The sequence below is a fragment of the Rhinolophus sinicus genome, linkage group LG05 (genome assembly GCF_036562045.2).
Source record: "Rhinolophus sinicus isolate RSC01 linkage group LG05, ASM3656204v1, whole genome shotgun sequence".
Classification (NCBI taxonomy): Eukaryota; Metazoa; Chordata; class Mammalia; order Chiroptera; family Rhinolophidae; genus Rhinolophus; species Rhinolophus sinicus.
The window spans coordinates 151,435,935-151,508,023 of NC_133755.1; the positions used below are offsets into that span (position 1 = coordinate 151,435,935).

At 35.2% G+C, this 72,089-nt stretch overlaps 1 long non-coding RNA gene across 1 annotated transcript; it reads right to left on the reverse strand.

Moving 5' to 3' along the window:
* Positions 1-22,632: 22,632 nt before the first annotated feature.
* LOC141571707 (uncharacterized) lies at positions 22,633-56,222 on the reverse strand. The gene is made up of 3 exons (XR_012496741.1): positions 56,118-56,222; positions 54,927-55,085; positions 22,633-22,887 (listed from the first exon to the last, which is right to left on the reverse strand). It is a non-coding gene; the product is annotated as an uncharacterized LOC141571707 (long non-coding RNA).
* Positions 56,223-72,089: the final 15,867 nt, after the last annotated feature.

Here is a 72,089-nt window from a genome sequence, read left to right on the forward strand (position 1 = left end):
ATCAAAGCACAGTGGTGTTTGTGCATAGGTTCCTCGTTACCTTGTCAATGAGACTATATTTGACCAATAGTCATTTCTTTAAGGGAAATTCACCTTAAGATAACTTTGAATTAAACTCTGTTTTGATTTGGAAAACAACTATACTCTTTTCTTGACTGTAACCAAGTGGAAATTATTTCCTTGAGGAAATAAAATGTAAACTAAAACTATCTTTTAGCTAAGTATTCTTTTCTCTAGTTCTTCCTGGCAGAGAAGTTGAAGGCCTCATGTCATATAATGTAAGGATTAACTTCCGCATCTATGATTAATATCTGTGGTGGACATGGTAATGTTTGTCCTGTTTGTCCAGTGTAGTTCCTCCTTCCTTTGAGAATTTTTTCTCTCCACTTATAACCAAATAATTCTGTAGGCTTTCCTTTTGTGGTACTCTGCCTTGCATCCACTAGGGTGAACACATACCCAATTGTATTGCTGCATTCTACAGTCTAACATGAGTTAGTCCAAAGGAGGGCAAGTGACCCACCCTGAGCCAATTAGAGGCCTCCTGGGAGTTGTTCTGTCTGGAGCTGCATATGAAGGTGCATTGCATCTGGGTCATGGAGCTTGTAGGAGGGGAATCAGAAGGTGAGACGATACTGATTCCAATGGGTAGGAGGAAAGCCATTCAAAGACAAGAAGAGATGAGAGATGGGTAGGTAAAGAAGGGAGAGTGCAAGAGGCATGAGTTATTAGTCCTAGTCGCTGAAAATCTCGGAGCTGTCATCATTCCCTTTGGCTCTTTCAAGTCTCTGAGCTTCTCAGATCTCATGAACCACTAAATTCATATTTGTAAAGCCAGTTTGAGTGGGAATTCAAACTGTTGTGACTGAATGAAGCCTGTTAAATATCTAACAGATACTTCTTTAGAACAGTAAAGTGAAGAGGTATACTAAGGCTGCTGTAGCTCATGACCATGCTCTAGTCAGTGTGAGTAAACTCAATTTGCAAATAAGAATCAGAATTAATGAAGAACAACTGAAACATGTCTTTGCCAGCAAGTGCATTACATAAGAAAGTGATACCAAAGGGCTGAAAAATAAAATGTAATAATTACAGTTATTGTCACAACAAGTTTGACTGAAGATGAACATTTTGAATACAAAGAACATAAAATAAACATTAAGCTTAAACTGAAGACATTGATTAAAGAAAGAGAAAAATAAATCTGCCTGGCTCAAAAAGCAAATGAGGTCAGGCCATTGTAAGATTGAATATAGAAAAAGAATAAAGCTTAGACCAATTTTAATAGAAACAAAGGATTGTTAGTGAGTGATGATTGGTGACAAAGAAGAAAAAGTACTCTGGATTTTATTTTACTCTCAAAAATACACACACCAGACCATTTACTAACAGTATCTGCAGATTTCAGTGAGGAAGAGGGAAAGGGATAGTAGCAGCTCACACTTGGGGGGGGATGGGGGGTAGATCTCTGAATCACCTGAAGGGCTTTTCAAACTACACATTGCTTTCCCTTTTTGGATCTTCTCATCTGCTTTTCCATACCAAAATCCCACCCTCAGGTGGGAATCTCAATAGTTATTGATGGGAATATATAATGTTTCTCAGATGTATAGAATTTTAATAAAGGCTGATAGCTACGAATTCAGACTCAATAAGAGATCTGGTTCTTATTTAAAGAAAAATGGGATGGTTTGTATGAAAGCCAAAGGATATATAATGCAAACAAAGACAGGATGGCTCCATTACTTATTAAAAATCTACAAGTATGATGAAAGGGAATAGCTGCCCATGAAAGAACCAAGAAACAATGGAAGAAATTGGCTAACACATTGAGAATCTATGATGTACTTTGTGGGGTACATTACATCTGTTACCTCATTGGGTTATCATAAAAATATTATGAATTAGGTATAGCAGTTCCTCAAATAACATTGCTTCATTTAACGTCATTTCATTATAATGTTGATGAATGCCATAGGAACTTAATTCTTGCTTATATCAATTAGCCTGTGGTAAAACTGGTCATTTTACTTAAAGTCGCAGAAACTGTCTATGATGTTGAGGACTACTGTACTCTTGTAGGTATTGAATAGGTAAAATGGTGAATCAGAGAAGCAACTTGCTCAAAAATCACACAGTTGTTATGTAATAGAGACTGGACTCGATCTATTATTGTCTGTTCCCAAGCCAATGAACCAAATAGTTCAAGTGTTTGACAAGGAATGGATACAATATGCTTGTAATGGGAATTTATAACATGGTTCATGTGTTTTCAGCAGAAATGAAGGCAATATGCTTGCCACAGAAGCAAATAATATAATATTAACTCGTGTTTATGGCCGTCTAGATAGGTTATGTAAAGGAAATTATTGAGGAAAACTTCCTGGAACAGTAAGAAGAAAGATCAAAGCATCAATTTAGAGCATGTAGCAATTCTCCAAGATGGTTTAATAACACATTTGTCTGACCTCTTGCATGCGGTTTGAAAGTGTAATTGGTAAGACAAGTGAAGGGATTTTTGAGGAGTCTTTTTTTTTCAGCTTCATTGAGATATAATTGACATATAACACTGTGTAAGTTTAAGTCCTACAACGTGATGTTTTGATATAACATGTTTCCCTGAAAATAAGACCTAACTGGAAAATAAGCCCTAGCATGATTTTTCAGGATGGCATCCCCTGAACATAAGCCCTAGTGCATCTTTTGGAGCAAAAATTAATATAAGACCCGCTCTTATTTTTGGGGAAACACGGTAGGTGTATATTGCAAAATGATCACCACAATAAGGTTAGTTAACACATCCGTCACCTCACATAGTTCTCTTTTTGTGCATGTGGGGAGAACTTTTAAGATCTATTCTCTTAGCAACAGTCAAGTATACAATACAGTAATATTCACTAGAGTTGCCACGATGTACTTTAGCTCTCCAGAGCTTAGTCATCCTATAACTGGAAGTTTGTACACTTTGACCCCCCACCTTCACCTGTTTCCCCCCACAAAGAGGACTGTCTTTTGAAGATGTGGCTCATCCTCAGGCTTCCTTGCTATCTCCTTAGGAGATAAATCTCCTTATGGATAAAATGAGGAATAGAATTGTGAATCTTAACTTTAATTTTATTGACTATAATTTTCTGCATAAACCATCATGACCGATCTTAATCTCATGGGACAGACTTAATAGTTAAAGAAAAAAAAAGCAATACTGATTTCAGGGTCAGGAGCTCTGTGGCTCAGCTCTTCACTGGCTAAATGACTTTGGCAAAATCACTATTATCCCTATCATCATTGGTAGAATAAGGAGGTTTTACTAGGTCATTTCTAAGTTTTACTTTATTTAGAAACTTTACTGTATTATGAGTCTAAAATATTAGTAATCCTTTCAGGTCACATCAAACTTCTTTACGAGGTTGCAAAGTCTGAAATAGACAATTCTTTCAAACACTTGATGTTTTATGGTTAACTATATTGGAATTTCAATTGTGAGAACAGTACAACTAACAGAGCTTCTACTTCTCTATCCCAATGTTAGATACTTCTATTACATCATTAAATATTGGAAATCTTTAAGGGTGTCTTCCGAAAAGCTATTCTTTTCTCACTCTATACTTTCTCCCTGGGATAGCTCACCTTTGGACATGTGTGGTAAGCAGAAGTCCAAGATGGTTCCCAAGATTCCCACCTCTTAGTATATACATGTTCTATAGTCCTTACCCCTTAGTGTAGGTGGGACTTGTGAACATGATGGAAGGATTTCACCCCTATGATTAAATTATGTTAAATGGCAAAGATGAAAGGATTTTGCATATATAATTTAGGTTTCCTAGTAAGCTGACTTCGTTAATGAAAAGGGATGTTATCCTGGTCAGGCCTGACCAAATAAGGTGGACCCTTTCAGAGAGGGTCTAGAGATTCAAAGTGAGAGAGAATCAAAATGAGGACGATTCAGAGCTCTCTTATTGGCCTGTAGAAGCCATGTTCTGGAGTTGGTCACATTGCAGGCAATGGTGGGTGGCCTCTAGGAGCTGAGGGCTTTAGTCTTACGATTGCGATTGCAGAGAACTAAATTTTGCCAACAACCAGTGAGTTTAGAAGAGGACCCTCCACCTCAGATTATATTGCAGTCCTGGATGACACTTTGCAGCCTTAGGAAACCCTGAGCAGGGGACCAAGTTTATCCCTGGCTGGACTCCTGACTCATGGAAACTGACATAATAGATGGGTGTTGTTTTAAGCCGTTAAATTGTGGTAAATTGTGATGCAGCAATGGAAAACTAATACAACATGACTTTAATTATCACCAGATGACTCATAAATTTATCTCCAGCAAGACCTTCTCTTGCATATCCAACTGTCTATTTGACATCTCTTGGCTGCTCAAAGGTGGTTCAATTTCTATGTGTCTGATACCAGACTTATGTTCAGGACTCTCAAGTCAAATTCAGTGGACAGCATCTATCATCCATCAATTTGGGAAGCAAATAATCTAGGAGTTGTTTTTGATACATTTTTCATCTTTGTCTTTTATATACAATCCATCAAAAATTTCAATTTATTTCACTTTTTTTGTGACAAATATTTCAGTCTGGTTCACTCAGCATCTGATCCATTCTCATTAAGTATGCCTTCCTTGTACTTTCAAGGGTGAAAAGCAAAAGATAAAATTTACTTTTCTTTGTAACTAAAGTTTCTTGTGAGACCGAGGCTCTCTGAGACAGATGCATTCATGTGAATTTTGTACGATAGACAAGAGCAATGAGAAGTGGCAGCTACACATGAGCAGCTCAGATCTAGCAAGCCCAGTTGTGGAGATGATTAGTTTTTCTGGGGCAGCTATGGCAGTAGTTGTACTGTCTGTGCAACTTGGAGGCCATGAGGCTTCCACTAGAGCAGTCAGTCTTATGTGGTTGTTTCTCTTTATTGCATTATTTCTGGCTGTGGAGCATTCCAACTTGGTGTTTTGACCCTTCTAGAAATGCTATTAGATACTTAATACCTTGAGCTATATCTCTTTTTTACTTACACTAGATTAGGTGGGTAGATCTGTTTTTAAAAAGTCAACTAACCTATTTTTCTCCATTCTCCACCACCACTATTACCATCATCCTCTTACAAGCTGTCATTATCTGTTGCATAGCCTCTTAGCTGGTTAACATTTGTATCCACCATGACTCCTCATAACCCTTTGTAACCCACTCTCTATTTTTCAGCCTGAATGATCTTTTCAAACTATAATCCTCTCCCACTTAAAATATTCAATAGCTTCCCATCACTTTTTTGTTTTCTTTTTTTTAGATAAGGACTAAAATTTTTGCTAGCCCACAAAGTTTGGCCTCTACCAAATACTCTATCCTCATCTTGTACTTCTTTTTCCCTTAGTCATGACTCCAGCTGGAGACTTTTAGTGTCTTATAGGTACCATACAGCTCACCACCACAGGTCTTCACACCTCTTCCTTTCTTCTCAACTTTCCCCATTATCATCCCTCTGTATCCTCCAGATCTAAACTAATTCGTCATTTCCTCAGGAGAATCTTTGCTTATCTCTCTGCCTTGGTCAATTATCTCATATCCTTTCCTGTGCTGTCTTAGAGATTCCAGTTTGCAGAGTTGTAATTTTATATTTGTGTCATCATTTGAATAACAACTGTCTTTCCCACTATATAGTCAATATCATGTGAACAGGTACATTTGGTTTTACATTATAGTCTCCACCTAGCATATGATTTAGTAGGTACTTAAGTACATGGTAGGTACTTAATAAATATTTGTTGAATAATAATATTTATAATATTCCAGGTATTCTTCTAAGTGATTTATACTCACTTTATCCTTACAAAAATACTATGAGGCAGGTAGGATTATTGTATTCTATCAATTAGAATAAGCTAAGCTATACTGTGGTAACAGATAACCCCTAAATCCAGTGGTGTAAGATGACCTCAGCCGAAGTTTGTTTCTTGCTTACGCTTCATGTACAATTATGATTAGCAGGTGGAAGCCTTTATCATAGTTACTAGGGAACCAGGTCAGACACCCCATCTTGGCTCATACTTCCACAATTATTGCATCAGGGAAGATAGATAATGGAGAATCATGTACCAACTTTTAAATGCTTCTGTCCAGAAGTGACACACCTGGGCAAAAGCAAGTCACCTGGTCAGTCTCACTACAAGAGGCAGAGGTGTATAGTCATACGAGGTACCTGGCAGGAAGAGAATCAGAAATATTGGCGATCAGATAAAATATTGGCCTACTACATTTATTATTCCCATTTTATAAATGAGTAAACAAGCATAGAAAAAACCATTGTGCTCCAAAGTGGAGGAGTCAGGGTTTGCATCTTGGAGGTTTGACCTCCCTGCCCCCACCCAGGGCTCTGTGTTATTCTTCTTTGTCCACAGTGGTATTTAAACATTCGTGAGGATTCTAGGAACAAATGGTTAACCATGTTTCTGTCATTGTTTCGGCTTCCAAAGGAGAGGTGTGAAGCCTGTCGCTGCTCTAGCCAGAGTGTCACTAATTTAAGTAGTCAGGTACTGATATATCAGCAGTCCCTTTTGCTTTCTGTTCTTTTGAAAGACCCCATTTCTATTGACCCTAATAAAATCGGACACTGTAGATGAAGAATTATTTTATCAAGTATAAGTAGCCAAATGTTATATTCAGACATAAACTTTAAACAAATCTGATTTTATTAAAGGTTTTTCTGTTTGTTCTTGCCATTGATTTGCAAGAGTCTATTATATTTTTTATTTTTTAATCAGAAAAAGACATTTCACTGAGTAATGTCACTTTGGACCACTGAATGAGATTGAGAGCATGACAGATACTTATCTCTGTAGCTGTAAGTTTATTTGGACTTCTATGAAAGGAAAATTTGAAATTCAAAATTAGTATTTACATAGTAAAGCAATAAAGTGCTTTTTGTTGTTGTTCTTGTTTTTGTTTTGTTTTGTTTTGTTTGTTTTGCCATGATACAAGAGAAAGAAGAGTAGAGACTTGGGTGTGTTTTTATTAATTATGTACTGACTTTTGAGTAATATATAAAACAAATTGATAATTTTGACTCACAATGTTTTTAGGATTTATTTTGTCAATTAACAGATAATTCTTTTTTCAAAATACAGAATTTTAAGCAAAGAACTAATATAAACCTCGCTAATCCCAATTGCAGTTACTTAAAGACATGATTTATTATTTTTCTATGACCATTTTATAAGCATTAATATTTCACCAAAATAGTCGTATTACCTGATAACAAAATCTTCTATGCTCACATTCGAATAACTTTTCTTACTCTTCTTCCCTTGATAACAAATATAGATGAATTATAATCATTCCTACATGGAAATGTTTATCACATGAAGTTTGTTGCCTATAGGAATATTTATAGGAATGCAAATATAACAGTAATTGACTAATATACCTGAAACATATTTTCACTAGAGATAGAAAAAGCATAAAAAAGCTCAATGAAACATAGTCATACTGGAGAAATTTTTTATGTATACGAATTTGCTACCAGCCTTTTTTTTTTTTTTAGTTTTGAATTCCTCATTTAAAAATGTACATTTTTAATGGACCAAATTTTAAGACAGTCATTTATTTATTTTTAAGTATTTATTCTTAGGTAAGTTCTATGATAACTAGCAGAACCCCACAAAAGACCAAATAGTTCTGCAATAAAGGCTTATCCGGGCATCAATGTTTGCTTCATGGAAAAAAGCAGTTAAATGTGTCACCTTCCTCGGATCGCCATGGGGAAAGGAATGCATCATAGAGAGCAGGTTGCTTTTTCTGAGTGACATTGTCAGTACCTTGATATTCCAGAATTCTAGGTATCAGAGGCCAATTTAAATCTCAGTGAAACATAGGAGGCTCCCACTGAAATCAGCTAGAGAAATATATGAGCATCTTATCCAAGCAGGATAATTTTTCCTCTCCGCCATAGAGCCTGAATTTGAACATATTTATGTATCTCCACAGAACATTTGGCTATTTAACCATGTAAGAAAATGGCATTAAAAAAACCCGTGGTGTTTTATAAATATTCAAGAGAAGCTTAATCTCATTTTCTCTAATATTAATAAAATTCCCGTCTGTCTTCTGAAATTAATACCCTGGAAGGTGTTTACAATATGCTTCTGTTTAGTTACGCTGCTAGCTCCTCCTCTCTTTAGCCAGGGTCTTCACACTTTTACACTATTTACAGACCAGCATATCTATATCTCATCTCTCCTTGTCTCTGTCTTTCTGTTATATCTCCTTTCACATGACACTAGATTCTGCAAAGCCCGCTTAGAAATGAGACCCCTTTCCTGTTAAGTGATCCTGGGGTATGTGGAATGTAAAGCCAACTGAGAACAAGGTAGCTTGTCCTGTTGATACCTAAAAGCCATAAAAGATACCTAAAAGCCATAAAACACCAGAGTAGGGAGGGGGCCCGAGTGGGAGAAGAGGGTGGTGAGTTTTGCCATGTGCTGTTTCTCTCCAGATCTGTTTTTAAAAAGTCACTTCTGGCCCTTTGGCCAATCTGCACTTAATTACCTGTTCCTGCTCTATTCCCCAGACAGCTAGCACTGTGGCCATGCTACTCCCCATTCCCTTTGTGAGGCCCAGCTCTGGGGCTGAGTTGATGCATTACAAATGCCTTGTGGACCAAAACAATGTATGTGTCTGATGGGGTTTTCCCTCAGTGGTCAGGATGCCAACCACGGCTCTGATCGTTTTAAATGGCTTGTGATCTGAGGGAGACACTCGTTAGTGGCCGTAGGAGCCCAATATTAGGACCAGATTGAACCCAGTCACTCTGCCAACACAAGCGTTAATAGAAGAGACCATGTCAATAAAAGTTCCCAAGATGAAGCCATAGAATGAGGCACTTATGGACAATTATAAACATTTTGCCCCTTGGTGACTCTCCTCTATCAAACCTACTCCAAGCCTGATAAGCGCTGCCTCTTTAGGGATCATTAATTTCCCTGAAAATTTAAACAGCTGTCACTTGTGATCCTCCTCAGGTGCTCATGTGGGAGAGATTAGCCTGTGTTTATAAGCCAGTCTGTTCATTAAGCGCCTGCCCATGTGGAACCCCCTCCACAGGCCTGCAGATCACCCACAGATAATTGGGGGCAGCAGCGAATTACACAGAGGCGCTGGGAGCAGCAACAATGGTGTGGCCTTATTAATATCAGCTGGGGAGAGTGTACCATTTTAATGATTTCCAATAAACCGAAGCAAGCCCTCAGACCTTCACAAGCATTTAGGCACTGACAGTTAAAGAGACTGTTCAGGTTTGGGTTTCCTGTAGTTACTGTCAACTTCTTAATTAACGTTTGGGAATCTTGGTTTAACCCTTTGTGATGCAGTGGTTCTTCCATTAAGAGTACTTCTGGTAATTTTAATGCCTGCTAAGTTTTCTGATAGATTTAATAGTTGTTATAGTAGAGAAAGATATTTCATGAAGATATGTGACTATAAATGGAGGAAGTACAGTTTGTACTTCTAAAATCAAGGTACTCGTGTTTTAAATAGCATCCTCCAGTTACGTAATCTTTTTATGAATTTGGTATATTTCTTTTGGCTAAGACTTTAAGTTCTTGCAAAGTAACAAAAAAAGTGCTATGTTTTAACATTTTTAACAAGTTCAAAACTGACTGAAAATTCTTTGTTTGGAAGATTATTAAATAGGTTGGACAGTTTGTTTTCCAGTCTGATAAACATATAGATAAAGGAAAGATGTAGGAAAGTTTTTTAAAATAGATGACACATTTATATATTTTAGTAACAAAATACTATAAGAGCAGAAACATTTCCAAAGATCTTTTTCAAAATGCTATCTCCATTGCAGGATTTGATTTGGAAGAACAGTCACTCATACTCATTGTTGAAATGTCCAACTTTAAATCCAGTGGACAGATTACATGTGTTTATATATTTTTAAAAAATCTTCTTGGGAGGATACTATGTGCAGTCATTGTAGTCATACTAAAAACAGTGACAAATTTTACACATTTAAAAGTAATGTAGTCTACCTTAAAGATCAACAGTTCTTTTAAGAACTTTCCCATGAGCTAACTAGAAAAACTTTGAGACGCAAAAGAGTGTCCTGTTTTTTTTCCTACTACCACATTCAGGATATTCTAAAAATTGTACTATTTTTAGAAGTCTTATTTCTATAAAACTTATCATACTATTTACATCCCATAGCATGATGGGCACCTCTGGCTTTAACGTCGTTGCTACCACACCTGGCCTATGAATGATGCCGGAGGCATTCTCTTCTACAGTGTTATCTCTGTAAGCTTAACCTTGAGTCCTTTCATTATATTCTAGTCAAGGCAGAGTCAAGGCTCTAGCAATGATTATATTATACAGTTGTATAGAGCATTGTTTTATGAAAGAGTTTCTATATGATGGAGAATCTCCCTTCTCTGTTTCATCTTTCCTTTGATAGCTGCTAAAAAAAGTAGTTCTTTGTGTATTTCATTTAAACAAAATCTGACAGCTAACAGAATCTGACATATGAGGGAATGTCACTACGTTCATCCAACTTATAGCAAATCTCTCATCGTTCATAATGTGGTCTGATGCTTGTTTTGCCAAATCTTTAGCAATGTTTTCTGTGTACCTTCCCAGTCTATTTGTTGATAAAGGAATCTTTCCAGCTCACCAATATACTGATTTCTATAAATTATACCAGACATTCTTACTAAGAAGAGAAAGTGTTTCCCCAGTGGTGTGTGGCTTTCACTAGTAACTAAGGAACACAGAAGTGGCTCCTATATATTTATCTTTAAATTTAGTACAATGTTATAAAGTGCTGGCTTGAGAATAGCACGGCTTTATACATTACTTAAAAAATGATTATGTTGTATTTTACGTGCTTACATTAAACTATCTTCTTATAATCATGAGTTAACATCTTCAAGTGCCATATTCCCTTAACATAAGGTTTATTGATAAAATTTATGGCTCTTCATTGCTAAAAATAGTAAAAGTAAACCCATATTTCAAATAGTGTTGTTGATAATTTTGAAGTTTTCAGACTGAGTTTTTTTTAATACATGAATAGTTGATTTTTAAAAAAGCATATAATGTGGCTGATAAAAATTTTGTAGTAGGAGCTAACACATTAATTTTACCATTTCTCTGCTGGTTTGCTTATGTTTAAATTACTAGCTTTTTTCAATCCAAGCATTATTTACAGAAACTTCTTAATCGACTTGACATTTTTTGAGGGTATATTCACTTAAAACATGATAACTGGCTAGTCTATTTAACTGTATCCACAAAAACTACAGCATAATAGAATACACTGGAAACAAGCACATGAGACAGTATGTTGCTGTTCCCCCTGGCATGTCTTGAAATAGTTCTTTCTTATTTCCAGATACCTTGCTCATTGCATGTGGCTGAGGGCTCTGACATGCCGACTGAATGAGGGGAATAGCCTCGATCCTCCTCGTAAATAAAGCTTAATTACTCTCTTGTTGCTAAGATAAGAAAATAAAGTTCTAATATTTTTCCCCACACCATAACAAATTGTTTTTCATTAATGCCACCGTGAGGGCTACTCCTGGAGAGAAGAGAAGAGTATCTTTGCCTCACATTCTTTTATCTAGCTCTGGCTCTGGCCACTGAAGAGTCTTAGTGATAGGACAGGCAATGACATAACTTCGGTTAGTGGTTTTCTGTCTTTGTGGATTAGCTTTGATCTTATGAGATAAAAATATATAACCAAAAGATAAGCCTTCTGGTGATACTCTTATTGCTGTATCCAAAATTTAAAAAAGAAATAGAAGGTTTTAAAACATTTGTTATTGGGGGATATAATAAATATAAATAAATGCTTCATGTTCTATGAACATATCTGTGAAGGAGAAGCTTGAATTTTTTTTAAAGCCGTCTGAGATGACCTGGTCTTTCCTAATATAGTGAGAGATTCCCAGGGAGCAAGTGACATCTGTGCTCTTTCATTTTGTTTAATGAACAATGAATAGAAGAAAACCCCCAGACTCATTGAAACATTCCCTTTTAAATAAAATATGGCTCTTACAGAATAGTGTAAAACTTTGGGGGGTTTTTTGATGGCTATTTTGAAAGAAAAGATCTAAGATTGAGGTCTGTATATGAAATATCTTCATCTTTAAAAAGTGAAACTCAGTTAGTAATTAGACTATTTAGTGTATTCAAAGAACAGAAGTAACTGTTTAGGCAGAGTCCTTGTACACCCTGATGGATGCATTGGTAAGACAGGAAAATGCTCAGAGAGATGGTCTTATACTCCGAGGGATAGAAGGAAACCACCAGATCCATATCTGGAAATATTTCTCACTAAGATGCTTTTTCCAGATAATATTTTGTGGATTCTCACCTCAGTGTGATGCTTTGTGTCAGTGGAAATCAGACATTATCAGAGCCAACAAGTAGTAAATAATGTTACGGTTAAAGCTAATAAATAAGCAAAATGTACTAGATCCATCATCTATGTGAACTATTCTTTTCTTGGAAAGTTTCTAATGCTTCCTGTAAGTAGTCATACTTCAAAATGTCAAGGCATGTGGTGCTGGCGAAAATCCACATTGAATCTGTTTTATTTTTTCCTTTCCATTTGCTTTTTGTTTGGATTCTCTTTTGATGACACTTATTGCTTCATAAAGTTTATGCTCTTCTTTCTCTCATAATTGCTTTGTTCTTCAGGCTTTTTGTTTCTATGAAAGGAGAAGAGACAATGTGGGAAGGCAGTAAATAGAGCATAGGTTTTGAATATAGATAGGTCAGGTTGACCTTTGCCACATTTGAGTTTATACTAAATCATATCGAGAAAAGTCACATCTGTGCCTCAGTGTCCTCACTGTAAAAGGTTATACTGTTACTAAGAATATAGGTTTGGTTGCATATAACCGAGATGCAAAATAGCAGGGTCTTAAACTAAATAAAAATTTATTTCTTGTTCACATAAAATCTGGGCTGGTATTGTGACTCTGCTCTGGGAAGTCACCAGGGCTTCTTAAGATGTCAGAGACCCAGGCTCTTACTGCCTTGTTGTTCAAGCATCCCTAGAGTCTCGCCCCCATTTACATGGTCTGAATGACTCATCCCTACCATTGCTGCATCCCAACTGCAGGAAAAAGGAACACAAACTGGAAATTGTGTCTAGTGCTTCTACTCACCTTCCACTGACTAAATTTGACATCTGGCCACACCTAGCTGCAAGGGAGGCTGTAGTCTTTATTTTGGATGTCCAAGTATGTGGCTGAAAATTGGGGGTTTCATTATTCTAAAAGAAGGGGTATATAGCTTTGGGGGTTTAACTACCATAGGCAGGACTGACTTATACACCAGCCAATAGGCATAGTACCTAGTGCCCACAATACTTTTAGGGGACCTCAAAATGTTTAATTTCAATTTCTGTTAAAATCATAAAAAAATGAATATGATAATAATGGATATAAAACAAAGAAATTCAGCCTGGATTATATTTGCCTTTATTCCAATGTAATCATAAAATATAATTTTTAATATATTTTTTTGTTTTTGTTTTACAGCTTTCCTTTTAACTTCATACACATGTTTTGGTTTATAGTATAAAAGCTATAAGTACAAAACATACACAGTTTCATACTTATAAACTTTTAAGTAACATTATAATAAAAGTAATTTAAATCAACACTGGGTATTGGGAATGCTTTTTAAAAAAAATTATTAAATTTATTGATGTGACATTGGTTAATAAAATTATATAGGTTTCAAGTGTACAATTCTATAATTCATCCTCTGTATATTGCACTGGGCATTCATAATCCAAAGTCAAATCTCCTTCTGTCACCATATATTATACCCCTTTTACTCTTTTCTACCCTCATCCCCCCTTTCCCTCTGGAAACCACCATACTGTTATCTGTATCTATGAGTTTTTGTTTGTTTGTTTGTCTTGTTCATTTTTTTGCTTTCAATTTTATACCCCACATATGAGTGAACTCATATAGTTCTTGACTTTTCATGTCTGATTTTTTTTTTTTTTTTACTTTGCATGATAAATAAGCAAAATCACGTTAATATTTTCTTGTAGAGGAAGAGAACTATAAAGGAAAACATTCCTATGGTCCACAGAAGTCATGATGTGGACTGAGCCATAAAGATGATAAAAACTTCCGTACAGTATTAGAAAAGTAGAGCTATTGTAGGACAAAGAAATATTGTAATTACTTTTCCTTCATTGTCATTTTGTCTTTAATCCTTATATTATCACTGTTGTATTAATTTACCATAAAGATACTAACTTTTCTCATTTTAGCACCATCCTCTTATGTTCCAGTGAACCTCTTTCCCCATAAATAGTCATATCTACATCTCTAATGGGGAGATAGCTCATCTAATTTGAGAACAACCAAAAGGCATGTTTCTCTCCAAATCTCTCATCTACTGACTTTCCCTGTTAGAGACACACTTTGGCTTAAGTCACTGATTCTGACATGCCCTAGTTAAAATGGTCAACACACAGTTTGAAAAAAATTCACAACAGAATGTGAAATATTAGATCTTTATCTACCTAGAAAGATAAACACCAAAATATTTACAAAATTTCCACTGCAAGATGAGATGTTATTTATTATTTTCTTATTTATTTAATTTAATAATTTAAATGAATGACTTATAACCAGAAGCACACAATAAGTATGATTTTAAAATTTAAATATATTAATTAATTGGCAGTTATAACTCATTAGAATTTGTTTTATTGAGTGAGATGGTTGTCTCTTGACTGAGAGCAAGCCCTAGATAAGGGATCATGGGATAAATGCAGGTATTTCTGGAAGGCAAGTCAGGAAGATACCAGATTGCAAGGATGGTCTGTATGATCGTTGTTTCATATTTTATTAAAAATTTTAACAAGTTTGTTTAATATTTTAAACTTAAAATATGAATATATATTTTTTCAATCTCATCAGTAGCATTTATAATGACAACCTATGTTTATTTATTCATGCTTTCTTCAAAGACTGTAATTAAAGCTCTAATAATTTTAAATGTCTCCAAAGCCTTGTTTTTCAAGCTCGCGTGTATTCTTCATATATTAAATGAGGACTTGAAATCATAGGATCAATACAGTGCATCTTTTTGAGGCATAAATTTTATTCCCTGTTATATTTACATTTAGACAAATACAAATATTATGGAGTAGAATGAGATATCCACATGAATTTTCAAAGCAAATTTTAAAAAAGGGTTCAGAGAAATTCCAAACATGTGGATAAAAACTCTTGGGTCTGCTTACAGAGTTCTTATTTTCCTTTGCCCTTAAAATTATTTCAGGAAAAAAGTTTGAGAAGTACTGTTTTAAGTATTTGAGTTTCCACCAGATCCAACTTCCAAACACGGATGTGGCATGTGGTATGAATACCTGGGTGGGCTATGCGAAACAGAAAGCTGACACAATTAGGAATTAGCCAAATGCCCATTACACTGGAAGTCATAGCTCACTGAGAGGGAGACTCTATCTTCTGGTTATAGTTAGAGATGAGCCCACTCAAGCCGGGGTCTCAACAACGCCATTTGTTTTGCAGTTGAGTACGTTATTAGGGTTTCACATCCTTAAAAAGTTGGGTTATCTGCAACAGTTTCCTGTGTCCTTTGGAAAAGGGCATGTCTCATATGCCTAAAACAACAACATTATTATTATTATTATTATTATTATTATTATTTTAAGACTCTTTGGTGATTGGAGATGTTTAGCAAAATTAAGTCTCCCTATTTTCAGAGCTTAACAAATTCACTTTTTTCCTGGTCTTTTTCTGGCAACCAAGGAGTATTTAGCAGTTTTACTGGCTCTAACCAATCCCTTCCAAGTAGGTTAGGATGGCTAGTTTCTTTGACCTGACTATTTGGAATCATATGCGTGAATTTGGTAGGTTGAAAATATGTTTGACGGTTGAGTTCTTCTTCTCTCTGCCTTGGGTCGGTAGACAGAGCTTGTTAAGTTATTCTGTGTGAGTATGTTGGCACCTGGAGCATGTGTATTTGCACATGTCACAGGGGTCTTATTCTATAATTTATTACTTTGATTCCTTAAGTAGACACTTGTGACATGAGTTAGGATTCCTCCAAATGGATTTAACCAGTTATACTCAGGAAGTAAACTTTCTCTCTTATGGAAGGTTAGCTTTGGAAAATATTTTCATTAGCCCTTAAGTATTTGACACGGTATAGGATATAGCACATAGAATAGAAAGGCATGATTAAATAAACTTCTGTGCTGGTTTCTCATTGAAACCTTTCATTGCCTTGTTTCATCTAATGTTAATGTCCTTGAGTGACAGGGACTCGATTTCTTCATCATGAACCTGATTTCACACTCTGTAATCTACCTTCTTAGCTTACTTGATTAATATTCAAATTTAATTTTACTTCTTTGTATAACTTGTATTCAACCACAATGAGGGGAGAAATTATCTTGCCTTAGATTACCCAATCTTCCCAATCATTTCTTAGATTGTAAAAATGGGTGTAGTGGGGATGAATCTCTGTCTACAAAGTTGAGAATAAAGAATATAACTTTTAAATTTTTATATAATTCAGTTTACTATCTATTTGGAACTCTGTTTCAGTGGAGTAGAATAGTTTCATTATTTTGAGTTTTCCCCTCCTTTGCATTTCTCTTGGGTATATATCTCTGAATATATCTAATATTTTGGAGAGGATGTCCATGTGGTCTCTGTGTCCTGTTTCCACAGAGACAGCCAATGAGATATTCACCCTCCTAATTAGTCCTAGGTTATCCCACCGTATGTTTTGCTACTGAGAAGGTTCTTGGTTCCCTAGGCATGCCTCCTTTGGCTGTGAAGGCTCACTTCCCTGCTTTTGTGTCTCTCATAGAAGCAGGGAGTCTTTTTGCTTCTCTCTGCCGTGCTGAGACATTGACATCTCTGTGAAGCTGTCCATGGTGTCTAAAAGTGGAAGTTTCCCTTTCAAAATACCTGTCAACCTAGAGAAACTGAGAGAGAGAGAGAGAGAGAGAGAGAGAGAGAGAGAGAGAGAGAGAGAGAGAGCTTTTATTGACATGTATGTCTATAAACAACTCTGAGAACAAGCATAGACAGTTTTTAGTTCCTGGAGGTTTCTCTTAGGAACCAGGTACTGTGTGTGTGTGTTGTGTGTGTGTGTGTGTGTGTGTGTGTGTGTGTGTGTGTGTGTGCCCATAAAAATATCTCAGTCTTCCTGTCTCCCTGGGGCTTTCCTCCGGGAAGCAGGGCACAAGATCCTCTCTCTCTCTGGGATCCAGGGAGATTTTTGCTCTTATTAGACCTTCCTTCCCTCCTGGAGCACCTCTTTCTAGTCTGGATAGAAATCAGATTACATTCATTTTTAAAAAAAATCTCTAACAAAAACTAGGAAAACTTGCCTTAAATCAACCCTAAGTCAAAGAACAGAGGGCTGACAATGTGCTCAAATGAGGGGAAAGAAAAACAAGAAATACCAGGAGACAAAAGGAATATGAATGAATATCATAGAAATATGATCCCATCACATTTAAGTCTTAATTATTTAGATAAGTTAACATTATCTAAAAGAAAATTAAGGTCTTCTCTATTTTTGTTTTCTGAAATTTCCTTGGAATTGAACAAAAATTGACTCAATCATCCAAATGATGATTTTCTAAGCATTTTTTGTCTCTTCTTTTTCTTTATCATACTACTTCCTTCAAACAACAACAACAACAACAACAACAACATTAAAAACAAAACAAAACAAAAAACCACTCCATTGTGTGGGGTGTGGGAAAGAAAGTATAACAAAAATTCAAATCACTGGTAGTTTTTTTGTTATTAGCTTAACATAAAGACAAATTGCTGGCAGTGTTTGGCACAGTCTGTGAATTTCTCTAACCTAAGCTATCTATGCTTTTTCTGAGAGTTGTTTACAAATATAGAGGTCAATAACAGGTCAATAATCAGTCAATCTCTTTCTCTTAGAAGGCCAAATACCTAGAATATGATCCACAACTTTAATGCACTCACTCTTTACATTAGTGTTCAGTGTTGATACTCTGTCACACTGAGTCCGGTGACTGAGATTTTCAACACCCTCCTCCATGTAATCACTATTAATCAACCAATCAAAGTTGACTCATAAGAAGAAATCTGTTTGATATTCTTCCCTACTGGTTAAAATTGTGTGCTCTGATATCAGACACCCTGGGATAATTCCCAACTCTACCATTTATGAGCCGGGGAAATGACTTGAATAAGACATTTAACTTTCCTAAGCCTCAGTTCTTTATGGGATAATGAAAAGACCTACCCAAAATGTTATTGCAAAACTTAAATGAAATATTCTATGTAATAAGTTTTAAAGTAATGCCTGGCACTCAACACACATTAACCTTTATTATTATTATTATTATTATTATTATTATTATTACTATTTTATGCATAAGAAGTGTTTCTATTTGCAATATCCAGAGAAAGATTGACCTATGATTCCAAACCTGTGAAAATCCCATTTGTCTACAGTTTCTCAAATTTAAGAAGGGCTTTATGGTTTTCTTGGAAGAATATATGAATAGTCATTCTTGGAACCCTTGAGTACAGGGGTAGATTAGCTGGACCCACCAATAATTACAGCTGGAAAAAGAGCTGCCACTGTCCACGCTACATCACTTTAATAGGACTCAGATAATTGTACTGTGTGGACACAGAATCTTAGTTTTTGTTTGTTTGTTTGTTTTTGTTCATTTGGTTTGGGTTTTTTGAATCTAAAGAATCCATAGTTGTGGGGAACCTTAGGCAATTTGAAATTTTTCCTCATTCTGGTGAAATTGGATAAAATCTATGTCCAGTATCAAAGTTATTATAGCTGAAATGCTCAGACCAGAAGAGTGCCTGTTATTAGCTTTTCTCCCATGGGAAATCAGGCTTAAAAAGGTAATTTAAAGCCAAAACAAAGGGCAAACTGGCAGAGATACACATATCCACTTAGGGACAGATGGATTGAATCTACACTTGCATTGGTAGCCAATTAGGTAAGTGAAAACTTTTGCTTTGAGTGTTTTAGCTTCAAAAACTCGATTTAACAGAAGTTTGGTTATAGTAACTGAAATTAGAAATAGAATTACAATATTATAACTGGAAACTGGTGTGATTCTTTGTTCCCTCAAGTTTTTTAGTCTCCAGTTTTCAGGGTGGGGGAGAGATATTTAAAGTTTGAATACATTGCATTATTAGAAAATGGGTTATATAAAAATTTTGGTGGATATAGGGCCCAAGATTGAGCTCACACCAAGGTGAGCAAATAATTTATTAATTATTCATTAATATTCAATAATTATTCCCAATTATTTGTGAAAAATAATTGGGAAATACTATGGCATAGTAGAAAAATCATCTTAAAACGCGTTCTAGAGGTGGCCAGTTAGCTCAATTGGTTAGAGCATGGTGCTGATAACACCAAGTTTGCTGGTTCGATCCCTACATGGGCCACTGTGAGCTGTGCCCTCCTGAAAAAACACACACAAAAAACAGTTCTAAATCTTTTAAGCATTCTCTAGTTAATTAATTAATTAAGATGATCTACCATTTAAAGCATGAATGACAGTAGTGAGTAGAGAATATAAAACTGGAACCCAGGAGAGAGGGGAAATCTGGTCATGTAGAATGAGTTCACTGGCTTAGAGTGAGAGTTAAGTCCATGGGAATGAGTGAAGACATCCACAGAGAACAAATAGGAGAAAAAGAGGAGATAGACAAGGATGGACCATCAGCATTCAGGGAAAGGCAAAAAAGAAATAAGCCAGCACTAATGGGACAAATAAATATCAGAGAAGTGGCAGACAGCAGGTTGTGGGAGAGGGCTTAAAGACTGAGGAAGTGAGGCTTCTGGTTCAAGGTGACAGGTTGAACATTCATATATCTCTTCTCCTTCCACAAATCCCATTGAAATAAAATTTAAAAGTACCAAGGGTAATAAATTTATAGCAGTTCTCAAATCAGGCAAAGACATACGCAAACCATTAGCCTTGATGAATTTCTGGGAGATGGAAAATATGTGATATATTAAGAAATACAGAAGCGGGAACACAGCCCAGATGTGCAGGCACAGAGGCTGCCGTGGAGATATAAGCCATGATCCCATATGATGATGATTCTGAAATGCTCCCAACATGGAGATTAAAAAGTCCAGTTTCAGGAGCAAATAGTGGTTAGAGATCAGGGTTGGTGTTTGTTCTCTGACCAGCTGTGTAAGTTAGCACCTCTTCTAATACTGCTTGCAAAGAAATTGGTTTGGAATTCCCAGAAAAAAAAAAAAAAACCCAGCTAGTGTGGCCTAGCTTGCTGTGTGCTCTCTACTCATTTTAAAGGAAAGTTGTCTGCAGGCTCAGATATCACAATCTATACCTCTCACTGAAAAGAGGCCTGGTGGGGAGAGGGACTGCATGCTGGCAGAGGGGACCCAGGCTGACAAAGTGGAACAAGTAAACTAGCTTTCATTTCATGATTTTAAATAGATGAATATCATATTAGAGGAAAAGTAATCATACACACACACACACACACACACACACACACACACACTGCCAATATGAACCAGTGAATCAACATAGGAATAAACAGATACTTCTGGGCATGGAGTATAATTTTATATACAGTTGAGCCTTGAACAACATGGGTTGGAGCTGTGTGGGTTCACTTATATGGAGATTTTTTTCAGTAAATACCTATATTGTTTTCCATCCATAGTTGGGAGTCTGTGGATACAAAAAGCCAACTGTATGCATTGTTCTATGCCATTTTATATACAGGATTTAAATATCTGTGGATTTGGTATCCATGGCTGGGGGAGAGATCCTGGAACCAATCCCTTGTGGATACCAAAGGTAGTTAAGTTTTCAGGGAGTCAAAAGTTATATGCGGATTTTTTACTGCACCGTGGGTCAGTTCCCCTAACCCCCTGTTGTTTAGAGGCCAACTAACTGTATATCTTCAAAGATACTGAAGAACAATAATGACTTGTTGGAAATTTTAAAATACAGTGTCTGAAATTCAGAAAATTAACAAGAAATACTGGAATGAAAAACTGAAGAAATAAAAAAACTCAAGCTAAAAGAAAAATGGGAACACATAAGAAAAAACTTTAAAGTGTTAGAGGATCCATCCAGGAAAGCTATGATCCTTCAAAAAGAGTTTCAGAAAAAGAGAAGAAAATATCCTAAAGAAATTACCAGAGAAATAATGGAAGAAAATTTATTTTTTACACATTAACATGTATATTTTCAGCTTCAAAAGGGCACACAGAGTGAAGAGCACATGAATGAAGAAGAAAAACCACATCTAGACGGAGATTTATGAAAGGTAAAGAGAAGACCTTGAAAGCCTCCTCTATTGCCTCTAAAAATGGGATTCCAATTTCTCATTAGAGATATTCTATGCTTGAAGATGAGATCTGAGAAGAATATTATTTGAAATCTAGAATTAAATGTCAGCCATACAATCAATCAAGAGTTCAAGTAAACTAAGGACATTTTTAAATATGCAAGACTTAGAAAAATTTACCGCTCATAGACCATCCTCTTTGAAAGACTTGATTACTATTTATACAACAAAACAACAAAGAAACTCAAGAAATGAAAAAGTAAGATTCAAAAAACAGATTATATATTTAATCTATTGTGTGTTGTGTTTATATAGTAGAATCTCCCTGTTTCGTAGGAAATAAACACGACAGTATTCGGAAATGATGGATCAAGTCAACAGCTTACTCTCAAATGGTTCTGAAAGAAATATGCTTTGTATTGTAGCTCCAACTTTTCTGTAACTTTGTGATTATTTTGAAGTAAGAACAATTTAACAAAAAATGAAAGGAAGGAACTATTAAAGCTGAAAAACAGTCACCTTTCCAGTGCACCCCACACCAATACCTAAGGCACGCCCAATCTAAAATTCCATCCCCATCCTCCAATGCCCATCTCTCTCTAGTCCATCCTCCTAGCATCAATTAACAATGGACTTACTATTATATATTTAATTGCTTGTATGTTTATTTTTTGTCTCTGCCTCACCAACTAGAATAAACTCTTTATGAGGAGCTTTCTTCACTGCTATATTCCCCAAGTATGGGACAGTGCTAAGAACTTAACTGAGTTCTTGATAAATATTTGCTGAATGAACTAATAATCTTGTTATTACACACACTGGTAATAAATAAAACATCATTTTTGATAAAATATTAATACTTTCCAAATACTAAATTTACAACTACCCAATATTGCCTATTATGTGAGATGACCAATTTTCACTGTAATTTCAGCATGAAAAGAAATCTACCCAAACACCACTTGCAAGATTATTATCCTTTGAGATTTCTTCTACAAGTCAATCTAAGGGAAGAAAATTTTAAATGCTAGTTTTCAATCTTAGCAGTACTGAGAAGATGGTTTTCTACATTTTTTAATTGTTTGTTCTTCAGAACAAGGTGTACATAAAATATTAAGATAAGTAGCAGAAGATTTTGAAAAAGGAAAAATAATTCCAGCATGACAGTTACGCAGTAGATGTATTGTGTAAAGTAGAACAGGGACTAAGATGGCTCCGAGAAGAATCATTCCTAGAAGAAAAATAGTTTCCTGTAATAAAACATGTGATTAAGAAGATAGGTGACCTTAGTGATGAGGAGAAAGGATAGCATCAGAAAAATAAACAAATCAAAGCAGTGTGTTGTCTCTCCCTCACTGTTTGCTAGTTCTGTGCTCTTTGCAGAGATTTAATGGCAAAGGATTCATCTCCATTCAGTGTCCCGTCACACTACTTGAATCTTCAGGGAGCTCCATTTAAACAATTATGTTATTGTAAATGCTGGGTTTTTGTCGGAAGGTGGGGAGAGGATGATTAACCTGTAGACAAAACAAAGATGAGGTACTTTCAGTGATAAGAGAAGTGATATAAAATCAGATGTTATAAAGTGTGAGATAATGCCTGAATGGATGAGTCAAGAAATAAAAGGTTGTGTTTATTTAAAGATGTAGATTAGCAACTAAAAACACTTAATATATAAAAATATGCCTTCTAAAGATCGAAACATGTGGGAGTAGGGAGATAAGAAAGCAGTAGGTCAGCAAAATTCCTCATTCTTCATGATAAGGGTATTAGTTATATATAGTTTAAATTGATAAATACATAAATGAATGAATATAAACATTATGGATATAACCGCCAAAAAAACCCATACATTTTTTTAAGTGATTATCAAAATGAGGAGTAGGATTGAGAGTGAAGGATATTTTATTTTTCATCTCAAATCCTCATTAGTTTGGATTTTAAATTTTAATGATATACTAGATATGCACAGAAAAATGTCTGATATGATGAATCTCAGCAGTAAGCATTGGTTCCCCCAATAAGTGGGAGCAAGGCATAGCGAGGCGAGAACTGTTTTATTCCTCAGTATAGTTTTCAATTATTTGTTTGCAATGCACATACATTATTTTGTTATTGAATAAAAATTATGTAAAAATGATATATATATATGTTGTTATGTAATAAGATCAATCGGCAACAGAGTTAAATGCAAAGTAAGATAAGAACTAAAAGTTTATTGGATATGGCAATTGGGAGGAGACTCAAAGAGTATGATTTCCATAGAGTGCAGAAACAGAAGTAAAATTGCAAAGGAGGTTCCTCTTTAATGAGCAGTGAAAGGGAGTAGGAATGGAAGATACAAGCATGAACTGTTTTCAAGAAGTTTTGATGAGCAAGGTAAGGGAGATAGTGTGTGAAAGCTAAATAGCTAACATTTAAAGAACATGGTTATTAATTAATTAGCCACAAGCACTTTATTTCTTTTTTAAAATTAGATTTATTGGGGTGACATTGATTAATAAAATTATATAGGTTGCAAGTGTACAATTCTATAATACATTGTCTGCATTGTGTGTTCACCTCCCAAAGTCAAATCTCCTTACATAACCACATATTTGACCCCCTTTAATGAGTACTTAGATTGTAAAATAGAGTAGTTGTATCTATGCTTTTTTCAATAGCATTTTCCTTATTTCTTTTTTGCCCTCACCAATAACCTTGTAGCAGATTATCAGGCTTCTGTTCAGAGTCTGTTCACGACTCTAGATATTCACAAACACTCTCCTCAAAGTCATTCCAGGTTTTACTCATTATTCATTTCCTAAGGTACTCTTGCATTTTTTGGTTATGGCAGCACCCTACTTCCTAGTACCAAAATGTATATTAATCACCTATTGCTGTTTAACAAATTACCCAAGCACTTACTGGGTTAAAACAGAATATATTTTTTTATTATTTTATCACAGATTCTTTGGGGTAGAAATTCAAACGGGGCAGAAGGAATGATTTTTCTCTGCTCCATGCTGTCTGATGTCTCAGCTAGAAGACTCATGGATTGGGAGCTAAAAGCATCTGAAGACTTGAGCATTTGCATGTTTAATAGTTGGTGCTGATACTGGATGGAGGTCTAGCTGAGTTGTTAGTTGTAACAGCCACGTGGTATCTCCATGTGGCCTGGACTTCTTCAAAACATGGTGGCTGTGTTCCAAAGAGCAAGCATCTGGAGAGCCGGATGGCATATGTAGCCTTTTAATGACCTAGTCTTGGAAATCACATAGCATCACTTCTGATATATTACATTGGTCTGGTCAGTTACAAGCTCCCATGCTTGTGAGATTTAAGGGGAGGAAACATAGATACCACTTTTTGGTGGGAGGATTGTCAGCCACATTATAAAAAGAGCATGTGGATGGGATAACATAGATGTTTGTATAGGTGTTTCCATATTTGGAAAATACAATCTACCACAGCCACCAGAGCTTTAAGTCATGGCAAGAACAAAAACACTCAAGTACATCAAATCAAGCAATATATAATATGCTTCCAATTTAATCACAATATTGAGTGTGTGTGTGCGTGCGTGCGTGTGTATTCTTTAATTTAAAGGTGGCATGTCAAAATCTAATTTTACTGAAAAAAATCAAACAAATCATGACTATAGTATGGAAAAATAAGTGAAGATCATTTAATAAACATATACATATTTTTACTGTTATGATCTTGCTAAATCTTTAATTTAATAGAATTCCAAAGTGTAAGAGCAAATATTAAAGAATTCCCTTAAAAGTATTGTTTCTTTAAAAATTTCACAGAATGTTCAGGATAATACAAATTCTTTTATCTTTCATTTAGAATATTATATGCACTTATGCTCAAGTTAAATTTTTGTTTTTTTTTACTTATATTTGTATAGTATATAGTTAATCAAAAGAGAGGAGGAATGGAATACAACTCCATGTTGATAGACATTTGGATGAAAATGGAAATCTCAACTATATGTGTGTATTGGTTTCATGATTTCAAATATGTAGACATACAAAGTATCTACAAGTCTCTGCATGGAAAGACTGTATCATCCTCACACAACTTCAGAATAGATGATTTTTACATTTTGACTTTCATTGGTTATTTGACATAACATAGATCCTTACTGTAAACTGTGGTCCATGGACCATCAGCAATAGCCTTGCTGAAGTTTGTTAGGAAAAAAGATTACCAGGTCTCACTGGAATCAGTGACCTGTAATTTGCATTTCACAAGACGCTGATGATTCAAGAGTACAGTGAGAAGCGTTGAGACAAACAATATTCTTTAACGTGTATATGTTCAAATTCTAAGATGAGCATGCACGTTAATTTATAGATTGACCTTTACTATAAATTGATGAGGTCGATTTCCTCTGTGTTTTAAGTATGACTAACTTTTGATTTGCCCCTTAGACACATGAAGTAGAAGTTTTCAAATTCTATAATATATTCTGACCAAATTATGTTTTTTGCTTGCTTTTTTACCTATCATATAGACAAGACAGTAACCAGGTTGGCAAACACATAATTAACACTAGGAGGTACTGCCTCTACTTTCATAATGAACCATTCACTCTAAACATTCTTTTCACTCTAAATACTCAAAGATTGTTTTTGTAATAATGCATTTTATTTTTTCAACTTTTTGATACAAAAATTTCAAACATACAGAAAAGTTTAAAAAGTAGTAAAATAACATATTTCATGTTTTATACACTCACCTCACTATTGACTCTTGCTCTTGCCAACTAATTCTAACTAATATTTGTGTACTGACTACCTAGATTCAATAGTAAAAATTTTTGTTATGTTTCCTTTAATTTTCTGTATATGTGTAAGACATTTTTAAAATTAATTATTTGAAAGTAATTTGGGGATATGATAACACTGCACCCATTATATTTCTTCATACTTCTAAGAATAAAGACATTTCTTTCCTAATCTTAATACCATTATTACATCTGATAAAATTAGTGGTAATTGCCTAATATCATCTAATATCCAGTCCATATTCAGAGCATCCCAAGTGTCTTTTATAGTTTTCTTAAATCCAGGAGAAAAGGTCAATTTTGTTTGTTTGTTTTATTTTGTTAGGAAAAGGGGAGCCATAAAAACAAGTTTATTTTTTTAAACTTTTCTTTGAAAAATAGTTAGTTTTAACCTTTGGCCTCCCAGTGTGACTGGATAGAAGTTATATAAAGAAGAAATTTAGAGTCGAAGATTTTGGAAATGATTCAGGTAGGGAAGACAAATGTGGATCAAGTATTTACGCATTAAAAAAAATGGAGCATAATAAGACATTTGAATCTCAACAAACATTTTTAACAAGATTCCATCAGCTTTTCCTTAAAAATAAATATTTATATACTATCCTTGCATACAGGAGCTCTGTTGGCTCTTTCAAATATGAAAAGGATAAAAGGAGGTGGGTACCTTTCACTATCTGTTCTTTATTACTTTGTATGTTCTTTATGCAGACAAAAACTATAGGAATGCTTACCCTAAATGAGAATCTTCACTACATGCATAATTTTTCGAAGGTGAGAAGTCTTAGCTGAAGCAGACATGGCCTCATATTGAAGGGGGCAGTGTATTACACAGGGCAACAATTTTGAAGAGCAAATATTTAAAGTTCATCGAAGGCCACTTCAACAGGCTTGTCTCTTAAAGTGACTTTAAATCCTGCTTCCTCTAGCTTTGCAGCTTGGGGGCTCATAAGGGAAGGAAGAAGGCAGTGAAGATTTTGGAGTAAAGGTAAGGATTTTATGGGATACTTATGGCTGAGAAGGAGGGAAAATAGCTGGGCCAACATTTATCCTGACCACTCTCAGAGAATTACTGGTTAACTAATCAGACAGAAAACTTTGAAAATTTTTCAAAAAAAACCCCCCAAAACTCAAAACAACACATCAAACAAGCTAGTAACTAAAATGAAGTTTGATAAAATATTCACTATGTTGATATGGTTTTATCTTTAAGACTCTGACACTTAAATACAGTGTACCAGATTATTCCTTTTTTTCATTGAATACTTTGGTATCATGTGGACACAAAATATGTATAAATGTTTGATAGAAATTGCAGACTTTCTGCTAAAAAGAGGCAAGGACTTAGTGGAAAGGACTTAAACTGTGGATTTAGACAGAGTTTAGATCTTGGCTCTGTTATTAGTTATTAGAATCTGGGTTAAGTTATTTAACTTCTCTAAGCCTCACTTCGTAAATGGATGTAATAATACTTACCTCCCAAGGTGATTGTTAGAAATACATGGAAAAATACAGAGTATAGTTTCTGGCAAAGACAGGTACTCATGAATGTGCACCAGCCTCCCTTTTATTATACTTACTAATTTTGACAGTTTGACATATCTGGTCTTGGGGCGACCAAACTGGACACAGGGATAACCTAAAACATTGGATCTTCAAAATTTGATAATCTCTGCCACTATGAGAAAACTGGTAATTTGGTGTGTTGTACAATATGCCTGTTACATGGTGAGGAATAGTTTCTTCAGTTTTTAATAGTTCTCTGTTAAACACTATTCTGCAAGATGCTCTATGACAGAAAACTCTATGGACAAATGATGTTGGAACATATTCTAGACTTAATTTCCTTTCTGGAGTATCTCAGTTTGACATATTACACTAGTGGTATATTTCCTACTAAATACCTTTTTAAAACTCTAAATCTGTCCCCTTTCTCTCTCTGCTCTACCAGCAGTCTAGTCCATTACAACCTCTCACCTGAACACTGAAAATAGCTCCTTCTTTGTGTTAAGGCCTCCGTTTTTGTCCCACACACCAGACTGGGTCATTTCTATCAAATTTTAATAAATTCCTACCACTCTCTTGTTAAAAACCCAGCAATTCTTTCCATCCCTCATAGAATAAATTCCAAATGCCTTTTCTGGCTTGCAAAATCCTGCGTGATCTCTCCTCGACCACACTGCTCCGAGCGTCCCATCTTCCCACTTATCCACTGTTCTTCGGGGAACACTCCAGCCCCGCTCTCCTTAAAAGGGCTGCGTTTTCTCCCACCGCAGGAAGTTTGCATTAACTTTTTTTTTATACCAGAATTGATTTTGCTCTAATTTTTATAAGGCCGGCTCCTTCTTACACTTTAGATTTGGCCCTTCTTCAGAGAGGCTTTCCCTGAATACCGTGTTTGAAATGGTCACCTACTGACTCTATTTCAGTTCTTTGCATACTATTTACCTCTAATTTACCTTCTTATTTATACCTAGATACCTATCTACCGTATCTTTCCCTCTTCATTTATTATTTTTCCCACTAACATGTGTGATACATTAGAGCAGAGCCCTTGCCTTTCTTGTTCACTGCTTTCTCCTCACCTAGACAAGGGCTTGATGTAATTAGCAGCTTAATAGATACAGTTGAATGAATCAAATGGCATGACCCCTCTCCCTCCCATCTTCCCTCTTTTTTATCTTTATTCTTGATAGGAGAGAAATAGTCTGATTCAAAGAGGAGGGCCTAGATAAGAAAGACAAAGATGTCATTGTAATGCTTTATCTAAGAAAGTTTCCATTGGTTAGACTTTAACTTGAGGACAATTTTATGCTACGATTGTTTTTGAAAGTAAGTTTTATTGTAGTAAACAAGTAAGTGTCTTACACCAGCTTCGCAATCTTACAACTGTTAATCGATGAAGCTTGACTTTCTAAGTGATTGCAGATGTGCTGTGTTGTTTGACTTGAATTTGATAATCGATCATGTGCTATCTGAGGTTTACAAAATGTAGTCTTTTTCTTTTTTCTTTTTTCCACCACACATTTTCATACAGTACATGATAAATTTTACTCTTAGCCTGTAAATACCTCAGAATCAAACAACATGTATTCTAATGACAGTGTTCTACATCTGTGTTATACTTTATGCACTGCAAAATATTCTCACATTTATTACCTCATTTGATCTTCTAAAATATTTTACTAAGAAAATGTGTTTCTTTCACATATTAGCTATGTTCATTTATTGGCAACTTCTTTCTTATTATCAATAAAGTAAAAATATTTCCATAAATATTATGTAGGCATTTATTTAAACTCAGTTGTTAATTGTACCCTTTTTATCTTTCTTTTGCTAGTGCTTTTTTGATATGTCTGTAGGAATTTTTTCATGTCTGTTAAAGAGATCTTTAAGTCCTGATCAGTGTTTCTTGTTTCATCAAATTTTCGCTCTTTTGTTTAATATGTTCCCAGGAAAACCTTTTGTACTTTTAAACTATTTTTGGTCTGATATTTGGAACTTCAACCTTCAAAGCCTCTTGCAGTGGCGGAGATCAGGCATTGTTTCTGACCTATTTTAAAAGATTTCTTGCAAAATTTGAAGTATTTTTATGTTGCTCATTCTTTAATTCCATCAATTTTTACTTAATAAATATTGATCTTTTTGTATATATATCTTGACAGAATGCAATCTTAGCTTTCAGTTTTTGGTTTCTTCTATTGAGTTTGTCTTTTCTTCAGTGGATCTGTTTAGGTATTGCTATTTCTTGTAATGAAATATTTTGTTTCCTTGGAAAACTCTCTCCTCATCTGATTTTTAACAGAGCAGGAAGAATTTGTTTTCTGACATTTCTGACATTTCTCTCCCTCTCTCTGCCCCTTCACCTCTCCACCCTGTTGTTGTCTTCCTTCCTTGAACAATTTATTTTCCAGAACATTATCCTGGTTTTAATTAGATTGGGTTGCAATAACAAAATATTATAGAATGAGTAGCTTATAAACAACAGAAATGTGTTTCTTTATCTGCTTCCATAGCAGTTCACTCTAACCCATCACAGCCCTGGTCACGTATCACCTGCTGCTTTTCTCTTTTTCTCATTTGTTGGTAGGGACCAGGAATGCAGCGAATATTCACAGCCTTAAAAAAATACTTGCACATACTTGATACTTAATAAATATTATTAGACTTAAGTTCTTGGGTTACTTATGCCTCTACAGAATTTTTTTTTTGCCTTAATCTCTCTTTCAGTCTTGCTAGACTTTTGAGCAATATTCCTGACAGTCTTATGATCATGTTCGATAACCTTCAGTTTCTAATATCTTTTTCCTCTTCATTTATTTAAAAAAAATGTTCATTTTTCTCAGGACAGTTGATTGTTAGGGCTGTAGAGTGCTTGAGGGGAACTTCACCTACCAATTCCCCTTTCCGATTTTAAAGATGAGGACATTCAGACTCAGGGACATCTGTGTGAGTATTAAGTAGTTAATTGACCTCTTCAGCCCAAGAACTTAGCTCCCATGTCTCTCAATGCCTCACATGGATGTAGGTCATTCAAAACAAGGGCCAATGGCTTGCTCAGGAAATCCTCATAAGTCACAAAACCTGTTAGGAGTGAAGTTATCATAAGCAGGACTGTTTCTCCTCAATAATCTGACAATGCTACTCATCTCTTGAGCTGTGATGTGTGTCTCTGGGTAATTTATGTTTCATGATTCCTGCCTGGACCTTGGTCCACTGCATTCCCTTTTCTTCCTCCTACAATAGAGGGAGAGATTTCACCTGTGAGTGGAGACTCATACCTACATGTTGAATAAGACCAGCAGTTGGATGATGGGCGCACACAGGGATTATTCAGGCTAGCGCTATGCTTTGAAAGAAAGATCATGGATAATGTAAGTGAGGGTAGCTGCGGATCACAGTGCTAACACTGCTGTATAATTGGCCTCCCCTCTCTCACCACTGACTCAGCACCTGCTGATCCTGTGCCTGCAACCGTTGTGCATTTGGGTGGAAGGTCAGTATTCTTCTTACTGTAACCCTCTCCTGTGTATTCTGGGCTGCCCCTTTCTAGCTCTGTTTTAACTGTATCCACACCCTTCCATCTTATTTCTGATTTGTATAAATTTGTGGCAGTCCCCTAACTGCTATTATCCCCTTCCTGTGCTCCTCACTGTCAAAGGTTTATCCTCTACTATCATTTTATTGGGACCTCTAGTGGGAGGGGAGAGTTGTGTCCATCTCAGTTGCCATCTTGATCTATTACTTCTGTTTTTTCATTTTAAATAAAAAATAGTTAGTTGCTCTTGATTTTTCATCTAAATTCTGAAACATTTACCTATTTTTCTTGTTGGTTATATTGGGGGGATAAATAGCATATCATAGTTCTATGAGGTTGGCCTCTCTGTCTGTGAGTTTTGTATCTGTGGATTCAACCAACCATAGATTGAAAATATTCCAAAATAATGTTACATTGTTGCTGATGTGTACTACGTAGTTAGGCCTTCTTTGGTTGCATGTGTTGACCGTGCAAAGACTTTTTTTTTCTTGTCATCATTCCCTAAACAATAGAGTATAACAACTACTTACATAGCATTCACATTGTAATCGATACTATAAATAATCTAGAGAAGCTTTGAAGTATACAAAAGGATATGAGTAGGTTATATGCTAATACTACACTAGCCATTTTACATAAGGGACTTTGATATCCATGGATTTTGATCTTTGCGGGGCTCCTGGAACCAATCCCTTATGGATAACGAGGGACGACTGAATCATATGCCCCTGTCTGCCATAGAATTAGGTGATCCCCATTTCTAAGTCCAAATGTGCTCATCTTTAAGTATAAAATAATATTTACAATTGGTGAAAATATAAATGAATCAGTAAATACTTTGTATCTGTTTCCTCTTTTGACTGTAATTTAATTTATTAAAATATTACAAAACAAAAATCTCCACAACAACATTCAAAATGTCAAATGTGTAATATCTTAATATCGTGTGAACTCCAGATCTAAGACATGGAGAGTTAATTAGAGGTAATATTTATCTCCAGTTATAGGAGCTAATATTGGGCAAAACTTGGAAGGTTCAGTTTAGCTAAGTATCCAAGTACTTGGCTGCTGATCCTAAACCTTATCTGAACTATCTGAACCTCTCAAGTCTTGAAAACTGGGCTAGACATCTTATGAGAACAGCCTCATCTGGGGTATTTGGGTCTGTTTGATTCCAGCTGGAACCCGAAACTGCAGAGAGAGGCAAAAAGAAAGAATAATTGGGGGGAAACGCTGAACTTCCCCAAACCTCAGAAAGAGACTTTGGTTAAATTTGGAGCAAAGGTTAGGGATTTTAAACTTTTATTTTATCTGGCTGCTTTTATCCATCCTTAAAAAATTCTTTAAAAAAAAAATTTTTTTTTAATCTTCCAAATGAAAGGTCATTAATATTTCTTGGTTTTTGATTGGGTAAGATAGCGAAACATTTTTTAAAACAGTGAAACTGCTGGCTTTACATATCTCAAGTAAGAATTTGAAAACAGATGATTGTTCCAGAATGGCAAAGTGTGTATCACGTACCTAGGTTTGGTTTGGGGCATCACATTAAGTGGAACCTTAAATCAAGTTATAGGAATACCATAAATATAGTCCACTGTAAGCACAGAGCTTAAACAAGAAGAAAATATTCTCTATTGTATTGTTCTTTATCAACTCTGTGAGGAGTACACACATTCAAAGCACATGTTTTGTTTGCTTTTTCTTTCATTTTTACAGTTATATTTCACTTTGAATACACCAGTCACAACTGAGAGATTTTTTTAACACATAAATATGTAGATGTAGAACACTAATATTTGTTAATTGCCTACTATGTGCTAACTACTTTTACATAATCTCACAACAACTCTAAAAGGTAAATGTGATTAACCTAATTTTACAGAGACTGAGGTTCAGAAAGAGCTGTTTCTTTGCTTAAGTTTGCACAGCTAATGTGATGACTAATTTTATGTGTCAACTGGGCTGAACCACGATGCTCAGGTACTTGGTCAAACATGAATCTTCATGTTTCTGGGAGGGTGTTTTGGGATGACATTTACATTTAAACTGGTGGATTTGAGTAAAGCAGATGGTGTTCCATAACGTGGGTGCCTAATCCAATCAATTGAAGTCCTGAACAAAATACCGACCCTCCCCAAGAAAGAGCGAATCCTGTCAGTAGCCTGCCTTTGGGCTTTATCTATAATATGGACTCTTTTTAATTCAATAGCAGATTGCCTCTGGACTCTAACTGTAACTCTTTCCTGAATCTAAGCTGCAAGCCTCCCCCATGAGATTCTGGACCCACTGAGCATCCACAATTGTGTGAGCCAACTCCTTAAACGAAGTCTCTTTCTAGGTATAGACGTACATACATTCTGGTGGTTCAGTTTCTCTGGAGAAGCCTGACTAATACTGCTAGCTGGTAAGTTAGGAAGCCAAGGTTCAGACCTAGTTCTGTTGACTTTCGGAGCATTACACCAAATCTAAATTTTGATGAACACTTCTTTTTCTGCTTACTGAGTTTATAATTCAATTTGTTACTATAGGTTCGTATTTAAATTCATATACCTGTATATGAGTTCATGTCAATATATTGTTATTGAGAGTCTGTTTTGTGGTCTTGATTCTATATGTATGGATGACAAAGTTTTGGCTTTTGCTATGGCACTCCTTAATCAAAGAGAATGGTGAATCTCGTCCTCAACATGTAATTAATCTTGTGAAGATTGACTCACTTCATCATACTTACTGTTTCACAATGGTAGTATTTTGCCCCTTTGATATTATTATTGGCTATATTTATCTTTAAAATGTATGGTTTATTCCTAAATCCTAGTAATTAAAAACATTTTCCAAAATTTCCTCCAAATTTTGGCTTCATGGAAGGTGTTTTTAAAATTTTTACTGTTAAAATAATCATGACTCTATCTGATTATTCATTATGCTCTTATGGCTATGAAGCTGAAACATCTAAAACAAAAAATGTATATATAGAAAATTAAGACATGAAACAATAGCAAAATACTACAAAAAAGTCTGGAATACTATTTTCAGAGGCCCTCTAAAAATTGCCTCAATAAGGAGAATTTCTAGTAATGTTGCCTGTAGCTACTAATCTATCTTGTTAGCTAGTTTTGTAGCTGTTTATTTGCCAATCTCTGCCTGTCTTTGCTATATCATGGCACTAATTGTTATATCATTTCCAGATTGATTTGTACTAGCCATACAATTTAGGTGAGACATACAGTAGTGGTCAAAACTAGGGCACATGAACATAGCTAAAGAGTTTAGATGTGTGTGTGTGTGTGTGTGTGTGTGTGTGTGTGTGTGTGTGTGTTGCTATATATTTAGCATTCTTCATCTTTTATATGCCAGCCACTGTCTTATGTACCTTATGTTTGTCATCTTAATTTAATCACAATTGTGAGCTAGAAATTACCTGCCCCATTTTATAGAGAAGAAACTTGATGTTCAGAGAGGCTGGTCTGACACGAAACATCTAGGACATTGTGTAGGAGAATACAAATCTGTATCTAATTCTAAAATTCAGTTTTCCAATTATACCATGGCAATGGTATTGATGCAAATGAAGAATATGTAACAAAATACCTTTCTTGCTCAATTCCTTCCAAAGGACCTTTGAAATAAACTGAATCTACCAAGTTCAAAGGTGTCCTTTCCATTTTGGTTGTAAGTACTAGTTCTAATCTTCAACACTGTTTATTTCTTTCACACCTAGACACTGAAGGAGCTTTGAGTGAAAATGGCATTCCACCTCCAAAAATTCTTCCATTCACTCTCTCTTTTATGAATCTTCTCTGTATTTGATATGCTCATATCTTCTGCATCTATTTAAAAGTAATTCTCCTTTGACACCATTTTCCCCTCCAGCAGCTATTTCCAATTTTTCTGTTCCTTCAGTTGTCAAATTTCTGGGAAAAGTTGCCTTATCCATTTCTTCACATTCTCCACTGAAACGTTCCCTATTAAGGTCATCAATAACCTTGTCAACAAATCCAATAGAACTGTTTTTATTCCTTATCTTTCTTGAACTTTCAGCAGCACTTTACATTGTCCATGCAGTCTTATTCCTGAAAACTTTCCCCTGTATAGGAAGTTAAGTTCCTGATTGTTCGTCTACCTTCTGCAAACAGCTTCTCAACCACTCCTTTCTTCTTTTGTTCAACTACTGGGATTCCTCATGGACCTCTCTAGACCCCTTTCTCATTTTCTACTGTCTTGTAAGGTTATTTCACTTCTACTATTGACTTCAATTAACATTTGTACGCTTATGACAGGAGTAATCATCTTGAACTTTGATCATATAATACTCGCATAAAGTGGCCATATATTATTCAAACTCAGATAATTTTTTTCTGATAAATCATTAAAACTGGAAATTAAAATGAAAGCCCCATTTCACTATCACTTAAAAGCAAATTGTATTATCTCTTTTAGGGGATATCTATTAGAACTATTCCACTAATTATGTTATTAGGTTGTCTATATCCTTAGTTTTTGTCTACTTGATCCAATATGGATTAAAAGAGGTGAATTAAAGTTTACTTTTACTAATGTGTTTTTATATATTTATCTTTATATTTACTGTAGTTTCACTATGAATGTTGAGCCAGATTATTTTATGGTTATCTGTTCATATTCATACCTGTTTTATATACTCACCATAAATTACATCATTTCTGTAATAAGATGCCTTTTTTGGGGTCTTGTTTAATCTCTATGGCTTCAATTCAATCTTAGATCAATATTAAAACAGTTTCCTCTGTGTATTAGCTTTCTATTGCTGCATAACAATTACCATAAGCTTAGTGGTTTCAAACACCACGATTTATTAGCTCACAGTTCTGTGTGTTAGAAATCTGGAACAGTGCTGCTGGGTTCCCAAGGCTGAAATCAAGGCATAGGGCTTAGTTCTTGTCTGGAGGCTCTGGAGAAAAGTGTACTTCGAAGTTTATTCTTGTTGGCATGATTCAGGTCCTTGTATTTACAAGACTGAGGTGCTTGTTTCTTTTTGGGCTCTCACCTGGGGGCTGCTCACAGCTCTTAAAGACTGCCAAGTGGCCCCCTCATTTTCAAGCCAGAAAAGGTGCATTAAATCCTTCCAGTGCTTCAGATTTCTGACTTTCTCTTCTTTCACCAGCTAGAGAAACCTCTGCTTCTAAAGTACGCTGTGATTATATTAGGCCCACCTAGATAATTTTTCTTATTTAAGTCCAACTGTGTCATATAACATAATTTAATTGTGGGAATAAAATCCATCATATTCACAGTCCACATGAAACCATGGAGCAGAAAATCTTGGGAGCTATCTTAGAATTCTGGTTACCATTACAATTCCGCTTTCTTTTTGCATGTGTATTTTTAACGTTATATCTATGACTATCCTTATTAACATTTCTGCATCAACTTTGAAAATGTTTATTGTAAACAACAATTAATAGGATTTTACTTTGTGATCTAAAGGAAATGTTTTTTCCTTTAAAATATGAGTTTAGCCCATATTGATTTATTGATTTATAGACATGTGTTCTTAATTCTTTCAGCATAATTTAGGTTCTACTTTCTATTTTTATTGTTCCCATAAAAAAATCTTCACTATTTTATCTGTAGGTATACTTTTTCACATTAATTGGTGTGTATTTCTTCTAATAATTTATAACCTTTGTATTTAAATTCTTCATGTAACCTTAATTGCACCAATTTATAGTTTTATAATTTATAGCTTTTAACTATTATGTGTAACTTTACCTGGTACTTTTAATCTTTTATTTCTTTTTAACAGCAGCTACGTACTCATTTGTATAAATAAAATGACCAGATTTCCAATGGTTAGTTAACACAAACGCAATGATTCTTGTTGAGAGTCAGGAAACTTGATCTGGGCATCAATAACATTCACCTTTGTATGATAGTGGTGAAAAAAGAATTATGTTCTAGAGACGTCGCATGTCATTTTAAAGCAGGATAAAACTTTGTAAATATTAAGGTCAAAAGGAACATATGTGTATCATTTGTTAGAGTTGTCTCTAAGTGTGACCCATGTCCCCTTAGTCTGATTTCCTTTCAGGGAACAGAGTCTAAGGAAATCAGGATTATGAACCATCTTTTTAAACAAAAAATCTTTGTTGACAAAATATAGTTCACAATCAGAATTTTACCCTTGAAAACAATCTTTGATTATCTCTAATTATTAATAATTATCATTTAATATTAATAATATAATTATTATTGCTTTATATTTTATAGACGAAGAAACTGTGGCCCAGCTAGGTTAAGTGACCTTCCTTGGTGACTCAGCGGGACTAAAACACAGTTATTTCTTCAAGAGGGTACATTGCCTTCCTTATGAAAAGAGCCCTAAATAATTCCCAAATCAGAAACAGTACTTGGACCACTTAGAATGTGAATAATAAACTTTTAATCTGTGACCTGATCATGTTTTACCATGTTCCCATTCAGCATTAGAGCTTTCTAAAGTATCTGCTTGGGTGTGCTCACCATAAGACTTTTGTGTGTAACAGCTAATCGGAGAGCTAGTGGCAGTTTTTGTGCGGTTTTAAGCATTTTAAGGTTTTAAGGATTTGGACATGCCAGAAATTCTCTATTTCTGTGCTTGATAAAAATCCTCTATATTCAGTTTTTATTTTAGGTTTCAGTTCTTTAATATAGGACTGCTCTCTTTGTGGGGTTTCCTTTTTATAAAAGCTATTGATGTTTTTCTTTTTATCTTGTAAGTGACAACACAAACCAGGCCCAGGTCTCTTCCTCTTATGTTCTATTATTGTTTTCAACTGCATGTTAATATCATCTCCAACAGAATCAAATTTTATTTTCATTGCCATAGCAATCAACTGTTTCTAGAAATTTCAACCATTTTTTGTGGCTTCATCCTATTTCTGAAAGAGAATTATTCTTTTGCAGTGACTTCCTTTTATGCCTAATCATAGTTTCTTAATAGTCTGAATTAGATTCATGACAGCACAGATAAAGATTTTACATTTTCTCCTTTTGTACTCTCCTGTACAGATAAAACAGTATTATGAGTGTGTTGGTGAAAATGTTTGGGAAGTAAGAGTGATATGTAAATAGATCATTATTATTACCATTATAATAGTAAAATATTATTATATATTTTGGTATATCATGTTTTAGGCACTGTTTCCACATGGGCCTGCCCATTGTAAGTTTGGAACACCAGAATGAACATGGACTTTGGAAATGAATCTTAACTTTGTCATGTACCAGCTGTGTGAGCTTCAATAAGTCTCTCAACCAACTGAGGTTACAATTTCTTCAATTATAAAAATGTTAATAATAAGCATTTGTTTCACAGTTATATTAAAGAATTTAATGTATATGTGATTTAATGATATAATAAAAGGTTTAGAAGAAAGCCTAGCATATTGCAGGGCTCAGTAAGTATTAATTTCATTTTCTTCTTAATCTCTACCGCTGCCTTTAATTTCAGGATTTATGACTCCTGGTCCAATATGGCCCACCCACCTGAAAGCCTTCCGGTCAATCTCTCGTACTCATTTTTACGCTTGCAGGTGGAAGATATTACAACCAAATTATATGCTTGAAAGTGAATGTGTGGCCATATTGTACCCAATTATTTTCTTCTTCCATTAAATTATGATGGTGTTGAGGATTAATTTAATCATTGTGTTTAATCTACCATGGTGAAAAATTCAGTGATAGTAGGAAAGCTTTCTAGTGAGGTTAAAAGATGGGTAGACCATTTTGTTTGTGTAAGAAAAATGAGCAAGAAAATTTTGCATAATGCCTTTTGGAGCAGTCTTGTTCCTCATAATTGCCTGAGATATTTCAAGGTGCTTTGCTATAAATCTGAAGACTTAAAAACATTGTTTTACAGTCTGGTCCACTAAGAGTAATGACCTCTCCCATTCCTTGTTTTTCTGGGTGATTAAGGGCTTCCTGACTGGCCCCAGGCCATTTGCCCTTCCCCCCCCCCCCCAAGGATTTAGTACTAAATTGTCAAAAATAATCTCGTACTCAGAAATTTTTCTAGCCCCAGAAGATAGAAAGTGTTTGCTGTGTGTGTTCAAGCATTGCATGAAAAATCTCGCAAGTGATACTTCTTACTGATGGTATAAAGCAGTCCCATCATTTATGCTTCTTTAACTAAATTAGGTGTAAATTATTTCAAGGAGGCCAAAGTTCTTCTCTGTGTCCCTGTGAGGATAATTTCACAAATGCACAGCAGGTCCCTCCAACCACAAATTTTGGGCAGGTAGAAGAAAACAAGAAGAGAGCTGTGGCCTGGGGCCAATGCACACCTCTCCACAGGGGTTTCCAGCATGTGAGTGATTTTTAACCAAGCTGACATAAATCAGACTGTGTGGAGCAACGAAATTCAGATCACTGTGCTGGGAGACGCCTGGATAGTGTTACGCTTCCCTCATTAGGAGGGACTGGAGTTGAGCTGGGGAGTTGAACTTTTAGCTGTATCAAAATAATAGTGTGGGAGCAAAGCAGAGGCTGGGACAAGGGGGTGTAGCCCTAATAACCCAATGCCTACAGCCAGGTTAGGTGAAGTGTCCTGAATCCTCATCTTTAAGATCATTTATTTGCAAACAGCTCAATAGAATCAAAAAGAATGTGGCCCATGATTGCCATAGTTTAAAGCTTCTGGGAAAGACTTGAGCCTCACTTCTTCTCACACAGTGGCCTATACTCTCAAGCCCTGTGGAAACTAAGTTCCTAATGTGTTGCTCAGCAAAGCAGAGCATGAACAAAATGAAAACGCAAACTACTGAATGGGAGAGAGTATTTGCAAATCACATCTCTGAGAAGGGGTTAATGTGTGATTAAAAGTGTTTGTTAGTGTTCAGATACATTTCATTTAAACCAAATTATTTATTATTTGTAGCTATTAACATTTTATGAAAATTAGATATAAAAATGGAGGGTTAAAACCTAAAATTGGATGTGTAGGAGAAAAACACAAACCTTCCTAAACCAAACTAAAATTTTAAGTATAACGAAAAATCGCATCACAAGGAGAAAGAAAAAGTGGTAAATACAACATAATGAACAAAGTAATTATAACATAAAATAATATAATAGAGTTAGTATAAAACATATTCATCATATTCAAAAACGTGAACGGGTTGAAATTACCTATTTAAAAAAAAGAGATGTTCAATTGGCTGATAAAGCAAAACATTAGGTTGGTGCAAAAGTAATTGCGGTTTAGAAGGTTAAAAATAATGGCAAAAACTGCAATTACTTTTGCACCAACCTCATATAATTCTATGCTATGTAGAGGAGACATAACAAATATACACAGAAATCCAAAAAGGCTAGAAACAAAAGTATGGGAAAAAATATACCAGACACATAACAACAATAAAAAATTAGAAGGTTAGATCTTGAAGTCAGATAAACTAGAATTAAAACTATAAGTGCTCTTACAGAAATCTCACTTCTAGGAATTTATTCTGAAGATACACTTCCAACTATATGAAATTATAAATGCACAGTTATTCATTAAAGCATTGCTTGTAATTGCAGATAATTATAAATGCCTAATAGAGGAGATTGGTTTAAAAACCTAGGTGCATATTCACAATGGAATCCTGTGCATCTATAAAAAAGGAATGAGGAAAAGCTCTATGAACTGATAGGAAATAATTTCTAGGGTACAATATTATGAAACAAGCACAGTGTAAACAGGATTTATATAGTAAGCTACCCATTTTGTAAGAAATATGGGATTATAAGGAAACAACGATGTATCTGCTTACTTTTACAAAAAGAAACACAAAAAGGATAAATCAGGAAACAATAAAAGTGGTTAGCTGCAAAGAGGAATTGGGTGGAAGGGATATGGAAGAAAGAACAGTTCTCTGAGTATATCTTTCTATACACTTTTGGCATCTGGAAGCTTGTTAATATGCTACACATTTAAAAATAAAATTAAATCAATAGGATAAGAAGAAAAACGAAAACCGATCACAAACAGTATTTCAAATAAATGACATCACCATGTCCAACGGGGAAAAAGAACTAATACAAATAATATGAACACAGTACATTGACTCCATATCTTAAACTCTTTTAGTAGGTTTCTTTTTTCTAGTAGTAGTTTGAATGTAGGAATTCTGAAACTGTTTGTTGTTAGTACGCGATTAGGCAAATGAGTAAGTGTGTTGATGGGGGAACCCTTCCAGGGTTCTCACTGGAAGGAAGGGTTCCCAGGAGGAAGGAAGACACAGATATGGAACAGGGATGGCAAGGAAGAATCTTGTGAGATTGGACTGGAATTGGTGGCACCGTGTTTCCTTGAAAATAAGATGTAGCCGGACAATTAGCTCTAATGCATCTTTCGGAGCAAAAATTAATATAAGACCCGGTATTATATTATGTTATGTTATGTTATGTTATGTTATGTTATGTTATGTTATGTTATGTTATGTTATGTTATACCTGGTTTTATATTATAGTAAAATAAGACTGGATCTTATATTAATTTTTGCTCCAAAAGACGCATTAGAGCTGATTGTTTGGCTAGGTCTTGTTTTGAGGGAAACAAGGTATTAGAATGACCTCATGGTGCCTCATATATATCTTTTCTAAAAATATCAATGTCATGAATGACAAGAAAAGTTGAGATACTTTTCCTTACTAAAGGACACTAAAGGAACAAGACATCTAAATGCAATACATGATTTTAGACTGAATCATGGACTGAAGGGAAAGAATATTATACACAATATTATTGGATATAACTATCATTTAACCCAGCAATTCCACTTCTGGGTATTTATCTGAAGAAATCCAAAACACTAATTTGAAAAGAAATGTGCACTCCTATGTTTACTGTGGCATTATTTACAATAGTCAAGATTTGGAAGCAACCTAAGGGTCCATCAATAGGTGAATGGATAAAGAAGATGTGGTGTGTATATACGATAGAATATTATTCAGCCATAAAAAAGAATGAAATCTTGTCATTTGCAACAACATGGAGGGACCTAAAGGGTATTATGCTAAGTGAAGTAAGTCAGGCAGAAAGACAAATGCCATATGATTTCACTTATATGTGGAATCTAAAAAACAAAATAAATGAACAAACAAAACATAAACAAACTCATAGATACTGAGAACATTTTGATGGTTGCTAGATGGAAGAGGGGTTGGAGTAATGGGTGAAAAAGAGGAAGGGATTAAGATGTGCAAATTGCCAGTTGTAAAAACAGTCATGTTTTGACTATATTCCCTATGACTATATTGACTATATTCCCTATGCTGTACTTTATATCATGGGGAAGAATACAGCATACTTTATATCCCCAGGATATCCCCAGGATATAAAGTACAGCATAGGGAATATAGTCAATAATATTTTAATGACTATATATGGTGTCAGATTGTACTAGACTTATCATGCGATCACTTCAAAAGTTATATAAATGTCTATGCTGCACACGTAGAACTAATACAATATAGTATATCAACTATTATTGAAAATAAATGAAAATTTAAAAAAGAATGTTATTGGAGCAATTGGCTTATGGACTATAGATCAACTAAAACTAGATAAAAGTATGGTATTGATGTTACACTTACTGAATTTGATAACTGTACTGCGGTTATAAGAAAATAGCCCTGTTCTAAGGAAATACATGCTGAAGAGGTAAAATGCTCAGAGAGAATGATAGAACAAATTTTGCAAAATGTTAAAAAAAAATGGTAAAGGATATATTCTTTAATTATTTAAACATTTCTGTAGATTTGAAATTATTGCAAAATAATAAGCCAAAGAAAAAGTCATGGATAACATTAAATTTATTCCGATACCTTCTTTGCCAAGAAAAAATAAAATTAGTATATCATTATTTTACTATGATATTCTCTTTTGTTTTTCACCTTTTATCCTTTCTATGATTCTGTGAATACTTGTGTACAGATAAGAATTTGTGTATACATAAAACAAGTGTTTCTGAAGTGTAGTCTCTCATTTGGTTCCAAACATGTTCTCATCGCACATATTTTTCAAGAGATAGAGTGAGGTCTTCTTTTACAGAAAGTTAATAACATGGCTTTGGTTTGGAACACTGATTTCAACCATTTTAATGAAATTTGAGGGCAAGACATGTATGTGTTATTTTAATAATTTCCACTTCCCATAGTTTATTTAATTTCTCAAATGCTTTACATCATATAGATAACCCATGTTTGAAACTTCTTATAAAATGTTGATGGCCATTGGCAATGTATATCAAGAGGAATCACATACAGAAATATATATTTGATAAATATGATAAAATTTGTGTCATATTAAAGCTTTCCCAAAAGGAAAATGTATAGGCTATTTACTAAAATATTGGATTTAACATCTTATATACGTCATCTATACAACATTGGGCACTGACAGTGTTGTCAAAAGGTGTAAATGGGTTGTATGTGAAGTGTCAAGGAATTCAGTAAAGGGAAGATCCATTTTCAATTATGACTCTGGGAAGTTTATAATTTTATTTTACTTAGCTGAAGGGGTTTACACCTCTCCAACCAAAGTTATCCAACTTAAAGAAAAATCCCAATGAGATCACAAGTTGCAGAGCTGTAGAATGCTGATCTCTCAGAGAGAATGCAAACCCAGAGCAATTGTCTGGGAGGCAAAGGAAAAGAGGACCAGATTAACAAGTCTATGTGTGAACATGGTTAAGGGCCCAGAACAAAAAGACAAGTATCAGGACAGGCCAGACTGTTGGACAGGAACAACACAGGGCATGAAACCATGATCTGGAGGGGACAACACTATATCCAGGTCCACACTGGATATAGATTACCACCAGTTCCTTAGTGAGGAGAAACTGGAGACAAATATCAGAAGCTGAGTATTATATAGTTTATATACAAGTACAAAAGGGGAACATAAATAGTTATAATATAGGTTGAGTCATGAATAAGTCCATTAGTCATTCTCCTAAAGTATCTGCTTAAAAGCACATGTAAACATTATGTTGAGGTGTTTGGACTGGACAGAGTATGCTTTATAGACAAAATTCTGGTGCCCAAAGCCACCTCAACCAAGTCAGTGACCCCTTTTTAGATTTCCATGTTCAAGTGGCTTCTTTCTTTTTAAAATTTTCTATGTATTATAGATGGTTCTCTGAGTATTGTTACTATAAGACTTGACTTACTGTAAAACAAGAGTTTTGACTTTATGTTTTTGTGTTGTCTTCAAATGAACTATTAATGAGGGACTAGTGAAGTCTTTTCAATGTTAAGTGCTTTATAAGAAAGGAATACATGAAATAATACACACGTTGAAAAGCATGTGTGTGTGTGTGTGTGTTGCTAGAAAATCAGTGTGACTGGTTTGATGCCATATAATTTAAAACAGAGTAAAGGCATTCTAATAATTAGAATCGTTTAAATTACATGGGCATTTCTTTTCCTATTAACGTAGAAGTTTCCCATATTATATAAATAAAAACCCACATGGAACCAGTGGTTTCTTGGGTGAACTGTGTTTTGATTGTGTGGTGAAGTATATTGTTTGCTTTGTCTTGCAAGTTATTATTGGATGTCAAGGAATGTAATGACTGAAAGCTTAGAGTGTAAAAGGAAAAATAGTAATTTGAGCAGAACAGCAACACATTCATTTGACCTCCTATATTGCCTTTTACATTCCTCTTTTTGTCTCCCCATTTTTTAATTCTAATTTTCAGGACTTCCGTGCCTTCCTTTGCACCTCCTCTTTGTCATCACCTACCTCTAGCTAGAACATTTGAACTGGTGTTTGGCAGACATAGGTTCCCAGGAATGGGGATGAGTGGGGAAGGAAACTAACATTTACTGGGTGCAGGACACTTGACATAGATCATTTTGTTTGCTCCACTACGGGAACCCTATGAGGTTGGAATTCTTATCTCTATTTTATAGATGAGAAAACCGAGCATCAGAATTGTTAAGTGAATTACCTAAGGCTTATGGTACCAATGGAGGGAGCCAAGATCCTGTCCAGAAATGATCTGAATACAGCAAACATACTAAAGCCTGATATTTTTCCAGTACTCTTAGAGTTGAATCAATCTCATAGCGTTTTTACTTTTAGCCCTTGACTTCTGCACAATCTCCAAAGGGCCAATGTCTAAATCCGAAAGTGCAGGACCAAAGCAGACCATGTAAACTATGTGTGTGGTTGGGACAGGTTGGAACACTAGGTTGAAGGCAATATTAAATGTTGATTCCACAAAAAGGGCTATTTATTGAACTGCTGCATACAGTCACACCTTGGCTTTTCTTTGGTGGTCTTCCTTCTAAGTAATGACAAAGTAAGACCTAGTTTATTTTATGAGAACTGAGAAAGTCACAGCACAGGGTGGTCTTAAGTTTCAGAAAAGTTTAGCTTTTGTTAACATAGATTTTTCCAATCCTGAAAGTCACACTTCTATGCATAAACAAAAGTTTTAAGAGTCATATGTTTTCAATGGGCGATGAACTCAGTAAGCACTCCTAAACGTTTGCCTTTCAGTCATGTTAACTGAATAGGTTAGACTTGTGATGAAACTCATCGTGTTTGAAAATCAGTTACTCTCTGCCAACTTTTCCTTAGATTTAACTTTTATGGATTTTTAAAGTTACCAATAGCTCTATTACCGAGTTCCACACACTTGCTGCTTTCTGATTAATTTTTTACTTCAAACACATGAGAACTGACTTTCTGCATTCCAATATGTATTTCCCTAGGCATAACTGGCTGAAGGGAATTAAACTGAACTTACATTTTTTTCTTTCTTTCTGGCTTGAAGCATTCCCAAGGCTTTGCAAAATATAGGCTCAGACTATATTTATGGTCAAAATAAAAAGATATTTAAATATAAAGTTGCAGAGTCAGATAATGATTATAGCATACATCTATTAAATTTGATATATTTGGGTTTATTTGGATAAACTTCAATAATTTTAATTTAAGTGCTTTATAATATTTAATCATGTTCAGTATGATAGGTGCTTTTCTTATTTACTTCCCATTAAATATTAAAATAAATAGGAACTAAAATAGTAGACAAAATGACTTCCTTTTTACAGATAAAAATACAGATTCCAACTTGAATTGATTTATGATTATTGCATTTAATATTTCTTTTCAAATAAGTTACTAATTATGAACATTTATTTGTAAAGAATATTTTTGTGTGTATTGCCTAGTAATTTGTTTATTATTATTTAACAAAATTCATGTAGTTAATCACTTCTCACAAGATTACTTTCAATAAAATTTCTCACTTGGAATAAGTAGCTCTGTCAGAACCCAATTAGGGGAGAGAAACCACAGAGTAATGTGAATAAAGAAAGTTTAATGCAACATATTATTAACTATATCAGGGATTGGTGTAGTGTGGGATTGGCTGGTAAGAAGTGAAGAAAACTCTAAAGAATACATGAATGGAAGATAGAAAAAGCAGTCACTTATTCCTAAGGCTGAGCTAGACACCCAATGAAAAGTCCTCATTTTCCTAAGTCTGAGATACAGGTCTTGTTGGAGAAGGGACAGACATTGCTCACTGGATGGCAGAGAAGTCACTGTAATGCCACACTGGTGGGATGTGCTAGAAATCTGCCCTCTAGCGTGCTGGGGAAACTTTTCACAGGGAGGTGTCCTATCAGAAATACTCCGAAGAACCATTTGAGAAGCGTGCCAGGGAAAGCTGCTGGCTGCTGGGAGCTGCAGGGCACTCTGCACTGTAGGAGTCTAGTGCTGGCTAGATGCCTATGCTATAGGAGTGTGCCCAGTGAGGATATGGAAACTCGGAAACAAGACTCTTTTCCTCCTGCTATGTCTCTTCCGAGCCCTCTACTGAGAAAGGTTCAGTGCTAGCTGGCAAAGCAAAAATATTGAAAGGGTCCAGATCAATTTCCAAAGAGCAGTCAAAAAGGATGAATTTGGAGCAGAGAGGTAATAAATCAATAACTGGCACATTAGACGTTTAAAAAAATGACTGGATACATTATATTTTAATATTGGTTATAGCCTTGTCACATTTTTGTTTTGTTTTAACCAGCCATACATAATCAAATAAAAATTACTCCTCAAAGGAAAATGTCCCACAATCCCATTAATCAGCAAAAACTTCCTTTAACGTTTTGGTGTACATCCTTCCATATATTTTTCTGTGCTTAGTATTCTTGTTATCCAGAAAAATGGAATTTTGCTATCCAAATAATTTAACCACCTTTTTTGTCTAACATTATTGCAGATATTTTCCATTTCACACTACACATTTCTATGCCACAGGACTCCATTGCATGAATGTACCATCCTCTAGGTAACCAATGTTCATGATGGTTTTGTTCCCTTTTTTGCTGCTGAGCAATGTGATGACCTTCCTTGAATTTGCTTTTTTACATGCGTGTCCAGTTAATTCCAAGGATTAATCCTTAGAAGCTGAATCCTGGAGGACATACACCCTGTAGGTGCTTTTGATAAGCTGTGCCAAATTGCCCTATGGAAATGTTGGGCCTGTTTATACACTCTCTCAGCAGTATCTGATTAGCATTGTACATGTTTCAAAATGTCAAATATTGTTTTTGACATGAGTATTATAACATATCACCATAGGTTCATTTACACGTGCAGATTTTACTTTAAACAATTCTCTGAAATCAACATTCAGTTAAGAGCATTGGTTCGGCAGCCAGTCAAACTGCTTTAGTCCCTGACTCTGTTTCTTACCAACTGTGACTTTGCAGAAGGTATTTCACCTCTATGTGCCCATTTCCTCATTTGTGAAATAGGATCAAAACGGTGTCTGCCTCAGCTGGGTTGTCAAGAGTGTTAAGAGAAGATAATATATATATAAAGCACTGAGATCTGTGGCGGGCACAGGGTATGATCTCAACAAATAGTTTCTTTAATTCAGATTTTATATTTATCAAACTGGGAGCTTAAATTTTTGTATAATTTTATATCAACATAATTTATTTTCCAGGTAAAGTCCTTTGGAAGTGTGAAGTATTTGGAAACTCACGAGGCCATGGTCTGTTCGTCATTTCATGCATGCGTTTCTGATTGACAACCATTATGGATGTAAGTGGGGGCAGATTGTGGCTCCAAATGAATTACATTTTTGGGTTTCTTAATTTCAATGCTGCTTAATCAGAATTCAGAATAAATATAATATAAATAAATGCAACTTTTAGTTAAGGATGGATATAGTCATATTGTTACATGCTGTGAAAATACTAAATGATCATAACCATTACAAAGGAAATTTTCAAAAGTGTGATTTATAGAAAAGCCCCTCCCCTTTTAAAGTAGAATATCTTATAACATTTTTATGTTTTAGTACTTTTGCACTAATAATGTTAATATTGAACTCGAGTTTTCAGACTACATTAATTCAAATGGCCGATATAAGAAATGCTAAAATTGAATGACAGTATTTGTCCAAGTTCTCAGGATTGCCCACAAAACTGGAAGAAAAATGGTTTACCTAAAGGCCAGTTTTAGTACAGTGCCTAAAGAAATACAATAAAACTACATAAAACTTGAAAAATATTTTAGGTGTTTATTGCAGATTTCCTGATGAGGAGGCAGAGGAAATTACTTTGTGTCACTGTATTACACACAGAAAAACTACCTAAAAATTCTCTAATCACTTTACCCTAATCACTTTCTCATTTCTCATAAGATTGATCACTTTCTGTTCATATGTTTTAGTTTGACAGTTAAAATGCCACTTAGTACCTACCTCCGTTCTGACTGTTTTGGTCTTGCCACCTCTGTGTGAGGAAAGGACAACCTAGAGAGGGGTCAGAAGGAAAGGTGTGAGAGAGATACATCAATTCCTGGAGAAGAGCACACTGGGGCATTTGACTCTGTACCTGTAATACAAATCTGTGGCGGAGAGGAGGATATATTCAAAAGGACCACATTGAAGGGAGCTCCCCATTTTATCCTCTTTAAAATTCTACCCAATGCGGTTATGACCAATGTAAGGTTTGGGAATTTGACCAGTTTTACCAATCCTGCACCTCCTTGAGAGACAAGTGGAGATAAAAGATGGGTGGGTTTGGAGATGGAGAGAAATCTTGATTACCCCTAAAGTCTAACAGTTAAGAAACCAGAATCAAATAAAATGAAACAATCAGGCTATAGAAATAATTCTGTCCTCTATTTAAGCATTTTAACTTAAGACTTTTGTGGCTCATGTTATAAATAAGAACTTCACATTCTGAGGGAGTATGACTTCCATTTACAAATTAAAAATATGATTACAAAATTTAAGAGAGAGGTAGCATACGTAGATTCCATTTTCATTCCGATAGGATAGCAATAAAGGGTAATTGTTATTCTTTCTAGTGTGTGTACCCTTGAGCTATATTCTTGGAAACTTGTGATTCCCCGACTTTTTAAGTAACTTTATAACACATACTTTATTTACTCTCTTCCCCAAGTGCAGTATCGTATGACTGAAAAATATGACTCTTTCAGATCATTCATGATTCAATTAATACATGACTAAAGGCATTTAAAAGCTATTATATAAATCCTGCCACAGGCATTATTATTTTTAGCCTTTAAACTTATCTGACAATGGTGATTTTGAATGAGGATTTCTCTTTTGCAATGCATGTACAGAGTGGGTGGGAGCAATGGGGAAATATATTGTACAGCAGGTAAAAGTGGGTCCTTATTGCTTAACAGTGGGCTTCTGACTTTCTGCTGAGGAAGTCACATTGACCTTTAGAGAATTAAGAAGCAGGTAGTAGAAAATAGGAGAGATAAAATGGGAAAGCACTTTATAAAAGGATACCAGAAGGGAGGTGGGTTATGAAATTATAAGCTATTATGTTAAGCAATATTATGAATGATAGTTATTTTGCCCTTTGCAATTATTTTTGCATTTCCAGAAAAGTAGCCAACATATGTGTTTATTAATCATGACTAATATATTTATGTGTTGGCAACTTTGCATTTGCATATTGGAAGGCGTCAGTATATTTTTGAAAGATCCAAAATGTCTTGCTCTAGTTTTTTAATATTGTAATTGTTGCCACTTTGAAATCAATTCCCTGGTTTTCTGCACTTTTAACCAGCTTTTTTTAATGACCTACAATGGTGTCCACAAAATCTTCACCACTTCACTTTTCAAGAAACTCTCATAATGGGCATCAAACTATCATCTGTGGATGGAACCCTGCCTCTAACCACATGGCTTTCTAAAAATTTACTTTTACATTTCACCTCACCCACTAATGACTTACTGTTCATCAGCCATTTAGCAATGTGGTAATAGAGGAATGTTTTCATTCTTTCAAACACTGGCATCAATGCTTAGAGTTTTTTCATAGTGTTTCCATAGTCATCATGCCTCGGTTTGGAAGGCTGGGGGAGAATCATGATAGTAGGGGAAGGGAACACCATATTAACTTACATTCAGCCATGTAAATGGGAGACCTTGTGCATATTTGGTGTATTATTAGCAGAACCTTAAATTCACAGTAATGGGAAGTAATATATTTTTATGCTTTTGGCCAAAACACTTATTAAACCAGTCTCAATAGAGATTGACCATGATCCACACTTAACATATATGTCTGCCAAGGAAATCTGGCTTCTTGGTACCCTCTATTTTGTAGAATGGTAAATAAGCCTGGCTTAACTACCCAGTCAACTGCACTGGCCTAAAGTTAAGGTCAGTCTGGTTTTGGCTACCTGAAAACTTGTGCTCTCTCTCTCTCGAATGCAGTTTCTTCCAACCAGTTTCATTTTGAGCTGAATGTTATTTTCACCTTCTGTATGTGTTTCTTTGTTTTGAGACGGTAATATCTATATCTATATATCTATGTATCTATAGATACACACACACACACACACACACACACACACACACACTCACACGAGGACAGACAATTAAGTTTGCGAACTCATCCTAGAAAAAGTGCTCATTGCTGAATATCACTACGGTCTCCTTCGAAGTACTCCCCTTGAGAAGCTATGCACCGACACCAGCGCCTAATCCACCCTTCAAAGCAGTTTTGGAACTCTTCTTCTGGAATGGCCATCAGAGCTGTCATCATATTACCCTTGACGTCCTGAATGTCATCAAAATGTCTTCCTTTCAATATTTTCTTTATCATCAGGTAACGAAAGAAGTCATTGGGGACCAGATCGGGTGAGTAGGGAGGGTGTTCCAATACAGTTATTTGTTTACTGGCTAAAAACTCCCTCGCAGACAGTGCTGTGTGAGCTGGTACATTGTCATGATGCAAGAGCCATGAATTGTTGACGAAAAGTTTAGGTTGTCTAACTTTATCACGTAGCCTTTTCAGCACTTCCAAATAGTAAACTTGGTGAACTGTTTGTCCAGTTGGTGCAAATTCATAATGAATAATCCCTCTGATATCGAAAAAGATTAACAACATCGTTGCAACAAGTTCTCAAACCTTGCATGGTTATGGTCTAAAAATGCTGTCTTCCAAGTTTACTTCACAATATGTAAAATTATATGGTTCTTCAATTTTAAAAAGTCTTGCTGTATGACAAAAATTGTTCCTGTACCTTAACTAGTCATTTTCCTCTTGTAGCTTTAGAGATAATACTTCTACAGGCTCCTGACTTTTTCCCACTTAAAATTTATATTGGGAGCCACACATTTTCCGGGTCTAAAGATGTTACAGTCAAACATCTTTTCAATATTTACTATTTTTTCCACTTATACTTTTGCACAGGTTAAAGCACATATTGAAGTAATTTCCCATTTTACTCTTTCTTATTTCCAATAGGAAATATGGTGCAATCATTCACACCATAGAGCCATCAGCAAATATTGTGATAGCAAGACTCCCCTAGACACTGCCATTATTAAGAATAATTTAAACAAAATCGATGACAATGGTGTCTGTTATGAAGTGAATGTTTCTGTCCCCTCAAAATGTATATGTTGATTTCTAATCCCCAATGTAATGATATTTGGAGATGGGGCCTTCAGGTAGAGCCCATGAATGGGATTAGCACCCTTATCAGCAGAGGCCAGAGAGGCTCACCCTCTTTGTCCCATGTGAGGACACAAGGAGAAGTCGGCCATCTGCAACCCTGAAGAGGGTCTTCACCATAATCCAACCATGGTAGCACCTTGATATCAAACTTCTAACCTCCAGAACTGTGAGAAATCAATTTTTATCACTTATAATACTTCCAGTCATGTATTCGTTACAATAGCTCAAGCTAAGACCGTCTCTAAATATAAATTTATGTATTCTTTGTGCTATGGAGAACTAATGCTGAATTTTGGGAAAATTTACATTGTCAATGCATTGTAGAGATTTTAAAGGTAAAATTAGTTGAATTTCTTTTTTGTTGTTGTTTTTTGATAAAATATAATTTCAGATAGACTTAAAGCAGGGACAAAGAAAAACACTTATGCTCCTGACAAAATTGTATCAGTAGTAATGATGTGATCCCAGGTATCTAACATCTTTTTATAGTTAAATAATAAAAAAAGTATCAGGACTGTTCTTTAGTTCAAGTTGTTCATTTAAACATTCATTCAATATTTGCTTATCAAATATTTGCTGAGTTTCTTTTATGGGCCAGCACAGGACTATGTTGTACAAAAATGAGTAAGTAAGTCATTTGTCCTTGCTTCCAAAAAATTCAGTCTAGTTGGAGAAAAAATAGTTCTATAGATGACAAATGTTCAAAGTGTTGTGCTTAGGAGAGCCAGGGAAATCTTCATGAAGAGGTTAGATCTGGCTTGAATCTTGAAGGTCAGGGAAAAGAAACAAAATCCCAGACCAAAGCAACAGTGTTCGAAGGTTTGGGAAAAAGTGAGTGTTTCTGAGCAGTGGTGATAAACTTAGTACAACCTGAGGAAAGGAAAATGAGAAGAGGAATAGTATGGTGAGGGAAGAAGATGGAAGAAGTACATGGTGAAAGACTTTGTTTCCCAGATCAGAAAGTCTGAACTTGATCCTGCAGATAATGGGGAGCCATTAAAGAAATTAAGCTCTAATTGTGATTTTTTAAAAACGCAATGTATTTAAAATGGAATGTATATAATCTCTTTTATAACCTTCCTTAGTGTTGTTTACACGGCCTGCTGTGGGAGTCCTCAGAGTATCATTGTTTTTATACTCTTCAGTGCCTCACTGACCCTCTCTTTGCCTCTGAATTACTTCCATTATAAAATGCCTTTAAGTTCATGCCAATTGTGCCAAAGAGAAAAGATAGAGTAAATAGAACCTCTAAGGAGAACTCAATCATGCAATGTAATATATATTCCTGAATCATTTGGTTTGACAGTCTACGCATTTAAATTAACCGCATAATTACCACTCTTGGGCTTCAGCCACTTCAACTGGTTCTACACAGCTGAAGACGGCTGATATAACACATAAAGCATGAGGATACCTAGAAGGGATAAAAGCTTAAAATTGATAGATGTGGATGGGCCCAATTGTGTTGACCAAATCAAGTGTCTGTGGGCATAATAATGAGTTTTGAAAATTAATTGTAAAACTGGCAAGAAATAGTTATAGAACACTACTTTTTTGGATAAAAGTCTCGGGGTAAGGCATCAGGTATCATTTCACTGAATGTCCAAGACTTTGAAATAATCCTAACATTCTTGGACTTTGTAAAGTACTTGGATTAATTGATATTTTGAAATGTACCTCTTCTGGGACTTGAGGGTTTACTGGGTGCTCTAGTTTGAGATGAAAGGTTTCATGTTTTCTTCTTACTCCACTGTCCTTTTTATGAACTTCTTAAGAATATGTATAATTATAGTTATTTGTTTATTAAAATATCTAAATTTAATTAGAATGACAACATTTATATGTTGTAAATTATCTCATGGTACCATATCTCCACAGTTTGTTCAAAGTTGGGCCTGAGAATGGAACTAGAAGAAGATAATTAACACATATGGGTATATGTATATAATACACACTATGCAGATTTAATATAAAACGTACGATATTATATGATTTAGAATTTCTCAAGCAATGAGACAGTAATCCTTTGAGGTGTTAAAAGTGGTTTCATGAAAAGAGTCCATAATCACATAAGTCTGGTAATGCTGAATTATTATTTTATTCCCCCTTTCTTAGAAAACCTTAACACTTACTACAAGTTTAAAGTCTTTTTGAAGTTCTGCCATATAGAAACCCATTTAACTTTGTTCAACGTAATGCTTCCAAAACTTATTTGTGTTTGGAAATTCTCCTCTCTCTAGAACATTTAGTATCTCATAATGCTCTCGTATTTTAAGGAACATTTTTTTGGGAGAAGTTGACATAGAATATAAGTAAATATAATTTCTACACACAGAGGTGCACATAATAAACACAACACATTGGCCCTGATTAAGTGGAGTAGGCTGTCTCGACATAAGCTGTATACTTGGAAATTTTTCAATTGAATACAGTGCCTGGAACACAGTAGGTACTCAATGAATATCTACTGAAGTGAACTGATTTTATTTTGTAGACATTTCACTCTCCCCACCCCCACCTCCAATGGCCAGTTTCCTATAGCATGCAAGGAAGCTACTTTTGCCTGCAATCAGACAAGCTAAGTTATTATGATCTCTTATAATTAAAACCCTTTGTTCAGCATACTTTAACTTGCTGTATTATAGCAAAAAAATCTTCTTTTAGTGATTGTAAAATACCCCTTAGCCCTGAAACTCTAGCACACTGAAATAGGTTATGTAACCATTAACCATCAGAGGACTGTTTTCTCAATGTCACATTACCTCTGCCCATGTTGAAGAAGGCATTCGTCTTCAGGGCTCACTGGTCTCCCTGGGCCTCATGGTTTTTCAGCATTCTCTGCCTTGGTGACATTTCTTCTGTTAAGGTGTGATCACTCCAAGTTTATGGTTGTGATTCCCATCTCCATGGGTACTCAGGTACTGAAATCCAGTCGACAACTTATGAAATTGAAAATAATCTAATGTCCTTTTCTATATTGACCTATCTCCCAAGTTTTTCTGTGAACTCCTTGAGCAAATATTTTAGCACCTACTGATTTTTGAAATTAGAGAGGTGAAATAGAGAGTACTCAAAATGGTCTCATGGTCGAATAAAAACACATGCACATAACCAATGATCATGGTTCTGGGTGATAACACATATGCTCACAGTATACACAGGAGGCAATGTTATATCAGAGGAGAGTCGTCTCCTCAGTATAGTCACAAAATACTCTCAATTATTCTTTATATTTCTCTCTCCACCACACACCTGACAAAATATTCATCCTTCTTGTCTCTTCAGGACCCAAACCTGAAAAGTCACACAATTAGGATAATGGATTCATTTAAAATTTGTGATTTTATACTCCAAGTAAGCTCTCAACAATGCTCAGTAATTTTATGTCATTCTTTAGGCTCAACTTGGAATTCTTTAAGACAAGTCTTACTAGTTTCTCTTCTTTTCTTAACCCTCCGTCTTCTCCCACCTTTTAATTATGCATCTCTGTTGATAATCATACATCATTTTGTTTAATAGAAGACCCTATAATAACACCCTCATCTTACCAATACCAAACTTACAGGCTACCTGACTCTACAGTATCTTTGCCTTCTTCCTTTCTATAATTCTGGGAAAAGTATCCCTCCTTCACTCAAAGGTCTGTACCTTTACTTTTGCTTTATAGAAATCTATGTCTGTTGTTGATTCTCTTTTCTACTTAATTGATGATCCTTCTCTGCTGGAACATTCCAACCAGCTTAAACATCTCCCATGTTGAAAAAACAAAAGATAGATGGGGAGGTGGAAGAGGAAAAGAAACTTGTCTTTCAAGCACTTTATCAACACATTTCTCTGTCCCATATCATATCTAAATTTATTTAAAAACAAAAACTGTCTATATACTCTGCCTCCACCTACTTACCTCTCTCCTTCACTTTTCAATCTCTTCCAATCTGGATCCATTTCCATACCTTCATTGATGCTGATCTTTATGCCACTGAAGCCAATAAACTTCTGTCTTCATCTTTTTAGACCTCTCATCAACATACAACTTGACATCTAGGTTCTTCTCAGAGCCACCTTGGACCTTGAGTTCTGTATCTGTTCTCCTGGCTATTTTTCTACCACACTAGCCACTCCTTTCATTCTTCTTTGATGTTTTTTTCTAACAATCATTATTCTTCAGGACTTGGCGCTCACCTTTTCTTTGGCTGAGCTCTCTCATTATGTGTTCTCACTCATTTCCAGGGCTTTGTATTTTTCTGTTGTGTCATGACTCTCTTGAGCTTCAAGATTCTTATCCAGTTACCTACTTGAACATATTTCATCATTGTCTCAATTTAGAAAGCATTAGAAGGTACCCTCATTTGGCATTCCACTGCTCTTACTACAGGTGGGGGAAGTCTTCCCTTCTAGATCACTGTCTCCCTACTAAGTATCTAGGGCTTTCCCAAGTATTGTGAGTCACTGGGATATTACTAAATGATTTGTCTATTTTTCCATATGAGATCAGTGAGAAGAGGGTCAAGCAAAATCTGAGGCACCAACAGGTTTCACTCCTGCTGAGCAGTGGCTGGGAGAAGTGCCAGTGGCTATTGAAGAGATGCCTTTATTAGACATTGATGTAAAGCACAGCTTGCATAAACTCTGGGCACAAGGAATGGGAACTGATTGCATTTAAAAGAAAAAGTAGGCTAGGGCACTCATCAGACGATGACTTCCACATGGTACCTTAGCAATGCTCCTCACTGTGGCCCTTTACTGAGTTAGTTAGTCCCCTCTCCTGTTCTTGTGGCCCATTTAGGCCTCGTCCTTTTGACCCATAGCACCAACCTCTCATCACTTCCATCTTTTTGGTTTTTTCATCTCAGAGAATCTCTTCTTTTCTGGCTACTGGGAGAGGAATTGCGGAAGTGGGTGAGGGCATGGTGGAGCAAAGGCCTTATCTGCCTAATTATGTCTATTCATGCTAGGCATCTTCTCTACATTTTGAGGGATCCAAAGCCAGGAAGTCTCCCCTTTTCTCTGATGCTATAGTCAACTCCTTACCTTAAATCAGTTAAGTACAGAATATCATGTCTCTTTGAATAGGGATTGGGGAGAGGAGACCTGTAAATATTAGTAATATATTGAGTTATTATCCTACCATGATGGCTGTTTCAGTCAGCTCAGGCTGCCATAACAAAATGCCATATTACTGGGTGGCTTAAATAACAAATTTATTTTCTCACAGTTCTGGAAGCGGGAAAGTCCAAAATCAAAGCCATGCAAGGTTCAACTCCTGGTGAGAACTCTCTTCCTGGCTTGCTGATAGCCACTCTCATGCTGTGTCCTTACACGGTGAAGGGAGGGAGCAAAGGAAGGAGAGAGGGGAAAGGGAAGGAGGGAGAGGAAAGAGAGAGATATCTGGTGTCTCTTCCTTTTTTATAAGGATACCAGTTCTATCAATAAGGGCTCTACCTTCATGAACTCATTTAATCTTAATCATCTCTTTAAGACCTTATTTCCAATACAGTCATATTGAGGGTTAGACCTTCGACATATGAACTGGGGGTGGCATAGTTCAGTCCATAGCAATGTCAAATAGAAATTTCAAGTTCTAACACATCTAAAACAGATCACCTTGTTCTTCCCACTCCCTAAATCCTCATTTACTAAAACTTCCTATCATAGTCTTTTTCTCAAATTCAGCACAGTTTTCTGACTACTTGCTTAAGCATAAAACTTGGAGCCGTTTATTCTTGAGTCTTCTCATTTTCTTACTCTGCATATCAAACTTAAGAGCAAGACCTTTTGAATTAATCTCCATAAAATTCCTTGAATTTATTCACCTCTCCATCTCTACACCCATACATTAGAGCATGTCACTATCATCTGGACTGCTAGTAGGCTCCTTAAATGATGTCCCTACTTTTAATCTTTCTATCTTAAAATCCACTCCTCGTGTCTCGAATAATTTTATCAAAATGTCAATCAGATTATTACATGCACCTGAATGAAACTTTTCAGTGACACCCATTGCACTTAAAAGTATAATCTCAATTCTTAACTTAGCCTACAAAATTCTGGTAAAAATCTTTGGATGTTATAGGAAATATGTTGGGATATTTATTAGGATTTCAAATAGGAAAAGAGAAGCTTAGATCTGCTTTGTAAGAAATGGCAATTTTGAAGTGGTAGAGATGATAGTAGAAAGATTAAGCTGGTGACAAGAAGATGTATATATAAACGAGGTCTGACAATTAAGTTCGCAAACTTGTTGCAACGGTGTTACTAACCTGTTTTAATGTCAGAGTACCAACTGGGCAAACAGTTAACCAAGTTTACTATTTGGAAGTGCTGAAAAGGCTGTGTGAAAAAGGTAGATGACCTGAACGTTTCACCAACAATTCATCAAGATAATGCACCAGCTCACACGGCACTGTTTGTGAGGGAATTTTTAGCTAGTAAACAAATCACTGTATTGGAACACCCTCCCTACTCACCTGATCTGGTCCCCAATGACTTCTTTCTTTATCGGAAGATAAAGGAAATAATTGAAAGGAAGACATTTTGATGACATTCAGGAGATCAAGTGTAATACATTGACAGCTCTGATGGCCATTTCCAGAAAGAGTTCCAAAATTGCTTTGAAGGTTGGTCTAGGCGCTAGTGTCTGTGCATAGCTTCCCAAGGGGACTACTTCGAAGGTGACCGTAGTGATATTCAGCAAAGAGGAATGTAGCAATTTTTCTAGGATGAGTTCACGAACTTCATTGTGTAACTTTGTATATATCGAGACAGAAAGAGAGAGAGAGAGAGAGAGAGAATCTACTGATATATTTCAGAGTGGAAGTTATAAAAATCTAAACTAAGGTAGTAGGTATTAAGAACAGGGAATATATTGAGGGGTATTTATGAGATATAGAAAAAAAGAGGACATGCTGACCTGGCATGAGAGTGGAAGAGATAAGGGAGCAGGCTCCTCCCAGTCTTCTGACTCTGGGTCCCTGCGTGGATTGCAATATCATTCACTTCGACAGAAATTCGGAAGAGGAGAGACTTGTGAAGGAGTTAATACATTCCTTTTGACAGATGATAAGTTTGAGAGTCTATGAAACATCAAAATGGCTCACATTCATTGAGATGTTGAATATAGATTTCTGGAAACTGTGGTGTAAAGATTTGGAAATCAGAGAGGTTCAAAGGGCAAAAGATAAAATCCTTGATTGCATACTATTTCAGTGTACAGTGGAGGATGAGGAGTCAATGGAAGAGATGAAGGAGAATTGTCTAGAAATGTGAGTGGAAAACCAGTCTACCAGAAAGCTAGGGAGAGAATAGGAGATGATAGCAAATGTGGCAAAATAAATCAAATAGATAGGAACTAAAAACTGTTCTTTGGATTTGCAGCCAGAAATCAATGGCATTGGCAGAGCAATTGGGATGAAGTTATAGGGACAAAAGCGGATTACATTGTTTTGACAAGAGAATGAGGGTTAGTTTTATTTTTAAGGAGCTTGGTAAAAAGGAAACAAGAGAGTTAGATTGTTAACTAGTGGGAGCCATACAATCAAGGGAAGATTTTGTTTGTTTGTTTTTGCAATTGGAAGGTAGTAATTATGGAAACACCTATCAACTAATGAATTGACTGACAACCAGAAAAATAGGAGGAGAGGATAATAGATGGTAGGGTGAATCCCAGAACACAGGAGTAGGAATCTTAGTCAAGTAAGGCAACATATCTCTTCAAACTTGTCTTTGTTTCCCTACTGATCAATAGCATGGGATATGAGGCATGTATTTTGATTGTTGAATAGTGCTTTATGTTTTCTATGAAATTAAAAAATGAATAATATGTTTGTTTGTGGTTTAGCTCCAAAATGCCTAAGTTAATTTTGCTTTTGACTTTCATATGGCTTATGACTGATTTCTCTCTTTGTTGATGGGTGGTAGTGAATAGATAAAAATTGTCTACAACCTTCAGTGGCATTATATTCTCCCTGACCATCTTCCTATACAAACAGAAGTCTATGTAGACTATTATAAGTTAAACTATAAACATTTCAAGGTACATTGCCACTTCCGTGCTATCCATCACTCCAGTGCTAATCACTCCAGCTACAGCATATTTTATTTTTTTAATTAGATCTTTGACATCCATGTCTGTGATTCAGTTTCTTTTTACTTGGCAACTTAGCTTGTTATAGGAGCAATTGGAAAACTTACCTGATTAAAATTCAAAGATCATAAAGTTTAGTTCAGTAGTAAGGCTAATTTTCCTTTAAACTATTTAATGGCAGTGATTACTTTTTCAGTGGGAGTGGAGACAAACGCCAAAAAGAACTTTTGATCTCTTTTATTGTAACATAAATTATCCACAGCCAAAATAAAAAATTGAAAGTCCTAGAAAAAATCCTGAATATGGATCAAAACTGCACTACAATACATGACAAACATTCTGTTCTCAATAAGTATGGGATGATTAGAAACAAACTGTAATATGTACCCTCCTAAGAAATAAGTAGATGAGGTCCAATCATCTTAGAAATACGTGTAGGTCACGGCTTGGAAGTGTCATGACTTGACATTGTTCTGGTGGTCTGAAGCGTTAAAAGCACTTTTGCTTTGGAAAAAGGGAATGGGTTAAAGGAGAGAATAATTGAGAATAGACACATAAGAATTGTGAATCTTTGCCCTTTCTGCTTTGTGAATATCATCCAACCATGTTGGGATATTTGGTCATGAATGCAGATTATATATCTATTCTTCTAATTGTTCCAAAAGGAAACTTGGCTACATTAAAATGGGTAATTGAAAAAAAATGGAGGTACAGAAATTGTCTTGCTGTAGGTAGAATTAATGTGCAAGTTACCTCCATTCCACTTGCGTGTCCTCAGTAGGCACAGCCTACCGCTACATTGTGGGAAGCTGTGGGAATCTTCAAGTTTCCCCCAAACCTTTTTCTGTGCATTAGTTGAAATTGTAAAGTACGTAAATTTATTTTGGCTTGTTTGTATATTTATACAAAATGTAATTTTGTATAATTACATTTGTTCATTTGCAAAATGGCAATAATAATGCCATATACTTTATATGGCATTTTGAAAATAAAATGAGATTGATCCATTTGTAGAAATTAGACTGTACCCATCACAGATTAAACATTCAAAAAGTCATTATTATTAATTATTCACTATGCATACATATTTCTTAGCCACAGGTTATGTTTAGGGTGCTGTGCTGACATTAGCACTTTTTAAAATTTATTCATTCAACTAACATTTACTGAGCACGTAAGATGAGTTCAGTATTCTTCTAGATGCTGGGGACACATCAGTGAATAAAAGAAATTTCAGGCACTTATAGATCTTGTAAGGAGAATGAGAGGCAATAAAAATAGATACAGAATATAATATCAGGAAATAAGGCTCTGAACAATAAATTGTGTAAGATACAATGGTAAGCAAGATAGATATATATCCTATATACACTAGTTAAACTCTGGACAAAATAAAGACAAACATGGGAGTTTAAAATTAAGGGATGAAACAGTTCTGTGTGGACACAAGGCCCAGGGAGTGGCTATGGGTATAGGTAGCCACTGGGTGGTTGAAATGATGTAGGGAGGGATTCACTACGGTCGTGGAGGCCAAGAATCTGTGAACTTGGGAGTTGAATGGCTCATCTATATCTATATCCTAATTTGGCATTAACCCAAATGCCAAAAAAAAAAAAAAAAAAAAATGCCTGGGAAAATCCTAGGGTAGAGCTTCCTTAGGTCAGACAGAACATAGATGTTGTTATAAAATACAAATGAGACGTTGGTCCAGATTAGAAATGGAAAGATGTTTGGTTTATAATTAAAGCATTCCCATCTTGGAATTTTAAGAGTTTTTGGTTTTTGTTTATCTTTGTGTTTTAAGTAAAATGACTTGGTTTTTAATAGGCATCTTGAAGACTCAATTGTATAACAAGACCATAAGAACTTTGTATACTGGGGAAATTAATGAATTGATTTTCTGCAGAAAATGAATTTGATTCAAGTTTATATGACAAGGAACACCTAATTCCACGTCCACCTCCAGAGTATTCTGGGCTAGGCAGGTTTTCTGAAAGGAATATATAAGAAGCTTTAGATCATTTATGCTGGCTTGCCAGGAGTGTCCTCAAGTAACACCTTAGACTCATATGAGAAGGGTCTTCTCCCTGAGTTCCACACACTAGTGTGTTCTACATAGCCCTAATGCACAAAAATAAATTACTTAACAAATGAGGCCCTTTCTTCTGTTCTTGTTGGTGTGAGCTGTGGCCATGTGTGGCACCAAGACTCCAGATGCCCATTTGTAGCATCTTAGAGTGGTTGGGTCAGAAAGAGGAACTTTGGCATTTAAAAGGGAGGTTAGAAGTCTTGCTTTTTCAATCCACAGCTGCTTCATCTATGTCTAAAGATACCAAGAAAAAGAAGAAATGACATAATCGTAATTTGATTCTTGGAAAGAAGGAATTGAATAAAAAATGCTGTGAAAGGCAAATAAAAACCACAAATATAATGAAAGCTGTTCTTTCTTAGGCTTTATAGACATTAATAATTTACTTTCATGTGTCTTCTTCCATAGAACATTTTAAATAGTATTATGCTTCCAGTTATAGTACGGTGACAGTTTGTGACTAATTATTCAGTGTTTTTTTTAGTAAATTTTAAAATGTAGACATGATAAACTCTTTAAAAGATAAAAATTGTTGTTACAGTTTTTCAAACTAGAAGCGAAAAAGCTATTAGAGAGGCCTCTTGCAAGGTCAGTTATCATATAGCATTATCTGGGGAAGCACACACTGTATGCCTGTACAGTTGTCATTGCTGAATATCTGCACAATGGAAAAACTGATAAAGGATATCATGGTGCTGCTACTTTCCAGTGCTACAGTAATTCATCAAATTAAAAATTAGCTGCAAACATGAAGATCAACTCAATGTCATCTCTGTAGAATTGTACATTTTCCTTAAAAATTGAAATATCTACAGATATGGCTGGGCTTGCCATTTTGCTTATAATCCAGTATCAGCTGTCAAATATCAACACAAACCAATGAATAGGGACCTTCTTTTATGCTAATGCTTGGCAAGAAACAAATGGTGCTGAAATATTCAAAGGATTGAATATCTTCTTTTGAATCATATGATTTCTTCTGGAAAAAAAATTGTGTTGACATTTGCTTTAATGGAGCAAAAGGAATTGGTGAGTAAAACTGTTGGCACAATCAAAGTCATGGCCCCAAATCATATTAGTAGTCATCAATTTCTTCACCATTACACACTGGCAGAAGAAAAAAAGGAGCTAGTTTTGTTTAAGAATGCCCTTGATACGGCAGTGAAACATATTTCTATTAGGTATGAACTCCTGATGATGTCTTTTTAATATTCTGGGTGATAAAATGGGAAGTGTGCATAAAGCACTATTATTGTAAACTGAAGTTTGTTTAGCACTCATGAATAGCACTCATGCAATTGTTTCAGTTGTAAAGTGAAATGGCCACTTTTTTCATGGAATACCATTCTTTTCTTGAAAGAATAACATACAGACAAAATTATGATTATTTAGATGTGGGTGTTTGGTAGCTATTTTATCAATATAAGCCAAATTATTTTTAAAAGCAAATATTTTTTGAAGGTTATAAAATAAAAATTTGAAAGGTTATACAGTATGATATTTTAAAGATTATATAGGAGATCTGTACAACTCAGTGAACTGATATTCTCTAAACAACAATAAGATGTTACAAAATGGCACATAGATAAATGATCCACTTAAAATACAGAGGGACCGATGAATTTTAATCTTACAGAATATGAAAAGTTGTTGACATGCATCTACCACTTTTTGAGTTTTGGTGTACTGTTAAAGAAGAATTTCCAGCATTAACTGAAAAGATTGTTATATATAATCCTTTTTTCCCATTACTTATGTGTGTGGGGCTGGATTTTCTTTATACACTTCACAGACAACATATGGCAGCAGATTGACTACAGTAACAAATACAACAATCTACCTATCTTCCATTAAGCTAGACCTGCATGAGAGTTACAAAAATATAAAACTCCATTTTTAGCATTAACCTTTTCTGTTTAGAAGAAAATATAGTTATGTTTTATATAGCATTAAAAATATAGCATTGGGGCCGGCCCAGTGGCTCAGGCGGTTAGAGCTCCATGCTCCTAACTCCGAAAGCTGCTGGTTTGATTCCCACATGGGCCAGTGGGCTCTCAACCACAAGGTTGCCGGTTCAACTCCTTGAGTCCCACAAGGGATGGTGGGCAGCGCCCCCTGCAACTAAGATTGAACACAGCACCTTGAGCTGAGCTGCTGCTGAGCTCCCGGATGGCTCAGTTGGTTGGAGCACGTCCTCTCAACCACAAGGTTGCCAGTTCGACTCCAGCAAGGGATGGTGGGCTGTGCCCCCTGCAACTAGAAATGGCAACTGGACCTGGAGCTGAGCTGCACCCTCCACAACTAAGACTGGAAGGACAACAACTTGACTTGGAAAAAAGGCCTGGAAGTACACACTGTTCCCCAATGAAGTCCTGTTCCCCTTCCCCAATAAAATCTTTAAAAAAAAAATAGCATTAAAAATGCTATTTATGCTAACATGTAATGCATTAATTTTCATTTTAAAATGAATTATTAACTATTATTTTAAAAGGAACAAATGGGTGTTTTCCTACTTGGGATCCAGCATTCAGCACTGGCACAGCAAATCCCATAATCTTAAACATCCACCTTCATGATTAAAACTGTTCAGGCCACAGGGAAGTGCTTTTTCATGTTTTTTGACTTACCTTTTATGGTAACTCCTCTGAATATTTTGAAAATTTGTGGATTGTGAAACTGCCAATATTGGCAGACATAGCTTTGAAGTAGAGGGGGGATTTAAACAGCAAGTGCTTAGGGATAAGAGAAAAGTCAAATTAATTAGCTTGTCAAATCTTTCCTCGTAGTACTAATACAATGGAGTCTTGCATAATGAAGTGTTATCCTCTAATATTCAGTGTCCATTTCCTCCTTCTCTTCATATTTAGTCCCATGATATTACTTCCACTGCCTTCTATTGGTTAACCAATAAAGGGGAAATAAACTCCACCTTTCTCCATAGCTGAGTGGCATGCACAAATAGGGAAGGAAAGAATTGATGATAGCCATGTTTGGAGCCCAGAAACTACAGAGTATAATTATTCTCAAGAATCCTTTGTTTTCATAAAGTTGTGACTTCAGAACATGTTCAGATTTTGTTGCATCAGAGATTGTGTAGACATAGTCTGATTTAAGACAGACGATTCCATAATAACCAGAATAGACAAATTCAGAAAAGCACAATGCCTTAAGAAGGTGTTTTATTTGCTTGTTTTTGTAATGTGGTTACTTTTAATAGACTTGGGTTTTGTATACTTTCTCACCAACTCTAGTGATATTAGTGACTTACTTCTAGTAAGTCAAAATGTTCATTTTTGACTCTTCCAACTTGAATCTTCCTATTTGTATTTTCCAAATTCTACTGGGTAATTGGTAAATACAGGTTTTTTTAAAAAAGGAAATAGTTCTAAGACTGTGGTAGATGTATGTTAAATATATTTATCAATTCTATTAAAAGTAACCAGAAATAATATTACATTTCAATAAAATTCACTTTTCACAAAAACATGTACATTATTATTTGTGTAACACCTATATAATAAAGTGAATAAAACACCGCTGGACATTTTGCTGAGTCTGTAGGATTCCATTTACTTTAAAAAACACTTGTTTTCTTTACTGGAAGTTAAACTTCATATGTCTAATACTTGACAAACAATCATGTAGGTGTATATGTTGACCAAACTCTCGAGATTGACCAGAATTAAAATCCAGGTGGAAACAAATGGCCTAAAGTTACTTTATGTAGTTCCTTTTATGGACCAGGCTTATCATACAAATGAAATCGGATATAGTGTGTAAAAATTTCTCTGCAGGCATTAGCCCTTCCTTGTTTTCCTCTTCTTTGGATTCTGCCTGTATTTATTAGTCAGGTTTCACCAGAGAAACAGAACCAGTAGGGTGTGTTTGTGTGTGTGTGTGTGTGTGTGTGTGTGTGTGTGTGTGTGTGTTTATTTATTTATTTATTATGAGCAACTGACTCATTGAGTATAGAGCCTGAGAAGTCCCACAATCTTTTGTCTGTAAGCTGAAGACCCAGGAAAGCCAGTAGCATAATTCAGTCTGAATCCAAAGATCTGAGAACCAGGGAAGACAATGGTTTGAATCCCAGCTCCAGGGCCAGAGATGAAATTTTTTTTTTTAAATGAAATTTATTGGGGTGACATTGGTTAGTAAAATTACATAGGCTTCAAGTGTACAATTCTATAATACATCATCTGTATGTTGCATTGTGTGTTCACCACCCAGAGTCAGGTCTCCTTCCATCACCATATATTTGACCCCCTTTACTCTCTTCTACTACCACCCTCCCCTCTTATCCTCTGGTAACTATTAAAGTTGTCTGTGTTTATGAGTTTTTGTTTGTCTTGTTCATTTGTTGCTTTCAGTTTTATATTCCACATATGAGTGAAATTACACGGTTCTCGTTTTTTTTCTCTGACTTATGTCACTTAGCATGATAATCTCAATATCCATGTTGTTGCAAATGGCAGTATTTCATCTCTTCTTATGGCTGAGTAATATTCCATTATCTATATGTACCGCATCTTCTTTGTCCAATCAACTATCGAAGGACACTTTGTTTTTTTTCCATATCTTGGCCACTGTGAATAATGCTGCAATGAATATAGGGATATGTATATCTTCAAAGATAAATGTTTTCAGATTTTTTTGGTAGATACCCAGAAGAGGGATTGCTGATGAGATTTTCCAACTCTAGCAGGCAAGCAGGAAGCACACAAAAAAGGGTCGAATTCTTATTTCCTCTGTCTTTTGTTCTATGCAGGTCCTCAAGGAAGTGGATGATTTATGCCCACTCATGTTGGGGAGGTAATCTACCTTACTGGATTCACCGATTCAAATGCTAATCTCATATGGAAATACCTTCATAGACATACCCAGGATTAATGTTCAATTAGGTGTAGCAAGTAAATTAACACATAAAATTAACCATCGCACTATATACTCCTACATACTTCAGTTCAACTTCTCTGATTTTCTTCCCTTGACTTTGACACTTGCTTGTGATGTGTTTTAAACATAATTTTCCCACATGGACATTGTGCCCTCATATATAACATTTGATCATTGCCCTCTGGCTAATAGGCACTCAGTTTTTCCTCCATTTCCTTCTTTCTCCCTTTATTTCTTCCCTCCTTTTCTCCTTCTTTCCATTTCTCTTTTTTTTCCCTTCCATCTTTCTTGCTTCCTTTATTCTTCCTTCTTTATTCTGCTCCTTTTCTACCTACTTTTCTTCCCTCCCAAATAATTATTCATGCACTTAAGGGTTTAGATCTCTAATTGGTACTTAGGACACAATGACTAACAAGACAAACAAGAATTCAGTCTTTAAGAAACCTACATTGAAACACTAAATACATAATTTCAAAATTAACGATTTGGCTCTTATCATGAGTGCTATAAAGAAGCAAAGGATGTGATGAAAGAACATGATAGGACTCTTGAGACGATCTTTATGGGTAGGGGTCTTGGTGCGAGTATAGTATTGTTGAAATCTGAAGAATGCATAGAAGTTAGCCAGGTGAACTCTGATGGGAAATGGTTTTTCAGTCAAAGGGAGTAACATGTGCTAATGTCCTAGGCAGAAAGATCCAGGGAGTGTTTAAGGAACTAAGTGAAATTTTATTGTGGCTGGTGCTTATTAGAGAAGGAAGGGAGGGTGGTGAGAGATGAAGCTCCAAAGGATGGTTGGAGCTACATAATGCAGTGCTTTGTGGGTGATGATAAAGCTCCTAAAGGAAATTAAATGGAGAAGGATTAAGAAGTACTTTGACTGCATGGAACTAAATGACCAGGCCTAACCATTATTGAAGGGAGAAAGAGAAATGAAAGGACAAAACTCACTTAAATGAGGCTTTGAGATAATTTATGATTTGTACTTACTCATTTTATATCCATTAGTGAACATTAGTTTTAAATCTTTCAAATTGAATACAACTGTGGTTTTGTTTATTTTTACTCTTACCTAGAGTATGCTCTGCCTCTATTCTTGACATATGAATCCCTGTCTGTTTTCTGAATTGAATTCAGAAGCCTCCTTTAACTGATACATTTTTGGACTTCACATAAAAGTAAAGGAGGATCAAGAGAATGCATAGTACTGTTTGTAGTTCTCTGTTTATAAGAATGTATAGCAATCAATGTTTGCACCCCATGGAAATATGGTTTCAATTTTGTCCTTGAAATGTGAGAAGAGATGTGTTGCCAGCACATATTTATTCCTGCCAAGCCTCTTCTTATTTCTAGAGTGCACAGACATCTTATGAAGTTTTGCTTTCATTTTTTTTCCAAGTTTAGTTTCATTTTAATGTGATGAACACCTGATAAATGACAGCAGTTGTTACGATGAAGAAAATATTAGCTGGAATGATGTGCCAGCGGAGACAGTGGATAGACATCAACTGCCACCAAACTACTAAGAATATCAACTGCTGTCTGATTTATTGGGATTTATATTTGAACATACTGGCTAACGTTCAGATCTGAACCTCGTATTGATTAGAGTAAAAACAAGGGGCCAGGGTTTGGAGGCTGAGTGTTTAGAACTTGTTGCATTTTGAACTGTGCAGCTTATCACCATATTGAATTACATAGCAGAAAAAAAAAATCATGACCTTACAGGTTCATTATAAACATGGCACATGTTCATTTATTTACCAAATATTTGAAGTGTCGAAATTTACCTATGACCAACTATTTGGACTGTGACTGGCAAAAGGACACAAGTTAAATAGATTGTTTTCAAATCAGTTCTCCTTGTTGGACTTGATGTTCATACTTTTTTTTTTTTTTTTAATATAGCACTTGTGGAAAAAGAGTAGACAATCCAGCATTACCACAAAGAAAACTAAAATACGAAATATATTATTTTGGTGCATTTACTCTGGGATACAGAAGTTCTATCATGATAAATGGGAAAAGGTCATCAGAGTAGTCCTTGAATATTTTGAGGTTTCTTCTTACCACTATTGTAGTCAATCATTTTTGGATTGAATTGTATTGTATTCAGTACTTTTTCTTTCACATCAACACATTTCATTATTGTTTCAATTTATTCACTACTTTACCCATATATTGGAAATCCAAGAACAAAATTCCTTTACTGCATATTCTCAAGTTCTTAATATCAAATTCTCTGCATGGAAAAGATTTGGAGATTAGAATCTGAGTGGATATGAAGGCTTTGTTAAGCTTATCTAAGACAGTATTTCTTACTATTTCTCTAAGTGTTATGAAATTCACGTTTCTGCACAACTGGGGACTGATATTTAGTTAAGGTTAAAAAAAAATCTCAAATTTAGATTCTACACCTATTACTCAACTGAAGTTGTTTGCATAAAGTTAATCACAGCCTACTTGTAAAATCCATTGAACTTTATGAATTTTTAGTTGCATTTGTCATTGTTGGTCACTTTTCTACCCACCATTTACCTTTTTTCTGCCTCTGTTTCCTCATGTATAAAGTGGAGCTGTTGTTAGATTTAAATAAGGTAATATATATAGAAATTTTAAAATAGTGTCTAACATAGTCAGCACATAATGCTTTTTAGCTATTATCATTATTTTATTGTTACTTGCCTTCCTACGGTGTCCTAGCCTGCATTCCCCTGGAAGCAGAGTGTAGAATCAAACCTGTCATGAAGTTTATTGTGAAATGATCCCATCAGAAGATTGAGGGACAGAAGAGTAAAACAAAGATGGAGGAAAAATAAACACAAGGTTCATTATCAGGTTGGCCATCTCTATGGTAATTTACATAATAATGCATTTGAAACTGACTGTATTTGTACATTGGCTCTCATACCCTATTGGTCAGGGTGGCTCCATGGGTATTAATTCCCCTCTACCTTCAGGTTGAGAAACTTAAGTGCATCCCAGTATAGCAAGTTTTCTTCTGTTTTCTACTAGAGGTGTATAATTAGGCCTGTGATACATTGCAAGTTGATTTTGTATGTCAGAAAGTAAGACCAAGATTCCCTCTTTCTTTGTTTTTTATAAATATTCCACTGTTCCAGTATAATTTATTGAAAAGATTATCCTTTCCACATTGTACACCCATAGCAGCTTTGTTAAAAATTAATTAACTATATACACATATGTGGGTTTGTTTCTAGATTCTTTATTCTGTTTCATTGATCTGTATATCTAATCTAACTTTGTTCATATTTGTTCATCATTTTCAAAAGTTTGGCTACATTAGTTCCTTTATATTATCATAATAATTTTAGAATCAGTTTGCCAATTTTTACCAAAAAAATTGTTGGTATTTTGGTTGAGATTATGCTGACTCTATTAGTCAATTTGAGCAGAACTGACATCTTAACAATAGTGAGTCTTCCTATTGGTAGATATATCAATCCATTTATTTCATGCTTCTTTAATTCCCTGTTTCCCTGAAAATAAGACATAGCCAGACAATAAGCTCTAATGCGTCTTTTGAGCAAAAATTAATATAAGACCCAGTATATATTATATTATATTATATTATATTATATTACATTAATTATAATATATGATAGACCCAGTTTTATAGTAAAAGAAGACCGAGTTCTATATTAATTTTTGCTCCAAAAGACGCATTAGAGCTGATTGTCCAGCTAGGTCTTATTTGCAGGGAAACACGGTTGATCTCAGCATTGTTTGGCAATTTTCAGATACAGGCTTTTGCATATTTTGCTAACCTTATCACTAGGCTTTATTTTATGAGTTATGCTACTATTGTAAATGGTATTTTATAATTTTGAATTTCTAATTGTTTTTGATAGCATATACACATTCAATTGATTTTATATATTCTTATGCTTTTCATATGACTTGTATCCTGCAGCCTTACTAAATTTATTTATTGATTCTCACGATGTTCTTTGTTGATTCCTTATAAATTTCTATGTGCTCGCTCAATGATTTCATATGTGAAGAATCACCTTTCTATTTTATATCTGTATGCCTTTTTTCCTTTTTCTCCTTGCCTTATTTCCCTGATTAGGACTTTCAGTTCAATGTTTAATAGAAGGAGTCAGAGTGTACATCCTTGATTTGTTCCTGATCTGGGGGTAAAGCTTTCTGTTTTTTCACCATTAAGTATTATGTACTTAGTAGTTATCAGATATTTTTAGATGCTCTTTATCTGGTAAAAGAATTTTCCTTTTAGTTCCAGTTTATTGAGAGTTGTATCCCTAATAGTTGTTGAATTTTGTCAAAAATTTAATTGCAACTTATAGGCAATGCCCGATTTTAACATTGGTTTTCTCTTTTATTTTTAATTAAAACATTTACTTAACACATTCATATTATTCAGATATTAAAATATTAAGTACTCCTCTTCTGCATCTTCTCAATTACCACTCTTTCTCCATAAACGCTTATATTAGTTTCTAACATAAGCTTTCCAAATTGCAAGAGAATATCAATATATATTCTACTTTTGCTTCCCTTTTTAAACACATAACTATTTAAAATGGTTCTGGATGTTGCTTTTTTTCACTTAATGGATCTTGGAAAGCTTGCCTTATCAATTCTGCTATGGACAGAATGCTGTGTCCCCTTAAAATTCATATTTGAGTTGAAATCCTAACTCTCAATGTGATAATATTTGGAAGTGGGGACTTCGGGATTTGATTAGGTTTAGATGAGGTCAAGAGGGTGGAGACCCATAATATCCTTATAAAAAGAGGAGATCAGACCGACCTCTCTCTCTCTCTCTCTCTCTCTCTCTCTCTCTCTCTCTCTCTCTCTCTGTCTCTGTCTCTGTCT